At 39.7% G+C, this 72089-nt stretch overlaps 1 protein-coding gene across 2 annotated transcripts; it reads left to right on the top strand.

Moving 5' to 3' along the window:
* Positions 1-835: 835 nt before the first annotated feature.
* Positions 836-44567, top strand: rai14 (retinoic acid induced 14). Of its 2 annotated transcripts, none has more exons than XM_051938357.1 (21): positions 836-1155; positions 2357-2438; positions 20999-21129; positions 25435-25523; positions 25769-25833; positions 27853-27910; positions 28149-28219; positions 31524-31630; positions 31716-31900; positions 33350-33375; positions 33678-33764; positions 34208-34345; positions 34560-34694; positions 35216-35317; positions 36030-36752; positions 37745-38223; positions 38597-38765; positions 38877-39044; positions 39427-39585; positions 40696-40761; positions 41686-44567. In XM_051938357.1, the coding sequence occupies exons 2-21, from the start codon at positions 2403-2405 to the stop codon at positions 41770-41772; spliced, it is 3081 nt and encodes a 1026-aa protein (XP_051794317.1). In that variant the 5' UTR covers positions 836-1155; positions 2357-2402; the 3' UTR covers positions 41773-44567. The 2 variants fall into 2 exon arrangements, with proteins under 2 accessions (XP_051794317.1, XP_022072007.2); XM_022216315.2 differs by having other exon boundaries at positions 839-1155; positions 34256-34345.
* Positions 44568-72089: the final 27522 nt, after the last annotated feature.

Consider the following 72089-nt stretch of genomic DNA (forward strand, 5'->3'; position numbering starts at 1 on the left):
ATGAATCCCGTAGAACCCACTGTGGAGTATTATCAGGAAGAAGGTGAAACTAGTTTACTCACCATGATATTATTCTGCTTGATTGGCCAGCTAATTCACCTGACCTGAACCCAAAGAATCCAGTGTGGAGAGTTGCCAAGAAGACGTTGAAACTAAATGGTTTGCTGACCATGGTATGACTGTGGTTGATTGGCCAGCAAACTCACCTGACAGGGACCCCAAAGAACCCAATGTAGAGTACTGTCAAGAAGAACATGAAACTAAATGCCAATACTAAATGGTTTGCTGACCATGATATGCTTGATTGTCTAGTAAACTCACCTGAATTGAACCCTATAGAACCCAGTGTGGAGTATTGTGAAGAAGAAGTTGAAACTAAGTGCCAAAAATTAAATGGTTTGCCGACCATGGTATTCCTGTGCTTGACTGGGTAGCCAATTCACCTGAACTGAACCCCAAAGAACCCAGCATGGACCATTGTCAAGAAGAAGTTGAAACTAAATGGTTTGCTGACCATGATACTACTTGGTTTGACATTCCAGCCAACTGGCCTCATTCATGTTAAAGGAGCTCCAACCAGGCACTGAGTGCATTTCCAGAAGTTGGACATTCCTGTATTGTAAATTATTTGATCATAGGAAATATTCTAATAATTTTAAACATATTTAAATACACATATAGATAGATAATACATTTTTTTGTTCAGGATATTCTAATTTTTTGAGCAGCACCTGTGTTACTACGGCTGTGTGAGTAAGGTTTTGTGGGAACTGCCCCTTTAAACCACAAAATGAATGGGGGGCACAATAGCGAGCAGCAGAGGGCTTCGCTCGCCGCGGTCACGAGAGCACAGGCGGAGTGACGTCACTCGCCTAAAACCGGGCAGCAGCCGTTGAGCGGAGTCTCGAGCCAGAGACGAGGAGTCCGTGAACGGCTCAACTTTTAATGTATGCGGGCCGAGGCGAGCCGTGCCGCGCTGTTTTCCTCTTCTTTATCCCTCCTCCTGGACGGCTCGGCTCCGTTGTTGTCCTACTTGTTCAGTAGCTAATCTGCTTTTTTTTATCCTTTTAATTTTTTGGCGAAACAGGCTAACAACAACAAAAAAGCGCTTGTCTCTCTTATGTCTCACCGTCCTGAGAAACACACGAACCGGGGGTAAGTCCGTCCGGTAGTTTCACACCATGTAAGTTGGTTTTTTAGTCGAAATGATGCTCGGAGCCTTTCAACTAATTGTTTTGTGAGTGAATTAAAACCAGCTCGGCTCATGTGTTGTACCAGCGGCACAACTACAAATCTGATATTCAAGTGTTTGTTGTACAGTGATGCTAGTCGCCTGTATTTGATAGTTTCTGTGTAAAACGAGTTGCAGCTTCAGCCGTGTTTGCTCACGTATTCACGGCATTCATGCAAAAACTCTCACCAGGCTGTATGCAAATATGCAAACACTTGAATCTACAAGATCTGAGCTGCTCATAGGCTCAGTTGGTACAAGTTGGTACAATGGGAGGAAGTTGTAAAGTTTGCTAAATGCGCTTCTGACAGCTAGAAATCTATTACCATTGCATGATTTAGTTTTTTGTACACATTTCTGTCATTGCCTGGGTGCTGATACTACAGTCTAATCAAATTTGCTTTATGAATGTGGTAAGCAAGCTGATATCAATGTGAATTGCTGTTCATTGTGCACCTACAGTAGAAAGTAAACGCAATGACATATGAATAACTAACTTATGCTTCGTGTCTACAAAAATCTGCATGAATGTATGCTTTTTAAACGTTATTCCTCCAGATCGGGCTGCCAGTAATCATTGCACAGAGTCTCAAATTGCTCACACTGTGCTCTCGGTTGAAATACAAGTAGACACAGAGGACCCTGGCAAAAATAATAATGAAGTGAGTAGCCTAATTTTGACTGGAACGCTCTGGATGATATTTTGGGGTTAAATCACCAACAAGGAAACTGGAGTTTGCAGTCGAGGGTGCAAAAATACAGTCACCAGACATCCCCAAGGGTTCTGTGGTGATTTATAACGTTCTCGCAGGAAACAATACAAAGCCAGATACTATTCTGTGGAACAGGGTTAAATCAGAATTGCATGGGGCAAGTCTATTCCCTAAACTACTCATTAGTTGAGAAGTCATTGCTAAATGTTAAAGTGATTCAGGTTTGGCTCAGTTCAAGTGTAGGATCTAGACTGTTATTACTGTAAATCAATGCTGATATATACATATTATATTTACAATGTGTATTGACTGTAATTTGTTGTGAACAAGTCAAATAGTTCAGCCTTCAGAGACACTTAATCACACTTGAAATGGGAGCTAAGTTCAAACATCTGCATTTTTTCCCCCACAGCCTTGACTGAGCGATTGAGTGAGTGACTGCATGGATCAGACTGAACATGAAGAGCCTCAAAGCCAAGTTTAGGAAAACCGATGTAAGTACTACAACACATGTTCACGGCTATGTAAATTGTGTGTGCATGCAACCGACTGTGTGTGAACATGTGTAGGTCTGCACGGCTGAGTCACTGTCTGTGTATGTATGGCTCGAGCAGTTGGGAATGATTTATGGCAGAAATTCTCTGCTCCGAGGTCAACAGCACCCTCTGGCTTGTTGATATTTGGAGATTTGTTCAAGAAAAAATAAATGGCTTGGAAAAATAAAATAAACAGGGCTTGATGATGATGTGTGTCAGAGCTTCCTCGATGCTCTCACTACCAGAAAAAAGCAAAGCATGCTCAATTTCACATGACAACTTGTCAGCTTTCATTGTGCGTGTCAGGAGAGTTTTAGGACCTAAAGGTGAGGTCATGAAGTGGAGAAGCTATTACTTATGTGACAGACATTTATAGAGACGGACGGCAGAGAAACTTTATCTACCGAGTCTGTGGAAAGCAACTGTACGAGGTAATGTGAATTCTTTTGATCAGTTCTACAAAGACTAGATAAATCCTCAGATGCTCTGACTCTTCTCTGCTCCAGATGAAGTTTTGATCCTGCTAACTATGAATCAGGGCTGAATTTCTTCATGTTGGTTCAGTCATTAATGTGGTCACAGTCTGCGATGCGCTACACTCACAGGAAGTGAGGCGTCTCCACTGCGTCTGACTCATCTGTTGTCACGGTGACCCTAATGACACAGAGCAAAATGCCAGACAGGAAAAGTCTGAAGGGTTGCTGGATGAATGAGGCAAGTTTTAGGCGAAGGAGGGCGTGTCAGAAAGTAGAGAAGCAGTCGGCGAGTGCAGTGAAGAATGCCCACTAAATGAGACGCTCGGTCTATGTACACAGTTTCCATGAGATTAAGAGTGTGCGGTGGGACAGGATGGTGAGCTCTGGTTAAATGGCATGCTTTGCTGAGAGAGAGAGACGGAGAGACTGTCCCGCAGAGGAAGAATTAGGCAGAACACACCCCTGCTTTCATTCAATTATACCCAAAACATACTGCAAGGCATAACCTAAGCATAGATTACTGTGTAGGGAGCTAAATGTCTGCTGGTGGGAAGCAAATCAAACCCTTCGAGACCCACCTGTAGAACACTGAGGAAAGGATTGCAATTATTCAGGAAGTTAAAATTGGGTTCGATTTCATTTTTGACAGCCTGCCATGTGTTTTACATGCCCCTACTGCCTAATATTAGTAAATTATTGCAAATTTAGTCAGCTATGTTGGGGAGCACAATGGTGTCCATTGTTCTAGAAAATGTCGAGTCCGGCATTGGGCTCAAAGGTCAAATAGTTCCTTTTTCTGCCTCACCTGTTATTTGGTAATTTCCAGTCAAAACCTGTAATGGAAGCAGCAGCAGCAGTTGTAAAATGTTTGACATGCTTTTGGAGCGAAATGCTCGTCCTCACTGAAATAGCCAGTCGTAGGCGGCATGAGAGAAGAAAGGGAAGAGCAGTGGATGTGAACGTTGCTTAGAAACACAACTGATGCCGTTTGCCGTCATGCATGCCTTTGCAGACCTCCCACCCACATACATTCATTGTCGCTCTTTGATTTCTTGGTTAATTGCTCATTGTATCCTCTTGTTTTATGTAATACATCCCCATTTTCACATTTGTACATTGATATGATGCATTTTGGAATGGGAACAGACTTCACTGTTGTGCTGCATTAGTCACAGACAAACTATTGAAAACGCTTTTCTGTCTTGCACTGTCTTTGCTACAGAGTGTTACATAATTTGACATCTGATCTGGCTGCAAAAGCATGTCTATTTCTTTGTATTTCATGTTCTGTTGAAAGCCCTGCTCATCATCCAAGTCAATACAACACAGTGTATGTATGTCATGTCGTTTGCATTGATTTTACTATAACCAAATAATAGTTTGTTTCTGTCCTGCTGCACACTGACAAAAGTACAGTAAACTGGATGTTGCCAGCTATATTCTGAGATCCAGGATGTGATCTTTCTTTCTATACAAGATATAAAAACAAGACAGTTCAAGAGAAATGCACAATCATTTTTTATGCAGTGGAACCTGGGTTAGTCTACACTTAGTGATTAAAATTAATGGTCATTATTAAGATATGCAGTAAAAAAATGTTTCACAGACCAACATGTTTATCCTAGCCAATAGTCATTCCACTGCTTTTTATAGAAACTCTGAACCACCGTAATAGAATGAAAATATCTATTTGACTCTATTTTAGGCTCTATGTGTCAGTGACAGATTACCCAGGAATGTTTCCCCCTAAAACCAGCCCCCTCATTTTTTTTAACACAAAATAACAGAAACTCGGTGCCTTTTGTAAATGGCTTTTTCATGAAGTAAAGACATTTCCAGATAATGTGCAATGGAATCTGTGCTTCAGTGTCAAATCTATACTAAATGTTTCACTTTAAGGATCCTCCTCCAGCAGAGTGAAATGAATGCATCAGTCAAAGTACCTCACAGGAGGCCAAAGAGAAAAGAACGGGATGTGTTGTCATTTTAATGTGATATAAGACATGAAAGAGCTTGACGATAATGCCAGATAATACAGTCTTTGTTACTTCTTGAAAATTTATGCAAGATTCATGATTTATGCAACTTTCACAGGCTGGAAAAACCACAACATAAGTCAGACGTATCTATATATCAACAATAGATTCATGTCAAAATACTAATTCTATTTAAGTGTCCCAGTAAGCCAGTAATACTGGAGCCCTCATAAAACTAGACAGCAGTCAGAAATGTAATTTGTCACACCTGGGCTTTTCCTGCTCTGACATGCCGAAATGTGTCTAAATTTTTCCATCAGTGTTTTTCTAAAATGTCAATTATATCATTCAGAAATGTTTACACATCATACAAACCCATAATTATAGTGCTTTAGAAAGCCATAGAACTTAATTATGAATGCTGTTCCACAACATAAATTTTCAAAGTAAGAGGAATATTTCATACTGAACAACATGAACTGCAAAACACATAACCTTTAGAACATTTAATGCAGTGGTACAGCCATGAGTTATATTGTGGGGTTTTAATCTTAAACTCAGTACAGAGTATCACTGAAAGCTAATAGGCGGGAGATAAAGACAGAGATAACGGCCTTTTTATCTTAATAGCATTAACTATTAAAAGACTCTGTGTGGCAGTCTTAAGGTCTCATTCTGCTAAATTCAGATGCCTGGAGTCTTTGTCTGATCTAGTTTCTGTTCTTTGTGTTATTTCTTCCATTTATACATTTTTATTGACTAACAAACCACTTTATTAGGTACACCTGTGGCATGTAATACAATCTAAAACAAGAGTTTAACATAAATGCTGCATTTACTGAACTTTAACATTGTTAAAAATTTCTATATTAAGTTCATTATTGTAACAAATATTCCTAATATTTTGCTCCCCTTATGTTGAAGTGTTGAGTATTTGTATGATATTTTATAGGCTATTGATTTGTTGCTTTTTTGACCTTGTGCTTGTACTTTTTTATGCTTTTGTGTGTCTTGTTTAATGCGTGGCTAGACACTGGTTTCCTCCTGGATAAAAGGCTAAGAGTCCATATGGTGTGCAGAAATGTTTTATCTTCATATGCACTTATGGTTCGAGAATATGTAAGGTTGAGAGATTAATTTTTTATTTTGGCCAACACTATTCTTTAATTTGTGAGATCCATTAGGCGTCTATGCCAGATTTTGTCAGCTAAAGAACTAAAAGCTGTCATTAAATGATGACCACATTGGATAAATATTACCAGTTTGGTCCCCTAAAACAATGGAAAAACACTAAGTAAAAAAAATCTCAATTACACGTGACGTTGCTACTTGCTACTTTGAATTAAGTCAACATTTGCCATTCTCCACCACAGGTTCACTAAATTTGATGCCTTCACCTATGAAGTAAAACATAAACAGACCTTTTCTTTCCACAATATGTTTGGCAAATGTTTGAGTTTGATTGTTGTAAAATATATTTGAATGTAGAAGTACCACCCAAACAAGCTTAAAACTGTAGAGCCAGGCACACTCAGCAGAATGCGCCACCAGGTTAAGTAGATCGGCTTCCTCCAGTGCTGCACTGTTAATGCACTGTAGGGCTAAGTAGTGTGAAAACACCGCCCACGCTTAGTGTGCTCATGCATTTTCAAGTTTAATATTAAACAGCGTTAATGCTGCACAAAAGATTATCCGCAAAGACAACCGAATGTGTGATTTTCTCGCAGATTACACAGCAGCGATAATAACAAGCCATGGGATCATCATGTCTGTGTTGTGGTTTGACTTTTGCCACGTTCATTTTGTCTACCAAAGTTCTGCTCATACCAGTGCCAAATAGCAAGTAGTACCAGTGTTGCTTTATCAGAATCCATGAGCAGGTGTGTAGTTATACAAGGTCAAAGTGAATTAGAGGAATTCTTCAAGGCGTGTGTGTGTGTGTGTGTGTGTTCTTGTACTTGCTACATGGTGAGTACCATTTTCTGCATTTAACTATCAAAGTGAGGACATTTTTACAAAGTGAGGACATTTTGGCTGGTCCTCACTTTGAAACAGCCATGTTTGAGGGTGAAGACTTGTTTTTAGAGAACAGGTATGAATTGAGGTTTGGTTAGGGTAAGGGTAAGGATTAGGGTTAGGCAATCAGTTGTGATGGTTAAGGTTAGGGTAAGGCTCTAGGAAATGCATTACGCCTATGGATGTCCTCACTAAGATAGAAGTACAAACGTGTGTGTGTGTGTGTGTGTGTGTGTGTGTGTGTGTGTGCGTGCGTGCGTGCGTGTGTGTGTGCTGTGTTTGCATATGTGTCTACTAGACTTTCTGTCTGTGTTTGCATGTTTCTGACTGCTGAAGTATGGAATACAGTATTGACATCTTGGAATTCGTTTGGATCATTTCAGCTAAGCCTATTTCGCCAAACAAACAGTATAATGAGGCAGTTTGTGTTTGTGTGTGTGTGTGTGTGTGTGTGTGTGTGTGTGTGTGTGTGTGTGTGTGTACATGTGTGTGTTTGAGACAAGCAGACGGTGTAATCTGGTCTCTGGAAACAGGTTTGGCGAACAGCCACAGCAAGATTTACAGGCATTCTGCTTCAACCATGTCCGAACAGTCAGAATGGGTTTGGCTATGACCTGCATCCACTAAATCCACTTCAGTCAAATGTCACTTCACATTGACATTGAAAGAACAGAGATGGGTTCATGACTTTTGTAAAATAGGGGGATGCAAGAATGTAAATGAGGCTCTGTCGTGTCTACCACTTCTGTCAATGTAATTATACTAATACACTTGTAATTAATTTCAGACTGAGCACAATTGTAGAAGATTATTCTATATCGTTAAGGGTGCAAATTGTTTAATAGTATTGCAGTGCCACATGTAAATTTTGTGTCAATACCAAAACAATGCCAGTTAGAAACATTAAGCCAGTGGCTAAGTGTCTTTTTTTTGACAGGGGCTCAATGTGGCCTTGTGGCTGACTAATTGCAAAATCACGGTAGTTTTCTTCTTGACAGACATTAGCCCTAAATGTCAGAAATTAAGTAAATATGTTACTGTCTGTTTCGCTAGCAAGCTAAGGTTGCTAGAAATCGTTAGCATGTATTAATTGAAGTGAAGTGGAAATAAGAACCATGGTAAATGTGGCACATGCTCAAGAATAATCTTGTTTCCAAATCAGACAATCCATCTTGAACAGCTAAATTTCAGAAATATGAACATCTTTTTCTATAAACCAGTGTTTTTGTTCACCAAAAATAAGCGTAAGGTCCTAAATGTGAAATATTGTGTATGAACAAAAATTATGTTGACTAAAAATACAGTGTAAAATTAACAGAGTTTCAGGTTTCATCACTTGACTGTTTAGTGTTTGGTATATTTTGGTCGGTTACAAAATTGACTGAGATTTGATAATCAGTGGAAAGAGTACTCTATAATACTTTATATACGATATAAACATTTTGCAAAGTATGCAATGTAACATGCACATAACATAAAAACGACCTTACCCTTGAGAGGAAAGTCATGTGTAATTAGTTTGAGTAATCGTAATTGAATCTTACAGTGTGTGTCGACCCTTTGAGACCACATTAACGACCCTGTGCCTGCTGTTTGAGCAGAGCTTCCCTAAATGAGGTAAATTGCTGCGTCTATTATCTCTGAGACCCCTCACCACCGTTCCCCAGGCACATTATTTACTAGCCGTGCTGTTGTGAACACGCATGCACATACTCATACTCTCAATTAGTGTGTGTTGTTGTCTATGGATGCTATTGCTGACACAGTGGTCCTAGTTTTGAGCGCTCACCCATCCCATCATACTGCCACGCTGCTTAAACCTGCTCCCCCAGCTGCTAGACTAAGCGGGATTACTCAAGGCTTAGACACACACACACACACACACACACACACACACACACACACACACACACACACACACACACACACACACACACACACACACACACACACACACACACACACACACACACACACACACACACACACACACACACGTGCATAGACCAGCATCACAGCAGACAGACACACACCCTTCCTTTTATCATCCAACCTCTGTGTCTGATTGATGTGTGGATTATGCTGTCTCCACTCACTCCACACAGCTGTTTCACGGATTCAATTCATCCGAGCTACATGGCACTGGAGACTAAACTGCGCATTTACCGTTTGCTGTATTTTTAGCACCTCCGAAATCTATAGAGTCTGAATTTAGTTATGTAAATATTAGAGGAATGCAGTCCTCCTTATCGGGAGTTATGAAATGTGTGTGCAGTCTCAACTGGAGCAGCACTGAAAAAGAAATCACATGCTGATCATCTGAAAACATTTCTGAAAAAATGCCTTGCATGCTGTGTGGCTAAAAACAGTAAACCATAATATTTCCCAACATTCTTGGTGCAGTTACATCAGGGAAAATGTAGCTATTACAGGAAAATGTTACACCCTACTTCACCCTTAAAAGATATAACATAATACAGTCGTGAAAATCATTTTAATGCAGCAGTAATTCAGTTAAAGATGGTTTCTTTTTAACTGAACCACAGCCTGAAGTATCCCCACTTGGCTGTGTTTGATTTGGCCCAGTCCGACTTGGCTTGGCATGTAATGGTTTGTTCTGGCTGGGTGTAGTGAAAAGGGTATTAGTACTGGGAGTGACAGTAAAACCATAGGGACATCCTGGCATTAATCTGGGGGGAGGCGGTGGAGGAAGGGTGTGTTGTCTGTCTGTGTGTTGCCAATTGTCAGCAGGAGATAGGAGAGCGACCCAAAGGATAATTATGACCTTACAGTACACACACACTTACAGTATTCAGATCCAGCTGAGGGAGTGTTCAATAATAGTCAATCCTGATGCAAAAATACACGTGTAAAGGTGATATAGGCTCATAACACTTAAAATTTAATCAGGATAGTCAGAGGATTAAGGAACTCATCATCAGTCACACCTCAAACTGTCACTTGGACATCGCCTGACTCACGGAAATAAAGCTGAAAGGATTTGTCGATTATTTGATTCATTAACGGCAAACCTTTTGTGCAGCCATCTAAATGTTATTCCTACCTAGATTGTGTTGTGATGAGTGTTTTTCTTGCTTACAGCAGCGCATCATGCAGCCCACCTATGCTGCTGCTTTAGATGTTTAAGGTTATGTAGCTGTTGGTTGTACCTGCCGCTTCACTTGCTATGCTTAACCTTCACTCTGGATTTTGTCCACGTAACACTCCGCCGGAATGCTAAAAAGCACAGACTTGGAACTAGTTTAAATTAATCCAAGGAAAGTCAGAAGAAAATGGCTTAGGGCCTGTTTAAACATGGATCCAATTAAAGCAGGAACAGCCCATGGGATCTCTTTATTCCTTATCGTCTGTGTACATGAACGCCACAGACACACAGCCAGGAAACCTGCTCGTCAGCAAATACATGAAACACCGAGTATGCTAAGTTGCGTCGGGTATGATCCTGGTGTCTGCATGTGTTTGCATGCTCATTTGTGAGTGGGTGTGTGTTTGTGCATGGACTAGTTTGTTGCCTGATGTGGGTGTGAAGACATCAGCGGTGATGCAAGGTGCTCGTCTGCTGCTTTATGTGACTGTTTATGTAATCATGTATATGGGAATTAGTTTGCGGAGGCTTATTTATCAGGATGAGTTTTTTAGAAAACTGTGCCGTAGCTCCAGTATAGCATGACTCACTAGACTGGCATGTCAGATGATGTTGTTCTGTGCTTCATGAGGTAATGGCGTAAGACACAACCAATCATTGATATTAATGGAGGCACCAGTAAAACAGACAGAAGCAGATAAGATGAGTGGGGGGACCTCAGCTGAAAGGTTGATGCGTAGGCGTTGCATGGAATAATGAGAGAAGACACACAATGATGACACAATAATAAGGAATAAGAACTGGATAAAGTTAGAGTTGATGAAAAGAAAATGACAAAAGAGGAGTGGATGGAGATGATGGGGAAGAAAGTGTGCAGGAGAGAAATCCAGTTTGAATGAGAAGAGCAGTCGAGCTCCCAGCCCCCAGTTTAGTGCAGTTGTTTAGTTTGGCTTTCTCTGAACAACTGGAACAATATTCAAGCTAGAAGATGGATGGAGGGAGGGTTAGACACAGTTCACCTGAAAAAAAGGAGACTTTATAAGAGACTTAAAGCATTGCAGTGCTTTATTTTTTACTGCTTACATGCAGCAACTGTTGCCTATGAGATGTGTTTTTAGTTCTGTCTTTAAGTGACAGACAGGTTCACTGTTTCTTGTTTAGGGCCTGTCGTGCAAAATGTTGTGCTTGGAGCTCGACAGAATGATCTATGAGGCTGTGTAATTTTATATTTTTTTTTGTTATTTGACTCTTTGTATGCTAACCGTGTGCATATATGTGCATGTGTGTTTGGACTGCCTGCCCAATGTTGACTGAAGCGAGTGATACTGTGTATTTTTTTCTCCTACTCCACTCATTTTATGAGCAGGCCTCAAGCATAATGAGCCTGGTTGCTTTCCAAGTATAGCAGTGTTTATTTATGGGGCAGGAAAGGCTATTTGTGTCAGGAGGAAGTGTTGCACGAGTGCTATTTTCTATTCGGGGTCTTTTTGCACCCATAACGGCCCTACGTTGGTCATCTGCATCAATCCTTCAGCTTTAAACTGGAATACAAGTACATTTCAGTGGGAACCTAAGTATTTAAAGAGTTCCAGCTAAAAGGTAATCTACTGGCTGGATGTTGTGTTCACAGGATGTCTGTTTGAACTCATGGCTACGGTGAATTCCACTTAACAGAGTCACGGTGGCCTCATCGTATTCCTGTAACCATACAAGTTATTTATGAGAAAAGCAGAAGTACAGCTTTAAAGTATGAGGTAATTAGAGAGGTCAGCTAATTCAAGTTGAAAGTTTTTCAAGAGCCCGCTTTGAAGAAAGGGAAACAATGAATGGTATGAGGGCAATTTTTTGTTTTTTGCTCCTCTGTGTGCTCTGTTTTCAGGAGAAATGCTGTGAGATAGAAACTTAATAACAAGATCTAATGGAGTATTAAATGTGTTAGTCAAATAAGTGTACCAACACTGCAGTTTTTGAAACACTGCGAGTGTTGAGCATGAATATAGTGTTTGTTTCGCAAACTTTGGAGGTTTCTCCATTGCTTTGTTTTTATTGGAATGTAAAATGTGCTATAAATACTGAGTGACTTTTAGTTTTAATAGCACAAATGAAGGAAGGCCAAAAATAACTTCAATGAGGTCTGCAAGGCAATATGGAAAATGCTGCTTTCTTTTTAGGCCAACATAGCCATGTCATACATTTGAACACATATTTCTTATCAATCCATCCAAAACACAAATATTCTGCTTGGCAGTCTCGGTTCTTGGCAAAGTTGGTGCCAAAAAAGCTTCCTTGGCAGACATTAGGTGTTAATAGGACTGCCATTTATCTTGGTTCTCATTGGTGCCTATAAAGGGGAACTCCACCGTCTTTACACAAAGTCTGTTTACAGGTCTTAGGGAGTACTACTACACATGTGAAATAAAGTTGCATCAAGCGTTTGTGGCTCCATTAGGAGCCGCGCAGGCTGTAGTAAATTGTTTTAAGTGAAGACTCGAGCCAGGATTGGTTGAGGTTAAAGTGTGTGAGTTTGAAAGTTAAAAAAAATCTGTGGGTGTTAATTCAGAAAGAAGAAATCTTGCGAGAAATCTGTAGTCTGTTCATCATATCTGCTTGATTCTAGTAGCCTGAGGCTACATTAACCACCATCAATATCACACACCTGTGTATTAGACCCACTGTTGGCTGTTGAATTGCATTGTGGGGAATGAAGGTACTAGGTTCTGACAAAGGACGAAGAACATGTGGAATTCTGGTTCTGCTGCATTTAGTTTTAAAAACATATTCTCTTTAAACTGCCAGTTTCAACTAATACTGTTACAGGAGTTCAATGTTAAATCTCGTCTTTCATTTACACCCCTGACTGATCATACATGTGGCATGGTGACAGAACAACCAGCATTTGCTAGAGTGGTGCAGGTAATATTGCAGTGAATTTTTAAACAAGTTTGCCAAACTAAGAAACTGTTCACATGATGTAAATTAGCGTCATTATCTAAACGTGCAGGCCACATTGGGAAGTATTGTGAAATAAATGGCAGCATCTTTCATTGTAAGAGCAACCATCTGGTCTTTGTTTAACTGATCTGTATGCTAACTCTTTATTCTTGGTTTCAGAGTTTGAGAGTCTAGTAAACTATTGTGGCGTGTGTGTGTGTGTGTGTGTGTGTGTGTGTGTGTGTACGTGCATGCCTGTACGTGTGTTTGTACTGCAGAGGGCAATAAGCGGTTTCAGCTGTGGCCTGAGAGAAAGGATGTATTGTTTGAGGACATTTGAGCATCTGCTTTGTTGCAGATAAGGGGTTTGAAGTTAACAGCCCCTGCTGATCAAAGGGCACAGATATTGTATATGTGTCAATCTCTGTCCTTTCTTCGCCGTTTCTTTTCCTTTCTGTACAGTGTTCACCCTGTACTTCCTGTCTGTACTGCCCTTCTGTGTCTCTCCACCACTGTCGAACAAAGAATATTCTTTCAGTTTTGTGTCGTTGTTATTCCCCTCTGGAGTTAAATCTTGTTGACTCCGTGTTTTTCCTCCCATCTAACCTACTTTTCTTTTGCATTTATTTGGCTTGATCTCTCATCTCTGCATGTAATCCCAGAGACAACATAATTCTTATTTGCACAAAAGACAAATCTGTGTGAGTGTATGAACTGGAATGGAGAACAGTGCTGTGTGTGCAGAAGAGAAGACTTCAAAAGAGTCTCTCTATTTTCATCTTATTAATGTTGTCTTTATATCTAGCATTGGTCTTTTTTTCTTTCATTTTTCAGCTTTTTAATAAGCCAGTCTCTGTAGATTATCTTTACAAATAATGCATCCTTATTCAGCCTGTCTGTTGTCATCTATTTCTCTTATCTCTTTATGAGATACTTTTTTGGTTTTCTTGCTCAGGCAGCAGCAGCTTAGTAGTCTGTCTGCCTCTCCAACACTTTAGTCCAAAAAATTTCATGGTGTTCTGGGTAGTAATCGTGAAGAAATCATTTTTTTCATTCTTTTGCTGCTGTCAGGTCAAATAGCCCTTGTATGACTCTTTAAGACTTGACAAACCATCTGGAAAAGAAATTCCTGAATTTTCATGAAATTAGCCATGGACATGGATTAGACTTCCCAGGAAAAGATTTTCTTAACATGCATTTTAATTTAATTCTCTAGTTCCACTTGAATTTACAAAGTGCACATATCTGATTAACAGTGGAGTCCTGGGAACATTCTGAGGGATGAAGCAAGTTTCACATAGTCAGGCTTTCTGTTGTGTAAGATAAGAGGTATCGCAAAGGTGGTTGTCAAGTTTCTTTGGTAATCCAGGTTTTCTTCACCCAACTTTGTGCATGTTTCTATAAAAGCAGGCATTAAACACCTCATGTTACTCTTCCACACAAAATGGACCAATGTTATGTCAAGGTTATGATGAATATTAAATAGTTATTCAGGTAAAAAGCGAAGATAAAGAGAGAAATGCTGGTAGAAAATTGTTTATTGTGTAAGTTAATGAATTTATGTTGCTACTTGATGACTCTTAAAGCAGAAGGATACAGGCTAAGGGTTTAAGCCTGCAACTCGCTGCTCATTTCAGTAAGCTTTCTCCTCATATATCTGTGAGTTTCAATTTTTAAAAATCCACTTTACTGGAAAACAACTACGGTAACTAACCACACCAAAAATGTAAAGTTTTGTGAGGATTTCTATTGTGGAATAGGCCAGCTCTGTTAATTTCTTTTCTGATTGATTATCCATTTTAAGGACATCGCTCACCTCCTTGTGTGCAAATGCTTCATCAAAACAATTTCATCTGTCATTACTTTGAGGGACTACCAAAGCTGCATCATTCGCTTAGTTCCGCCAGAGGCAATTGTGACTGACGTAAACTAATACAAACATGCTTTTTCCCCTGCAGCAGAATGATAATGAGGTGCAAAATGGAAGAGCAATGGAAAATGGACTGGGTAGCAAATTAGGACTTTGTGAAATTGAAGACTCTAGCTTTAGGCTCAACAAACCTCGCTAACCCATTAATTTTACATTGTAGTACACCCCTCTTTGCCTGTGAGAAAAACCTTAATGTGGAACTACCAGTTGCATTACAACAGTCTCCCCAGTAAATGTTTTTAGTGATTTAGACCATAGTGAAGGTAAACAAGACTACGTAGGAAATCAAAGAAGAACAAACACCTTTTTATCTGTAGGTCAACAAAAATGTTATTTTGCCTATTTGAAGGGAAATAAAGGTTTTCTAAAGTAAAAGTTTATCTGTGAAGGTTGATCTGCTCTACAAACATACAGAATATGATGTAGGAATTACTGTTTCCTGATCTTTGTTTTTCCTTCAGAGAACTGAAGAGGTTCAGAGGAAGGAAGGAGGTTCATGATGAATGAGTCTCTAAAATATATAAAGTTTCACACAGGATATAAGAAGTAAAAAGTCTGATTTTTATGACTGAAATATCTCTTTAAACCTCTTCGAGTGTCTTTTTCAACTCATTAATTCCTCTTCCTTCCCGCTGTGCTTCTTTCACACATTGGCTCCTTACTCTCTTGTCCTTGTCCTTGCTGCCAGCCCCAGGTCTGGACAAACAGGAAACACTTAGTATTATCAGCACACCCTTTGTGTGTCTTAATGAGTATCATGCTAAAGACAGCGAGAGAACACACACCCTGATCCCATTGTAAACACACTTAGTCCAGCCCAAGAAACAGAAAGAGAAGGAGAACCTGAAGGGAAGGCTGGCAGACAGAGCCAGAGGAAACAGAACTGAAAGCAGGAGAGGAAGGAAAATCCTTTTCACTTCCTGGTGGTACATGCAGAGCGACAGTAGTCTTACTGGTTTATAATCTCAGGATTAGTGACCCATGTTGTATTGCTTGTGCAAACCCTTTTGGACTACGCCCACTGTATTCAGTACTGGCAGATATAGTCCAAAGTTTTTTAGGGTCTGTGTGTTGTGCACTGACTAAACTGATTTTGAGAATCTGCTGTTTGTTCAGGATTTAACATTCTCTTTGCTCTGTTGTTTCCTCCTGATTGTACATCAGGAGGAGTAGGTCTGCAACTAAACCACTGTTTTTCACTAGCAATTGCTCTACCAATTTGTTCTGTTATTTGATTAATCATTTGGCTGCCTATAACAATTTTCTAACCCTAAAATGACACTTTCAGATCACTTGTTTTTCTCCTGCTAGTAGTTCAAACCTCAAAATTGTTCAGCAACTCTTACAGCCGAGGAGCTCGAAATGATTTGTTTTTATCAAGGCAGACTAAAGATAATTGTTTCAGCTCTAATGAAGACTTTGAGATTAATTAAGATGACAAGGATGATGTCTGGCTTGGTATTATTGATTTTGTGTTTACACTGGCATATTATGACATTAGAAACAAATTAACGTTCCTCCTGAATGTAACTTTTCTCTGCAAATCAAACCCTGTAAGTAAGTTTGATGTCGTCATGTGTAATTTCCCATTACTAAAAAGAGACCTGCATACTTAATGCAAATTACCTTCCTACTGGTCTGGACTCTTGGACTAAGGAATGGTTCTATAAAATGACAGGTATATTTGTAAAATAATAGTCCATAGAACCAACAAAGGGTAAGCCTTTACCAGATTTGATCATTTGCTTTTTAGTACTCCTATTCATACAACTAAGCATGAAAAACTGTAATTTATATACATAGATATTTACCCTAATGTTGGCCTGCAGTCTTACATTGCTGGCTATCTTTCTGTCAACATCGTCGACATTTTCCGGTATCGTCTCGTGTTTTTATCAGAATAGAAAACTTTTCAACACACTTTGTGCATTCACGTTTTGTCGGCTGCTGAGGTTTGCGTTGATTTCGCTCCATCTCTGCCAGCGCATGATTATTTCATCAGCCTCCCTGCGACGACACTAGTTCAGTACGCGGCCAGAACTGGAGCAGTGCATTCCGCTCCACTTAAACCTGTCCAGTACAATGTAGTCTAATGCTGTTGGTGTCATGCTGCTCTGTCGTGACTGTCCTTCATTTTTTGTTCGACCTATTAAAATCACAGAGGCGATTAGGCATGATCATACTCCAGTGCTACCCTGTGATTTTTTCTAAATTAGTCTGAGAAGAAGGTATTTCTCTTGGTAAGGGTCCATTCCCTTTTCTTGTTAATGAGACCACGATGGCAGCATTCAGTGCAAAAGTCAACTGTTTACTCAACAGCGTTTTCTCTGCTTTTGATTCTTGCTGCTGCAGAGCGTGACCAGTGTGATGCTTCAGTGTACAAAAAGGAAGTCCTGCTCCATTAAACCAGCAAAATTAATCATGAACACTGACGGATTTTCACTTCTCAGACACTGATGTGTGAAAAGTTTGTGGAAGGTACACAAAGTTGCGCAGATATTGGGCTGGTTTCTTTGTCCTACAAACTCCGTGGTTATTAGTCATAAACGGTAACAGTGTATATTTCTGTTAGGGAGAAAGGGAATGTTGACTCTGCATTGTAGACATAGTGGAGGTTCAGATGAGGTTAGCGCTTCTGAAGAGTTGTGTATTTTTAGAGTGAAATTCTTGTCAAGGGGGCAGTTGTTAAAAGAAGGGTAGTGGGCCCTCCTACTCTTTTCTTTGCCCTAAATGTTGTGCAGCTTCTAGAAACACAGCAACTGACAGCCAGTAACAGCATGAACAGATCTCTACTGCAGTGAGTATACAGTGTACCGGTAGTCTGGTGTTACTGGTAGACTGGTAATGTTCCTAATGACAGTGCAAAACTCTGAACCAGGAAAATATACAACAAGCCTTGTTGCGGTTTTCCTTCACTGTAAAACTGCACTCCAACTTTACTCAGATGTCTAAGTACTCCTCCTCACTCTGTCCTCTCAGGTTTGTATGGTTTGACCACTTTTCATGGCAGCTTTTTTTTTCTGTCTCCTCTGGATTTTGTGTAAATCGTTTGCTTGTTTTAGTTTCATTTTAAGACATACTTAAAAAAAACAAAGCCTTTTCAGATTTTCATCCAGGAATTGTATGAATAAATACCATTCTGCATCATTTGTGAAGCATTCTGCCAATTGGGCATCTGTCAGTATTATTGTATAGTAGGAATTATCTTTGGCTGCTTGAAGGAAACCTGGACCAGAGAATTTATGCTATGAACATATGCTAGTCTGGAGAAAATTTAAGAAATGCAAAATGTGCTGTATTACAGGAAAAGAAAACATGAGCCAATTTAGATTTTCAACATGGCATTAGGGTGGATTGGCAGGAGTAAATGAGCAGTGTGATCAGAGGAGCCTCGAGGAATCCGGAGCTCATTCCAGCATGCACTGGATGAAAAACAACTTCACAAGTGACTAACCGATCATAGACTTTCACGTATACAGGCAATGCAGTGTACTGTGAGGGTTTGATAGTGAAAACGAAGTGAAGATTAAGACCGATCAGATATAAGAGTTTATTTTTCGAGATCTGACAAGTTTCAGAATACGGCTTATATTCAGCTACAGTAGCCTGAATTAAGTAATAAATGTCTCTTGGCCATCCTTAAGATCTGATTTTCTCTGTTATTCAGTCTGTCATTTATAGGGGTGGGTTTGTTTTTGCTTCTGTTTCCGGATCACAAAGGCACTCAATTACAGCAGTAGGTTCTGCCCTTCCTGATATCCACATCACAAGATAAGGAGAGTGCTGGTCACTGTTAAACAAGCACTGCCTCTATCTCGAATAAATGTGTTGAGTAATATAAACAAAAAACCCCTGAAGCTCCTTGTGCAATACAAGCACAGAGTTCACATGTAGGAGCATGTTTGTTTCAATTTTCTTTACTTATGCTTCATCTTTGGCTTTTCTCTGCTCATACAGTCTTTCAAGTGCAACTATTTTTAGTATTGGATTGACCCAGTGATTTGCACTTCAGTACCGTGATTGAACAACACATGACTGTCTGTCTGAAAATCACAAGACTTTCCATACCAGCGTGCTGGGAGACAAATCCAGCCCGCCTCTTTGAAAGCAAGAAATCCTAACCACGGCACCATATGGGATGTGTCCTTTATAAGTCCAGCTATCTCAGACTGTGTCATGTTTCACTGCACACACCAATCATAGTGACAGACGCTTGCACTTCCTTTGACTTCTTGCGGTTGCTATGTAGATCGTTTCCTTGTCCTTTCATCCCCTGAAGGTTAGAGTTTTATTTCAGAAAAGTAGTTAATGTTTCGGTAATGATATAAAATGTAAAACTCTTATCTTCTGATGAAAATAAAAGTAAAATTGTCCATGTAACGAACCTTAATGACGCATGACTACACGTGTGCTGTGGTCAGATATGCCTGCATGCATGATTCTGTTTCTTTAAGAATATAAGTATAGTGGCTGAGAGCCTTCTGAGCATTCTTGTAAAGACACAGAAGTTATGTTTACATTAAGTGTTGCAACAGAATGCACTATGTGTAGTGGTGAATATACATTCTTTCTCTATGAAATACTTGCAAAGCCAAATTTTTGAGTAGTTAAAAGTGTGCTTCATGTACAGCCAGTATTTTGGAATCACCTCCTTGGTTTTGTTCTTTGCTTTACCTGTGCTGAAATGTGTTATAAATGAAGGTTTTCTCTGAGCCTGTTTGTTTTTATTAAATCCAAACTGACGGTGGATATTTTTGGCTACATGCATTGAGGTATGTCAATCACAGCCCATAGCAGACTTGGCAGAGCACCTGGTAGACTCATATCTTTTTCACATGTTTCTGTCGGTGTTCAATTGAATGTTTTTATATCCAATCTGTTATTTCCAATCTGTCAGAGGACTTTCTTGTCTTACACCACCTCCTAAGTAGTGTCTTACTGTGTCTTGCTGTGGTGCTTTGAAGCCTTCACAAGAAGTCATAGATATTGTGTGTGGGCACTGGTTTACAGCTGGATAAGAACCAATTTTCCACAGATCCTTCTTTGAAAAAAGAAAGACAAGCAAGGATTTTACTGTTCACAGTCATCTTAGACTTTGTTTAATTTTTAAACCACCAACAATTTGGCATTTTTCACTTCCTCAGTGATCCGTGCTAATGACCCGGCGGCTGGGGCTGCAGAGCTCGGTGGTCATCCTAGCTGTTTCAGTGACAGAAGATTTTTATAGCCCTGCATTTTTCCACCAGCTGTGGAAAATGTATTGCAGTGGTTGCATCTGGGTGTTTGCCACGGAGGCTATTTACACCCTGTATCGCTATGCTGGCTTAATGCTCTCCTGTAATAGGGTATAGTTTGCCTCCGTAAGTATTTATGGAGTCAGAGAGTTCACCTCCTTGTCACGTGTAGGTCAGTAGGCTATCAGGTCAAATCTAATACTGTACTGCATCCTGATATGTCCAGGTGGTAGCAGAGAGAGCAGACTAATGAACTTGTCTTTGCTAACACGGTGAGGGCAACATTAACAACCCAGTGTGCTGTGAAAGCTCTCTGTTCTGCATCTTGTAGCATCAGACTGCTGTGGAGCAAGATAGTCTGTGTATGAGATCATGCTCAGAGCTTTCCAATAGCTGACTTTCCTCTATCTGAACAGCCCATCAGTAAAACGAAGGTGGGACCATTTGGTTTGTGTCTGCGTGTGCATATTCACATTGGATGCTGCTGATGTTTGTGTGTGCTCATGTATGATAATAAATGTTTTGTGTGGGCCATAGCAGAGCCAAAAAAACATTCTCTCCCACTGAGAAGCCATTTTGACTGCAAACTAAGAACTGCTAATGTGTCTGGTAACATCTCACAAGAGCACACAATTAGAGTAAATGTGAATCTAATGACCCATGCTTTCATAGAATTTACATAAATTGATCAATTGATTAGAGCAAGAATAGAAAATTTAATATCCTAAAGTCTGTAAAACATCTCTGATGATATTTAATTTTCAATACATGAAGATTTACTTTGTATTGTTTTCTTCTCCCTGTTCATCTTCTGATAAGTCTCTCTTATTGCTTTTTTTCCCCCTTTAGACCAACGAATGGAACAAAAACGACGAGCGCCTGCTTGCTGCGGTCGAACATGGCGAGGTGGAGAAAGTGGCATCGCTTCTTGCCAAGAAAGGTGCCAATGCTGTGAAGCTGGACAGCGAGGGCAAATCAGCGTAAGCATTTCTTTTAGTATTTATCTACACAACAATAAACAACAACAGTTTTGGTGCTGATTCAATGTACAGGATTTGTAGCATGCGTTTGTGCTGTAGATTAATTTAGATCCATGTGCATGAAGACCCAGTTTAACCCTCGTGTCGTCCTGCGGGTCAAAATTGACCTGTTTTAAAGTTTGAAAATGTGGGGAAAAAATACATGCTTTCACAGTGAAACTTCTGATGTCCACATTTTCAACATTTTTGGGAACTCTTTGGACATTTTTTGGTGGAAAAAAAGAAATGTTAAACATGTTCTTTATGTGAATGTTCTTAAAGAAAATATTGGAAGTTTTACTGATATATATGTAATCACTTTAGATATTTTTAGGATTTTCCTGGAAAATTTTTACTCATTTTTTGAAAAATATTTACAAGAATTTCAAGGGAAACTTTTAAGGAATTATTGGAATTTTCTTCCTGAAGGTTTTGCAAATTTTCTGAAATTTGGCTAATTTTTTGGCTGAATTTTTGGATTTTTTTTCAGACAAGGAAACAATATTTTTGGTGCCCGTAAATGAGGACAACAGGAGGGTTAAACAAACCTACAGTCTTGGTCATTTTTCTGTTTCAGGGATTGCACATACCTCCACAGTACACACGTGGACAAAATTGTTGGTACCCCTCAGTTAAAGAAGGAAAAACCCACAATTCTCACTGAAATCACTTGAAACTCACAAAAGTAACAATAAATAAAAATTTATTGAAAATTAAATAATCAAAATCAGCCATCACTTTTGAATTGTTGATTAACATAATTATTTAAAAAAACAAACTAATGAAATAGGGCTGGACAAAAATGATGGTACCCATAACTTAATATTTTGTTGCACAACCTTTTGAGGCAATCACTGCAATTAAACGATTTCTGTATTTGTCAATGAGCGTTCTGCAGCTGTCAACAGGTATTTTGGCCCACTCCTCATGAGCAAACAGCTCCAGTTGTCTCAGGTTTGATGGGTGTCTTCTCCAAATGGCATGTTTCAGCTCCTTCCACATATGTTCAATGGGATTCAGATCTGGGCTCATAGAAGGCCACTTTAGAATAGTCCAACGCTTTTCTCTCAGCCATTCTTGGGTGTTTTTGGCTGTGTGTTTTGGATCGTTGTCCTGTTGGAAGACCCATGACCTGCGACTGAGACCAAGCTTTCTGACACTAGGCAGCACATTTCTCTCCAGAATGCCTTGATAGTCTTCAGATTTCATCGTACCTTGCACACTTTCAAGACACCCTGTGCCAGATGCAGCAAAGCAGCCCCAAAACATTACTGAGCCTCCTCCATGTTTCACCGTAGGGACAGTGTTCTTTTCTTCGTATGCTTGGTTTTTGAGTCTATGAACATAGAGTTGATGTGCCTTACCAAAAAGCTCCAGTTTGGTCTCATCTGTCCAAAGGACATTCTCCCAGAAGCTTTGTGGCTTGTCAACATGCATTTTTGCAAATTCCAGTCTGGCTTTTTTATGAGTTTTTTTCAGCAGTGGTGTCCTCCTTGGTCGTCTCCCATGAAGTCCACTTTGGCTCAAACAACGACGAATGGTGCGATCTGACACTGATGTACCTTGGCCTTGGAGTTCACCTTTAATTTCTTTGGAGGTTGCTCTGGGCTCTTTGGATACAATTCCAACGATCCGTCTCTTCAATTTGTCATCAATTTTCCTCTTGCGGCCACGTCCAGGGAGGTTGGCTACTGTCCCGTGGGTCTTGAACTTCTGAATAATATGAGCCACTGTTGTCACAGGAACTTCAAGCTGTTTAGAGATGGTCTTATAGCCTTTACCTTTAAGATGTTTGTCTATAATTTTTTTTCGGATGTCCTGGGACAATTCTCTCCTTCGCTTTCTGTTGTCCATGTTCAGTGTGGTACACACCTTTTCACCAAACAGCAGGGTGACTACTTGTCTCCCTTTAAATAGGCAGACTGACTGATTATGAGTTTGGAAACACCTGTGATGTCAATTAAATGACACACCTGAGTTAATCATGTCACTCTGGTCAAATAGTTTTCAATCTTTTATAGAGGTACCATCATTTTTGTCCAGGCCTGTTTCATTAGTTTGTTTTTTTAAATAATTATGTTAATCAACAATTCAAAAGTAATGGCTGTTTTTGATTATTTAATTTTCAATAAATTTTTATTTATTGTTACTTTTGTGAGTTTCAAGTGATTTCAGTGAGAATTGTGGGTTTTTCCTTCTTTAACTGAGGGGTACCAACAATTTTGTCCACGTGTGTATATGCTTAAATCCTCAAGTCTCGGGCTTATGAAACAACTTTCACGCTCCGCTGCACAATGTTAAAAATGAATGGACAATCTAAAAATATATCTGTTTTTGTTGGTTCTTAAAAGGTTGTCATTTTGAAACCACTCAGCCCATGACTTCAGTGTTTTGAGAACCAGTTCATTTCTGCAGAAGCAGTGGAGCTGGTTACTTCACCCGTTGAGATTGCTGATAACACAGAGGCTCAGTGTTAATATTTGACCTCTTTCTTTTTCTGAAACCCAACACCGGCTGACCTCAATGTGTTTAGCAGCTCACACAGAGCCAGGAACATCAAAACACGGGACTAAATGCAGTGAGAAACAATTATGCAGATCCTCATACGCTGAAACAAACACGTAGGCTTTTCATTCCGCCGGTAGTTGACATCCTTGACCTTTTCTGTGTGTGCTACTAGAACACAGAAACACACATACAGATGCATGCTCACAGCCTTTGTAAATCATGATGAATGTGGTGGTTTGGAATCGCAATGCTCCAATCTTTTCAGGACACACAAAGGAGGAGTCTACAGTATCTCTATGGTGATAAAACCTGATTGAAAGGCATGTGGGCATAGCGTGTGTGCCTGTGTGTGTGAATGCGTTTATCCTACGCACACACTAAGGGAAGGCTGGGCATGTGTAGGGGGTTATTTTTTTCCCCCACTCTGCCCGATGAGATGGAAAGGGGTTGTATTGATTGCCTGCTGCATACATATGCACAAACAGGCAAGCACGATTCAGACAAAGAGGGTTTTTTCCTGCACATGGGGTGATATTAGCGTAGCACATTCCTGCATACACGGCAGCAGTTATATTCAAAATAACTCTGTTCAATGGACAGATTTAAATTCTAAAAACTGTTGGTAGGCTACAAAATTGTCAGTACACTGTTAGTCACTGCCTGCTTTTTTGTTATAGCCTTGAAAGTCCTATAAAATGTTGTCATTACTATCTTAAAGGAAATAAATGTTTTTGTACACTTATTCTCTTTCTTGTCTTTAACAACATGAAGCTACACCCAGCAGCTCATTAGCTTAACATTAGCGTAGTAGAGAAGACCACCTAAACCAAGACACGACCAAACCAGAGCGTATCAAGACAAGACCAAGACCAGAGCCAGATTTCTGAGTGCAGATAAAAATCTGACGTGGTCCCAGTCATTCCAGAATCTACATACTTGTATGTGTTATCTTTTGGACGCTGTTTTGCAGATGAGCTGATTGTGGGTTAGGTTGCAACATTTTATTAAGAATATTTGGCTGACTCCTTTTCCCAGACAGCAGCTTCTTCTCCTCCTGCCTCCCACATTCATTTGGAGTCCATGTGAAGGAGGGGAAGGAAGGCAGACAGCAATAAACAGTAACTAAAATCAAAAATTACAAATACACCAAGGTATTCACTGCTTTTTGAGCTAGAACTGCTACATCCAGTCAGACATTTAGTAACATCCCTGCTGTGGTCTTGGTTCGTCCTGATCTAAAATCCTGAGTCCTCTTTGTCTGAGACCGAGACAAGACCGGGTAAAACATCTTCAAATAGAGCTCTTAAAACCAAGATGTTCCTGCAAAGCCTCCAATTAACACCAAAAACAAACTTTAAAAACAAGAGGCTCCGAGAAGCCGGCGAGCCAGCCAAGAAGTAATCCCCTGCAAAACCACAGAGAGTTGTTTTTTTGTGCTTCGGTTTTTGTAAGGATTATAGAAAGAAGATATACGAGTATTACATTATTGGACGAGAGCTTCATATTATCAGGCAGATAGGAGAGTGGTTCAATCATTTCATCTAATCTTAGGAGAAAAAAGCAAACAACTGTACTACCCAAAATGTGGAACCATGTTTTAAAATGAAATTTAATGCACACAGTGACGGCTTAATGGATGAGATTACTACATATGCACCATTATTAGTGTAGTAGTTGTGAAATGTCTTTGTTGGTGTAATAGTGTAACTACTGATGGTGTTGTTTCTAATTAATTCTTTGCTTTTGTTTTGTGTGTAGTCTCCATGTTGCAGCTGCTCGTGGTCAGACGGACTGCTTATCTGTCATCTTGTCTCATGGAACCGATGTGTCGATCACTGATGGTTCTGGTATGTATGCAGAGGTTAAGAGGAAGCTTTTTAGACTCTTCTGTATTTCTACATAAACAGTTTATTGTCTTTATAAAATAAATGGAAAAGTATGAAGTTGTGTTGTCTTGTTTGGGATTTAGAAAGAAAATGTAGCATCAGGTCCCATTTATCTGTTTTTCTTGCTACTCTGTCTTCCTTGTTTCATCCAGTTTTGGCCCAATGAAGAACTTAACTGAGGCATTTATTTATTTATTTACGTTCAGGTTCGAGTCCTTTACACCTGGCTGCCAAAAACAATCACATTGAATGCTGCAGAAAACTCATTCAGGTAAGGTTCTTAAAGTGTCTCTAAAATTCTGTTGGTTTCAAGTATACTAACACTTCCAGTCAAGAAGCCAAATCCTTATGACAAACTGACGGTTACACGCAGTGTAGTCCCACAGAAACACAAGAGGCCATTTCTCTTGACCCTCCTGTTGTCTTCATTTACAGGCACCAAAAAATATTGTTTCCTTGTCTGAAAAACATCCAAAAATCCAGCAAAAAAATTCCCCAAATTTCTGAAAATTTACAAAAAAAACCTTCAGGAAGAAAATTCCAATAATTTCATTAAAAATTTCCCTTAAAAGTTTTATTTAAAAAAAAAATCCCCCAAATTTGGCAAGAAAATTCTGGTAAATATTTTCATGGAAATAAGTAGAAATCGTCCAAAAAAATCCTAAAAATATCTAAAGTGATTACATATATATCAGTAAAACTTCTAATATTTACTTTAAGAACATTCACATAAAAATCAACCAAAATCCAGCGAAATTTGCTGGATTTTGGTTGATTTTTATGTGAATGTTCTTAAGAAACATTTTTTTAACATTTCTTTTTTCCAGCAAAAAATTTCCCAAAAATGTTGAAAATGCCGACATCAGAAGTTTCACTTTAAAAATCTATTTTTTCCCACATTTTCAAAACTTAAAATGGATCAGTTCGACCCGCAGGACAACATGAGGGTTAATGTATTGGCTGTAAACCATTTTAGGTCTAATGAAGTGTTTTTCAGATGTGTTATACAACAAAAAAGACAGAAATATGAAACTAAAAGTGTTTTAATGGCAGTGTAAATCTGTAGCACCCAGCAGGACTTTTTCTTGGATGCAATGTTTAGTGTAAAAAAAAAAAAAAAAAAGACTGTGAAATCTACAGTTTCTTTCTTGCTGTTCTGTTAAGATGAGACACTTTTCCTTGCTTCGTTTCTTCAGCCTGCTGATTGCATATTTGTCGGTACATCAGCAGACACACACATACACTCTTCCTGATCTGCTGAACTAATTTACTCCTGACAGTCTGCAGCATCTCAGCAACACAAACCTGCCTGGTCCAAACGTTCTTGCGAGTCTGCTTGTCCACAGCAAATTCCAAATAGGTTATTTGCCAGATTTTTTTTTTGTTGTTACCCGTTATCGTATTTTACCCCCACTATCAGTAAGCAATACTAATATTCATAACATTAACAGAAGGTCATCGTATTTCGCAAGCTATTTGGAGAATGGAAACATGTAGATGCAGTAGTGTACTGTTTGTTGCAGATGTGTGTATTTCTGGTAAATTTACATTGTACTAATATCACATAAAATATCCCCATAAAGCATCAGTGGTAAACAGATCTTGGCATCTTTGTGTACATTCCATGTTTCTGAAGATAAAAAGAGTTCAAGAAGCAGGCAAGCAAGTTTTCTACTAATATCAAAGATACACTACCAGTCAAAAGGTTGGACACACCTTCTCATTTATTTTTTATGACTATTTACATTGTAGAGTCTCATTGACGGCATCAAAACTATGAATGAACATATATGGAATTATGTAGGAAACAAAAAAGTGTGAAATACGTTTGTTTTATATTTTAGAGTCTTCAAAATAGCCACCCTTTGCTTTGATTACTGTTTGGCATTCTCTAAATGAGCTTCATGAGGTAGTCACCTGAAATGGTTTTCCAACAGTCTTGAAGGAGTTCCCAGAGATGCTGAGCACTTGTTGCTAAAATATAAAACATATTTAGTTATTTCACAATCGTTTGTTTGCTACATAATTCCATATATCTTACTTCATAGTTTTGATGTCTTGAGTATGTATCTACAATGTAGAAAGTAGCAAAAATAAAGAAAAACACTGAATGAGAAGGTGTGTAGTGTACTTTAAACCAGAATTAAATGCAGGCACAAGATGTTTTGAGTTATTTTGACACATTGTGAATCTCTGGGATGAGTGTAGGAATTTGGCAAATGTTTCATATGTCCCAGATCACTGATGTAACTGTTAAATTAATAAAGCACTTTCCTCTCACATCATGTAGAATAAATGCCCTATCGATGTGGTAGACGGCTCAGGAAAGACGGCGCTGCATCACGCTGGTGAGTTCAGTTTCCTTGTAGCTAATTACAAAATATAGAAGTCTTCTATTGAAGGTCAGTCTGCTTTCAGATGGACGTGGAAAAACATCCTCTGAGATTAAGTTTAAACTATAATTTTATTTGGATGAAATCATCTGTCACATTTGATTGAGTAAATTTAGCCCAGTTAGCTTCAATCAAACTTCACCGCAATGCTTCTTCTTTGCACCGTCTGACTCTTGTTTTATTTTGTCTGCAGCTGCCAGCGGGAACATCCAGATTGTCCAACTGCTGTGTGAACTCAAAAGTCCCATCAACCTGAAAGATGCAGTATGTACTTTCACTCTTACTTAAAGTCTATCCTGCCCCGGCTTATTTTTCCTGGCATGATAGAGGGGGGCTGTGAATATAGACTGAAGACCACAAAAACGCTCCGTTCAGTCTCATATGTATCGCTTTCTGCTGGGATATTTCCACAGAGGAATTACTTCAATTAAGATTGAGGAATCAGCATACACTTGGGATGTTCTTCAAGATGTACGTCTGTTTTTCTGCTTTCAGATATCTTGTTTCCTTGATTTTAGTTTGGTCTTCATCCCTGTATGTGCTCAAGATAAAAAACTTTATTTTCCTTTAAAATCTAAATTAACTGCAGCTATTCCTCACAGCTGTTAGCTCACAGTATGAAGGACCCTCATTAACAGGCATTTCCACTTGTTTGTCTGCTGTTTCAAGATTGATTAAGGTTGTTCATGGTGTGTGTGTGTGAGGTAGAAGGTCAGTGTACTGTGGGAACTCGGTTCTCCAGCCGCAGACATGTGGTCTCCATTGCAGTGACGCACCATGCCTGTGGTTTCTACCCAGCTGGGGTGTGTGAGCATGACATTTTGTGCGTGTCTCTGTCTGTTTGTATAAAAAAAAAAAGAGAGAGAGAGAAAAGAAATCGAGATGTTGCTCATTATTTACATTTTTATTATCACGCCACAGCTGGTGTGTTGGAGTTAAACCCACACAGTCGCTCTCAATGATTTCCCAGCCTACATGTAAAGATAGGATGGTAATTCCAACTAAAATTCATTTAAGTCTCGTGTAAGCCTGTGACAAGTCGTATGTTGTGGCTTTTGAAACTGGTACCACTTTGTACCACTAGCTGTCAGGACTTAATGTCTAAAATCCTCGTACAGTCACAGCAGGCTCCTCCAGACATGATAGTTTTTTTTCTCCTGTGACTCAAAATTCTGTTTCATCAATCCGAAAACTGTAAGCAGCACTAGGAAATTATGTACACCACTCCAAATGTGTCCTCTACATTTGCACGTTCTATGCTTTGCATGTGAGAAATGACTGGAAGAAAGTGTTTTTGCCTCGTTTCCTTGTTGAAAGCACGACAAAGTCCGACATCTCAACGAGCTGCCTTTTTCCTTTTTTAGCCATAATCATCTGCAAATGTGTATGTGAGACGTGAGCAGCTCTGTCTCCTGTTAGTGGACATGAAGGCTGCGAACCTTCACGTTGTCTGGAACATATTGCCGTGTCTGCTGAGCAGAACATGCCAGCTTGTTAGCCTCCAGCATCTGTACCTGATCTGTATTTGACTTGAATAAACACACAGCAAGATGCAGAAAGAATAGAGAGGAAGATCTGCCAGATATAATGTATGTCAGACGAAGAATTTTTAGAGAAAATGAAGTACAGGTAAACTTTGATTCTGCTCAGAGATGGTGGTAATATGAACTATGAAAACCTACATTTGCTGTTGGACAGAAATGCTGCATATTTCTGAACAACTTGAAAAAGCTGAGCCTTGACGCAGTTCAGATGTATCCAAGGAATTCTTTTGCATCCATGTGTTTGGTTTGAATGGGCTGAAAACTGGAAGAATTATTATTTGTTTGTCCTTACATTATATTATTAATACTTTTACCTAATTGACCTAAATACTCCCTCCAAAAGGGGCATTTGGAATTACCACGATCCCACATTCTTTAGCCTACAAGAACACAATTCACTCATACAGGCAACCACTACAGTGTGCTGAATACAGTATTGCAATAAAACAAGATTGAAAAGCTCCAAAAACTTAATGTACTGATTCAGTTTCTTGCTATGTGAGCCTTTTACTGGTCAGTCTGTAGCTTAAAAGCTTCATTTATTAGGTGCTCTCCAATTCTGTCTTTGTAAAGTGTTGCTTGGAGTATTTGTTGGCTTCATTGGTTTATTTATGTTAAACGCAGTTTGTTCTGCTTTGGAGAATAGATGCACTTTGTGAGCCATAGGCCTAATATTCTGTATTCATCCGAGCCTTTATGGAAGAAATGAAAGTCTGAGTCAGTTCAAGGCTGGTGCAGTGGGCACCTATACAGTATAAAAGGAAGTTTGCTGTGCGAGTGAATTGATTAGTTTCACCAGCACCACAATGTTAAGTGGTACTGGAGTAGGGTTTCTAGTCCCAGTGTGGGAGTGAGGACCTAGTAAAAGGTTGCAAAAGGTAATAAAACATTTCTGCTTCCCAAAAAAATGTAGATCCCATAAAAGCTAACACACTTATTTGGGTTCTTCAATCAATTCTCCTGTCATTTTTCATTTATAACAAGTGATATGAAATAAAAAACATCCTTTTTAAAGTCACCTGTCGTGTTTGCGCTCATTAAATATTGATAAACACACACAGACCTGCATGTATGCACAATATCTACATCTATATCAACCCATTTTTTGGCATTTTTGTTCTATTAAAAGCATATTAAGCTCTAAAATGGGCCATGTTTTTGTGTATTTGCCTTGATCAATAGGATTCTGAGACTGCCCCACTTCAGCTCTGCCCAGGTGTTTTACTTCTGCCCAAATTTGGCTAGTCTGTCTTTAAACAACTGACAGGTTGACAGCAGGTTGTAAACAAGTCAAGAAACACATGCAAGCAAACAAGTAGTATTACACCTATACATCCACACACACAGGCACACACTGAATCTATTACCCGGAGGAGAACGACATCATTTTTGCCTTTCAGATTCCAGAGAAATAGCCTGAGCAGAGCAGACACAGGGCTGTTAAAGTCTTTAGCAGAGCTCAGAGGAAGCCAGAACATAGTTTTGTTCTCTGTGGTGTGTGGAAGCAGCAGCCTTGTAATATAAAACACGCAACTATGCTGACATACTTTACTGTTCCTTAGTGTTCTTGTGCTTTTTTCCAGCCGTAGCTTCTTGTTTCACTGTTAACAATACAAATGGTCTGTGGAAATATCTGTTAATCCCGAGTTCCTTGAAATCTGTCGTTCTGCACGGTGCTGATTTGCTCTGTTTAGAAACAGTGATCTCATAGCTTACATCTAAGTCACAGTTATTATACTTCCTAAATTAATCTTGGCTCCCTCAACACTGTCCTTAACTAAGAACGCCATCCAGTGTTGCCTTTTCTGTTTATCTGCTGAGAAATGCATTCACAGAAGGAGACATTCAGTCCTTTCTTACATGGATCTGAGACTTTTCCCACCACACAGATAGTTACCAAAGTCCATGTCAAGGCCCACATCCCGATGTCATACAAGATGAGTTATATAGGTGTCCTTATGAATGTGTGTTATGTTGGCTTCTTGGCCCTCTGTTGAAGTTTTTAATGTCTGTCTCCTCTACAGGATGGCCTCACTGCTTTGCTCTTGTCAGCCAAACACGGTCATGCTGAAGTATGCAGCTCTTTGCTGGACTGTGGTGCTGAAATCAACACCTCTGACAACAGCGGCAGGTAAAAGCACAGTCAGTGCAGTCACTCTGACATTGGATAAATGTATGTACTTTGTGCTCATATGCTGGGTCTGTCTGTATTCTAGGACGGCCTTGATGCTCGCCTCTGAGTCCAACGCGGTGCCTGTTGTTGAATTGTTGGTTCAGCGAGGAGCTGACCTGTCAGCTGTAGACTCAGAAGGCCATGATGTTGTACATTATGCCAAGCTGTCAGGAAACCCAGACGGCAAAGTGGCCCTGATGGCTGCTCTCAACAGACATCCAGTCGTAGGTGAGAGTTATGCAAAAACAACAAAGAAAAGTGAGACAGTTCTTTTTGAATGTCAGCCTGCCTCCTTTAGACATTTGTACTTGTTTCGACTCTTAGCCCTCCTGTTGTCTTCATTTTTTGACATCAAAAAATATTGTTTCCTTGTCTGAAAAAATCCAAAAATTCACAGCAAAAAATATCTCCAAATTTTTGAAAATTTGCAAAACCTTCAGGAAGAAAATTCCAATAATTCCTTCAAAGTTTCCCTTAAAAGTTTTATTTTTAAAAAATCCCCCAAATGAGGCAAGAAAAATCTTGTAAATATTTAAAAAAAAAAATGAGTAAAAATCTTCCAAAAAATGTTAAAAATATCTAAAGTGATTACATGTACGTATCAGTAAAACTTCTAATATTTTCTTTAAGAACTTTCACAAAAAAATCAACCAAAATCCAGTGAAATTTGCTGGATTTTGGTTGATTTTTTTTTGTGAATGTTCTTAAGAAACATTTTTTTAAACATTTCTTTCTTTCCACCAAAAAATGTTCAAAGATTTCCCAAAAATGTTGAAAACATAATTTTTCCCCACGTTTTCAAACTTTAAAACGGGTCAATTTGACCCGCAGGATGACACGAGGGTTAAGGACAATGCATTGACACACACATTATTTCCCTGAACAGTTCCTCTAAGCTGAACCATCAACACTCACTGTGTTGAACCTCAGTCCTGCTGATAATCAGAATCTAAAAGGTGTACTGTGAGGTCTGGCTTTACTTACTAAAAGCGGTACTATTTGTCTCGTTCATTGTTCATTCCTGTGGTCTACATTTATTCCCCGTTATCGTCTTCAGCATGGTTTTGTTATAGACGAAAAATTGCTTGTAATTTTGGGCATAATGATGAATTTAATCACATTCTTCCAACAGTGCTCTCTCTGTGAGGATGTTGTGAAGTTTTGTGTTTTATGAAATTGTAAATGTGTTTCCTCACATCTCCATTAGATGTAGTCGTAAACTCCAATTGTGTTAATAATTGTCCCATTTCCATCTAAATTTACATTATGCTTCAATGCTCTGTCATCCTTTAATACAAATATTTGAAATAGTCCTGGTTATTTAATGCAGAGATTTGTTTCAGCTCCTGGAAACTAAAGACATTTGTAATCCATTCTTTGAACTGCTGGTCTACAGAAGCTGGGAATGATAATTTTCAGGTCTTTTTACAACAACAATAGGCGATACTACTACATACAGAAACCTACCATCTCTGTGGGACAGAGATTTTTTGCTGTTCAACACTGCCATCTGCTGTAGCTCTCCTGTTACTACACTGATGTTTGGCACCACTCTGTCAGTGTTAACTCACATAAACAAAATAATACAACAATTTTAAAATAACACTGAAGTGATTCCTACTACTGTTTTTTAATATCTTGCCCATTTTCTGTGTTGTTTTTTGTCTTCTTTTATAGATATCAAGTCTCCTAAAAGTCCTCAGGTAAGACTTTAGTCTCCATTTTTAATATTTTCATGCAAAAAGGCATCAAAACATAGTATAGGAGTGAAAATCTCTAAACATTACAGTAATACAAGGTACGTTTAGACTTAATGTAGTTCAGCATCAGCTTCTCTAACGTGTTAGCATTGAATCTCACAGCCTTAAAGAAAAAGTCTTTTAGTTGTTGTTTTTGAAAAAGCCAAACTTAATTCTGACTGTAGCAGTCGTTGATTGACTCTCCTTTTACTAACCAGCACTGAATCCCACCTTTCTTCCCTCTCTGCCTCTTGCTGGCTCCTCAGCATGATCAAGTAGCTAAGCTAAGTGATGAACGGATCACAACTCCCAAAAAACGAAAAGCACCTCCACCTCCTATTAGCCCACCGCAGGTAAATGCATGTTTCTCTGTTTCTGTCGGCTTGTATCAGTGTGCCACTCTTTATATTAATATCATTGCATGTCTTCGGTATATTCAGAAAATGAGTAGTATGAATGAAGTCAGTGTATTTAAATGTTAGCTGTTCAGTTCTCTGACAGCGTTTTATAGTTTGTCAGTGTTTCATTTATCAACCAAGTTCATTTAAATTACGTACTAATCTGTCTTTTGTTAGAATATATAACAGTATATAAGTTAAAGTTATACAAATATTCTAAACATTGCAAACATTAAGGACATTAATAACTTAATCAGATGACTTTGTTTTTGTAATAAAACACAAACCTTTTGAATCCTTATTAGCCTGAGTTCTGCACCAACAGCTCATAAACAAACTGCCAGTAAATTATTTTTAAAGCTCCAGAAACAGACCCGTTTTTTTTATGTTCAAAACAGGCATGTGGAAAAATTAACCCAAAAAGTATTGACTTAATCCTTCTTCAGAGCTCTGGACCCTCCTCTCCTTCAGTCATTACATCAACTGGCACTCCTGCATCCAACAAAAGTGACACTCCCAAAAGATTCAACTACAAGGTAACGCCAACACATCGGACACTATAACTAATATAATAAAAACTGGAAGCTGAACTCGCCATTACCTCACATTTTCCATGTAGGTTTGCAGCTAAATGCCATGTACCAGTAAGCTGCATTCTTGCTTTCAGCCTTCATATGTTTTTCCCTTCTAAAGCCTGTTTTTCTTTTTTCCCGCTACCCCTTACTCCTTTCTCCTCCCCTCATTCCAAAGGAGGATGAGGTCAGAGGAACGGCACTGAGAGAGGAGGTTGAGAAGCTGCATGAGGAGAGAAACATGCTGCTGGAGACAATCGAAGACCTGAAGCAGACGGTGGAGACGGTGGCTGGGCCTGAGCTGGACACAAAGGTGACTAACTACGCCACAGTGACTTATTTATACTGCATATGAGCATATCTTAAACCAGGTGTGTTGACTAAACCAAAAAACACGAGAAAAGTTACTGATATCCGAGTAAAAAAGTAGAAAAACACAGTATAGAGTACCACACGTACATCCAGGATATATTATTGGATAAACAAACTGATCATTGAGTTTTCCCTAACTTCATTTAAAAATTCCAAGATTTTTTAAATTAGATACGCTATAAAATGGCATTTCATATTTTCTTACTTTTGATGAATCTCTTTTCTACGTGTCATAAGTTTAGAGAAAGTCATTCTGGTTCTTTTTTTTAGTTTCATGTTTCCAGCTTTGTGTTCTGACAACAGAAAACAACTCATTCACCTCCAGCATTCTTGAAGGAGGTCTAACCTAAGCTTAAGACGTGTCACGACTTGTGTTGTTTTTCAGGAGGCAGCTAGTGGTCCTTAGCGGCGCCTTTATGTGGGGCGCTGAACGTATGTGTGTTTGTGTTTGTGTTTTGGCAGGTCGAGCAAAGTTTTACGGCGTCTGCAGCTCTGGTTTCTGCTCTGCAAGCCAAGATTGCTGCTCTTACTTCGGAGAACCAGCAACTAGCGAGCAAACTGAAGGTGTGTAACCCTTTCATTCATGCTCAGGAGTTAAACCGTAAACAACTGACTGAACACGCTCTAAGTGACTGTGTATTGAAGCTTTTCCGCTCAACTGGGCTGAATTACCGGCTGTGCTGATACAGAGCAGAGAGGAGACAAATGTGGAAACAAATTTAAAATACGTGTAATAAAATATCTATAGCATTGAGAGTCACTGTTTAATTTTTTCCCACAAACATGGAAAACATGTTGTAATGCTTATTTGGAAAAAGCATTTCATAGCATTATAAGTATGTCATTCTGCACAGAAGACATTTTCCTAGCCGCGGTTTTAATGTTTCCACAGTGAATCAAAATATTACAGAAGCAATAAACTGCCAGAAACTGCTTGGTGTTCAGAATACTAATTCGTTAAAAAATAAAATAGGTGTATGTAAAGATGTACGATGTAAATCCAGTCCTGCACTAAAGGATTAGTCCCTTTTTTATTTTTCAAGAAAACATGTATTTGAAATGTTTTAACTGAACATTTGTATCATCAGAATCTATAAAAACACTTTTCAATATCCAAATATTTCAGTTTATTGCTTTGTGATGAACCCCTTCATGTCATGCCAGACTCTGGCCACAAAACTTTGCCTCATTCAAGTGGTCGGTGGTTTGTTAATAAGATTTCCATTTTTCCATCCTCACTCTCCTCCTCTCCTTACTCTTCACTCTCAACTCACAGAAACATCCGTCCCTCCAAGGAAATGAGGACCTGAAGGACAGCAGTCGTCCAAACAGCATGGCCTCCAACTCCTCCTTCCACTCCACCCAGGACGAGTTTGACTCGGTGCCACATGTCACCTTCACCACCACCGAGGACGGGGAAGGAGTCGCTTCTGTCCGGCTGGAAGAAGACGAGGGTGAAGGAGGCCGAGGAGGAGGCCAAGAGGAGATCCGACTGTTGAGACAGGCACTAGAGAGCGTTCAGATAAAACTTCTCGAAACCAGGAAGGAAAACCGCTCGCTTCAGGCTCAGCTGAAACCTGAGCGAGGCCGAGAAAGAGAGGATGAGGACGGCGTCAGAGAGAAAGGACGAGAGGAAGAGTTGATGGAGAGTCTGGCAGAGCTGCAGGCGAAGCTGACGGACACTCAGGAGAGATACCACCAAGCTATGGAGGAAGTGGAGGATCTGAGAGTGCAGACGGCAAGAGAAGGAGAGCTGATGGACAAACAGGAGGTCCACGGATGCATCTCATCTACACTTGAACATGAAGTAAAACAGCTCAAAGCTCAGCTCGCCCAGTCAGGCTCCGAGCAAGACAAAGCAGCTCAACAAATCAGACAGCTGGAGGAGGTGTTGAGGAAGACGGAGGAGGACAGACGGACAGTGAAGGAGAAAGAACAGAGGACGGCACAGATGGAGGAGCTGTACAAGGAGGCACAGGAGGAAGTCAAAATGCTGCAGGTAAATATGAGACTCCTCTGTTCTTTGAATACCTGTGTGGCTGAAAGGGTGACTGAATTGATTTTACACATCAAAGTGTAAGATTTGTGGAGTACCAGCATTTTTCCTGGCTCAGAATCACCGCACATAATAGTAAGTGTGCTGAATCTGTTACCGTAGTTGACGGACGTTAACACACAAAAATGTCTGTTGTGTTTGAGAAAATAACACTGGAATTAATTAACTGATTGAACTTTTCTCTACTTAATTCTTGTAATTTTTCCAGTAAATAAAATCTCTTTGCGGGTGGGCTAAAACCACTGTTGGAGCTTCCAAAAAATCCCTTTACCCTGGAAAAACACTGATTACCATCTCATAAACAGAACAAGGAGGTGAAAAGATTAGCCTGACTCACCAGATGCTCACCACTGGCCGTGAAACTGACGCCACATTCTCCTCCCTACAACGATCTCTGAGCCAAATCACACCCTCAACATATCTTTTAATGTATTTTGTAGCATCTTCCATTGCAGGAAATTTGCTCTTTTAATGACGACGCTCGCCTTGGCCACATGTAAATGTTGCATCAAAGCAAATTCCTCCTGACGCTGTTTTGCAGGGACACTGTAGTAGTATCCCGACGAGCTTATTTTCCCCTGTCACATATTGATAAAAGGGGCAGCCAGCGCTTTCACAACGCTGTGATGATAGGTCAACACTATGATACGGTACTACAATGTGAGACTATGCAAAGAGTTTTCCTCAATTACCTGAAATCATGTCACTTGAATCAGTGTCAACTAGAGGCTGATAATAGAAAAGAAAACATCTGGTGGATCTATAAAACCTCTATAGTCACCTGATGGACCTGAATCTTCCACTGAACTACTGCTAAATCAGAATGAACAGAAATGAAATTGCTCCCTTAGTCAATTCACCTCTTTTTATGACATGTTTCCTACCTTTGTCAAGCCTTTCAATCATCCTGTAATTGGTTCCTTCCTGTTGTTTAGGAGGCTCTGAGGGGAACGGTGCCTGTTGAAGCAGCAGCTAAAGACTTTGAAGAGATGAAGGCTGAGCTAAACGAGGTAATCGCCGGGCTGCAGCGTCGCTTGCTGGAACTTTCACACTCCTACAGCGAAACCAAGAGTCAGCTGAGTGCTGCTCAGAAACAGCTGGTGGAGGCCCGAACAGAGAGCAGCGCTGCTTCATCTCCCTCCACAGAACAACAGGTCCAGGTGTTGAACAGTAAAGTGGAGGAGCTGCAGGCGCTGCTAGCTGAGACCGAGAAGAAGTATTCAGCCACTCTAGAGGAGATTTCACTACTGAGGCAGGAGGCAGAAGCTCAGGCACGGAGCTCCGTGGCTCTCGCCGACCACACACAGGTTATGTCATCTCTGGGAAACGCCATCAAGGAGCTGGAAAGTGAAGCAGAAGCTCTAAGAGCAGAACTGCACCAAAAGACAGTGCAGCTGGAGGCTGTTCAGAACAGGTGAGAGAAACTGTGGCAACCTGAAAATAAGATTTCCTCCAGAGATGATCAAGGCCAGGTGATAAAATGACAGCGATGTTTACTGGCAATAGAAAGTCGTTCATTGTTCAGTCGCTTTAAGTTGAGTAACAGTGACAGCTGTAAAACAGTAAAACAAGTGGACACAAATTGTGCCTCTGGGCAAACACATTTCTCTGAATTTGGAGTTGAAAATGAACGCATGCTTTAGCCACACTGATTTCACCCGTCTGTTGAATCTGTGGACAACAGTTAAACTATCTGGCCATCTTAAACACATTTTCCTGTCTGTGGAATAAAGTGTACTCGAATACTAGTTCCTACCGTGTGGCTCCTGTGTCTCTTTCACAAACAGGCTGACGGCCGAGAACGACGTCACCTCGGGTGACTCGGTCTCCCGTCTGGATCATGAGACGTTGAGGGAGCAGCTGGAGGGTGAAGTGAACCATCTGACGCAGCTCCTCCAGGAGGCCCTCAGGAAGCAGGACGAGATGGCTCTGGAGGCTGCTGACGCCTGGCAGAAGGTGGGAGAAACAAGATGTCAACAGAGGAGGATAAAAACATTCTGAAATGCTGTTCCTTCAGACCAGTTTTTCCTTAACGTTTTACTTATGTACCTGTTGTCCATGCTTTAGGCGCGGGATAATCGTGCTGAGCGGGAGGCCCTGCAGGAGCTGGTGATGTCGAGGGAGAAGGAGAACCAGACGCTGACCTCCAAACTCACAGAGTCTCAGGATGCCGTGTCTCAGCTCAAACAGCTGGTGGAGAATCACGTTGCTTCTGAGAGAGAAAAGAACAAAAGGGTCAGTAATCACCGGACAGAAGAACGAACACTAATATAGCAGCAACAATAACGTCTGTTTGACATTATCGAAGGAGGTGTGATCAAAAGTTTCTGCACCTATAAAACAAACAAAAAAAACATATGTGATTTAAATTTGACCTCCATCCTCTTTTTTTCCACTTTGTGCAGCGATACACCATCCGACCATCCGTATCTGTATTTTTATTGACCAACTGTTGATAAATTAAATGAAACAAAAACATACAAAAAAAATAAAGGATTTGTTGGTTGTGTGTAATACATTTTTCTGCACAAGTTCAGTAATCAGAGCTTTGTTCCTTCTATCCTCAAATCAAACTTACACTGACCAGATGTTTCTTTTTCTTTGTTTTCCCCTCCAGATAGATGACCTGTCTCGGGAGGTAGGGAAGCTAAAGGAAGCCCTGAACAGCCTATCACAGCTCTCCTACAGCTCATGTTCTCCCTCCAAGAGGCAGCAGCAGAACCAGCAGCTGGAGACCATGCAGCAACAGATCAAACAGCTGCAGTACCAGCTCGCTGTAAGATTTGTTCAGCCTGTTTTACAATATTTCTACATTAATGTCTGTTTTGATACCAAAGTGAGTGTCATTTTCAGAGCCCCTGAAAGGTCACATGGAGGATTTTTTTCCTTCTTATCCATAAGAACTGTTGTGTGGGAAGCAGGAGGGATGATGTGATTTTTTTTTTACCCTCCTGTTGTCTTCATCAAAAAATATTGTTTCCTTGTCTGAAAAAAATACAAAAATTCAGCAAAAAAATTCCCCAAATTTCTGAAAATTTGCAAAACCTCCAGGAAGAAAATTCCTTAAAAGTTTCCCTTAAAAGTTTTATTTTAAAAAAAAAAAAGCCCTGAAATTTGGCAAGAAAATTCTTGTAAATATTTTTCAGAAAATTGATAAAAATCTTCCAAAAAATCCTTAAAACATCTAAAGTGATTACATATATATCAGTAAAACTTTTAATATTTTCTTGAAGAACATTCACATAAAAATCAACCAAAATCCAGCGAAATTCGCTGGATTTTGGTTGATTTTTATGTGAATGTTCTTCAAGAAACATATTTAACATTTCTTTTTTTCCACCAAAAAATGTTCAAAAATTTCCCAGAAATGTTGAAAATGTGGACATCAGAAGTTTCACTGTAAAAACATATTTTTTTTACACATTTCAAACTTTAAAACGGGCCAATTTTGACCCGTAGGCCGTCAGGAGGGTAAATATTTAGTGCTCATTATTCATTTCAAAAGCAACCAGCGGCATCCAGCTGCTCTGTCTGGCCGTGACGGCTGAAGCTGTGGCTGGATGTGATTATTGGTCAGACTTTGGCTGCTGCTGCTAAAGATGAATGTCCAGCTGCTACTATTTGAACCTGTGATGTTTCTACAGCAGATATAAAATCAGCACAACACAGGAGTTCAGGATTACAGCAGGTGGAGCACAGCGTTCAGACTCATCTGCTGAGGCAGCACTGAGCCTCATCTGGCATCCTTCCTCTAGGGGGCAGAAGAAACGCAAAGCTCATTCAGAAGCACTGCAAAAGTAGTCCAGAAAAAAAGTCCCACCATAACCTTTTTGGGGCACCGAACAATAGTAACAGGACTTTTATTTACGTCATGTTGTCTTTGTAGGAGTCAAAGAAGCAGCACCATGAAATAGTGTCCGTCTACAGGATGCACCTCCTCTACGCTGTCCAGGTAAATATCCTGTCCTTGCTTTTCATTTGGCCTCCAGCTTGTTAACTTTTAAAGAGACGCCTCATTTATGAACGGACGGTTTTGTCTGTTTGGGTCATTCCATCTGAAATGATCAAACAGTTTCTGCTTGACAATCATTGATTAGCATAAAATATCGATATTTACAAAGATATTTGAATTTAAATTACATTTGTTTAATTATTTTTTTATATTTCCAATAATTACAGATTATTGCATCTACTTGTCCAATATTGGAAATTCTAAATCAATAGCATGAAGATAAATAACAGAATTTCTGGCTTTTATCTTTAATACTTCCTGAGATGTTGTCGTTCAGTCTCAGAGTTCAACGGGCAAAAAAACAAAAAGTGCTCAAAGTGGAATGAAGATGGTTGTAAATGCTGGCAGGGTCTAAGAATCAGACTAATTCCTGGGTAGGTTTTCTGTGGGTCAGATGAGGAAGAACCAATGAAATAACCTCCTTAAACAGTGTTCATTTTGACAGTTTGGTCAATATTTGTGCAATACTTCTGTCCCTGAAATAGGAAATGCTCTTTTAAGACGCATTTTACCTGAATTTTTTGCACAGTTATTTTTTTAATGTTGAATAGAATCTTTTTAATTTTTCCCCTTATGGTTATTGTCTTTGATGCAATTAAAAAAAATATCCCAAAACTTACTCCATGTAAAATTTCACAGATAAAATTTTAAATATCCTTAGTTTTTGATAATAAAGTTTTATCACTTCACAGTCATAGAGGAAATGTTGGACACCACTAGAAGCCAGAGAAATTTATTTTTAATTTTTTGGGCAGTTGAACCGACTAACTTAAGCTCATGTTGCCATTTGGAGTCTGTTTCCTCCAAACTGACGAGTGTATTTTATTTTTATGTTCTTATTGATCCTGTGCCGTTTGTCCTCAGGGTCAGATGGACGAGGACGTGCAGAAAGCCTTGAAGCAGATCCTGATGATGTGTAAGGTGCCAAGCCAAGCCAAGGAGGCCTGCTGAGAGATGAAGAACGGTTCTAGAAAGAACGCTGAAGACAGAACAAGCCGACACGCGGTGCCTCTGGATGAACGTTGACAATTTGTTTCTAAGGAGTTGGTTTACAGTCAAGTGTTCGTTGCCTTCGCTGGTGCCATTTTTTCCCCTAGAACTGTCTTCAGGCCCGATGGTACACAAACCCCTAAACAGATGAGGTTTATGTTTACATCAGCTGTCCCACCTCACTCACTTTCTGTTCATCCCAATCTTTGGCTATTAGAGGAAAAGACTCATAAATCCGTCCCTCAAATCCCACCTTCCCCTCTTTAAGCTCATGGTTAATCAACCTGCAGCTAAGCATCAGGTCAAGCGTTTTGAAGGCGACACAAAAGTGAACTCGTATTTTGGAACAGCACAGATTTTAAAAAGGCAAATATTTTCCAAATGACTGGATATCTGCTGTCATTGTTCAGTCTGGGCCTGGGCAGCTGTAGGGGAAATTCTGCTTCTGAACTCACGTCTAGTAACCCGTTTACACCTGATGTTAGCGTGTGATCTGTAGCTGGGTAACTTCTGGACTACAAATATGGTGTCAGTGACATAACACTACAGAACACTTTATGATGGGGTAACTGGTTAGAGCAGCTTATGTTCACAATAACAGGTCAATGCGCAGAAAAACTGTCTGCTCTTCATAAACAGCTTTTCTAATCATGTCTAGATCTGTGCACTGATAGTGGGAGGATCTCTGAGGAGGACAAGAGTTCCTTAAAGACGTTTCATCGTTCTGTTGGCCTTAGTATGATGATATAATCCTAAAACAGACAGATTTAAGCCCTGAAGCCTTGTACTTGTTCACCTTATAAGACCTGCAGTAAGCCTGCGCACCACTTTGAATGATGTTACGATATTTTTGTGTAAGAATAAAACTCAAAATGTCTCAGATGCCATAAGAACACATTATTTTTGAAGAAAAGTAAGCATTTTCTATCCTAACCAAAATGAAAACAATATAAAAAGTGACTGTAGCATCAGTCTCCTGTGTACAGCAGCATTCAGCATCTCATCTTGTCCTTTCTCACTGCATCACATTCATCTTATCATCATCAGTCCTGCACAGCTAATTCATCTTCATCTTAATTATTTAAGTTCTATTATATTCACTGGTGATTTATATGTCAAAATTACGCAGGTTTAAGAGTGTAGAAAGTGTTTAAGAGCATAGGAAGTGTTTAAAAGAGCGTGGGAAAGGTTTATAAAGCCTTAAAATATATAGATATAATAAAATAAGTATGGTTGCTACTTGGTGGATTTTCGTTGGGCGGATCTGGAACGTAACCCCCGCTACAGACGAGGGACCACTGGAGTTTGTTTTTGTGAGAAATCTGCAGCTCTTGACCCGTCAGTCATTGTGATTAGACTTCATAGGTGGATTCAGAACCGTTGGATTCACTAAACAAGTTGATCCAGATGCAGATCACATTTTTAAATCGGGTGTAAACGAGGTTTAAAGGTCATAAAAGTTACGATGGAAGATGTTTTTGGGGAAACCTCAGCCCAGTGACCGTGGTTTTCTTGTGCGCACTCGCCAAATTTCTAATCTCAGTACTTCACCATTGAAAATGTGCCGTAACCTTAAATCACATGCAGTTGCACAGCTGTAATAATTCAAAGTGTGTGAACTGTGACTTGTGTGCACTAGTCAGTCCAAAAAACAGTGAACAACAGGCGCTGCTGTCAGTACTATCTATTTTATGATACAACAGTATTGGTATTATTTTAACTCTTCTCTAAGTGTTTCATGGTTTTCCACATGTATCTGATACAATCTAAATTATTTGTGCCCTTTGAATAACGCATGTAAACGCCCAGAAATCCCTTTTTGGTCGCACTTGTTTGAAGAAAAAGATAAACTCTCTATTGATATTTTCCTATGAGACAAAAAAAAATGTGTACAAATCTCTACTTTACTGACTTGTTTTATTACCATGTCATGTTTTCTACGTTACTGTACTTACATGAAGAGGTGTGATAGCTGTGTTCTTCATGGCCTTGTCTGTGTTTTGTGTGAATGAGAAGCTTTTTCCTCGAGTATAACGACACACTATTTGTTCTAGCGACACCTGACTTAGTTTATTTTCCTGTTACTATTCATATTTTACATATATGGGGTTGACTTTAACTGTTTACTGTAGTAATAACAAAGGAAAACATTTCAACTGTAACAAAATCCCAAGTCAGATTTGTACTTCTTACATTTTGTTACTTGAAAAGCGTGTAAAATGTATCGGCTGAAATCAAATCATTGAATCAGACAGTATTTTATCTGGCTTCCATGTACAAATGATTAATTTATTTACATTTACCTCTCTGTGCTTCTTCATAGGTACAGAAATCCACTGTACGGTGTTTGAGAATACAATTCAGATGCATTTCTTTTTGTCTTCTAGAGGCTTCTCAACTGTTTTCACTCAACACTCCTTTGCCTTATCCCCGGCCTTAGAGATCACCTTTCTGCTCCACGGTGTTGAAGCTCGTTGGAAATTCACACAAACTTAACGTTGTCGAACTGGAGTGAACCCTCGTTTCTCTCAGTGGAGTGGAGCCTCTGCATGTCTGTGTTTTAGGATGTAGGAGGTCATGAATTCTCTTTCTCTTTAGGCCTTGACTGAAACGTTTTGTACCAAGAAAGGGAAACAAAGAAATAGCTTTTTTTCTGCAAGTCATTTCTTTACTAACAGTTTTGTAGAGACAGATAAAGAAATGCCTGTTTGCCAACTGCATTTTGCCCACATTAATAAATTTTCAAGATACTGTAACGCCTGTCTGTGTTTTGTATTTTGGACCTTTTAGAAATGACAAAGTGTAAAAATAAGCCCATTTTACCTCATTTGACACACGAACAATAAAACCTGTAAGTATCAACTGACTTTTATTTATCACACGTATGTAAATGCAGCTTGAAATTAAAATAGTACTTTTTTTTAGGTAAACTTTTCATATACTCAGTAAGCCATAATCATCTAAATAAAAACAAAAAAAAGAAAGAAAAAACCCCCACTATAACACGCTCCTGATCAGAAGACCGGTATTAACAATTAGTATTTCTATAGATTTTAAAATTAGAAGTGTTATTTTATAGCATTGTACAGCACGTTTTTCAGACCCATCCATCCTCTGTTCATTCACGAGTCATTAAAACATTTACTTGAGCTGTGTTTGTCCAGGTGGAGAACCAGAGGAAGTCTGAACTGTTTATTAATAACCACTAGGTGGCAGCCTTTGTCAACACTGATCTCTTACTCCTGACTCGCACATTTTCCATAAAGGAGACAAATTACAGCAAAATGATGAATAAATGACTCAATAAACTGAATGTTTGATTATAATGAAAACCAATGAAGCCAAAATGACCACATGTGGAATATTTCAGACTCTTAGATGAGTTGATATCTTTAAGAAGAGTCACATTTTATCACTTCAAATGTGTAGAATTCATGAGCAGTGAAGCTCTTCTGGCTGCTCCTGGAGCCTCAGATCACTCGGCATATGCATTTTCCTGATGGCCTTCCAAAATCAGAGGAAGAAATACACACTTCAGACTCTGAACCACTTGGCGAATGAAACCTATCAGAAGCATTGTTTGTTTTCCTGTTGGGTTAGTTGGGTTAGGCTCACCGTCCTCCATGTCAACACTCTGTCCTCCCTCTTCGTCCACTCAGCTCCGGCCCTCAGAAGTCCTGCCAGCCCGACTCCCAGTAATTTATCTGCCGTTCTGTTTCCTCTAACCGGTGGCACAACCGCTTCGTTTCCTGCCCTGGCCCTGTGTTCTGCCCGCTGGGCAAACACACACACATGCATGCAAGAAAACACACACCGACGCAACGCACACACACCTCTGCCTTTACACGACAACTTCCTGTCAATCTTGCTTTCCCACATGTTCTGCCCTCGGGCCTCGGGGGTTAGTGCAGAAAGATCCAGCACTGTGATCCTAATCCAGTCAGGGCCCATATTAGTCCAGCATCCTGGGCTGCAGTAAAACCTCAGTCTGGAGTCTGAGTGGCAGGACGGACCCAGAACTCAAACGAACCGTGCGAAGGTGTTTGATGGTCAAACACGGGACATTCCTGTGTTTGTGTTTGGTCATTTGATGAATATTAAGCTGAGGTTTCATTGCTTTCCTTCAGTGTGTAGTTTCTTTAGAAAGCTCAAATGTCACATTCATATAGACGGGTTACAAATTAAAGGAAAAACTAACAAAGTGTCTCAGGAAGGTGTTTGTCCACCACAAGCTGCCAGGACAGCTTGGCACTGAATGTGTTGAACTCTACTGGACGGATCGTTCTCCTGAGTTTGGTGTTCTGACGATGGTAATATCTCACTTAGGTGTTTATTAGGCTGCAAAGATCATTTTTACTGATCAAACTATTCAATGACTCCTCCTGCCCTGTGGATGAGGCAGAGACCATCAGGATAGTAATGTTTATTACAGAGGTCAAAATGGAATTGAGAGACTTTTGAAGTCCATGGGATATATATTTATATATTTTGCAAAAAATCTAATGTTTTTTTATGTTCATTATGATCATGTCTTTACAAATTACATGATTAACTATTATGGAAACAATCACTTATTTAGAAAAAATGACTGGATATCACTAAAATGTCAACTAAATAACTGTCCCAATTTAATAATAACCACCTTCTAGTTGGCTAAACAACAATAAAATGAACTTATTCAAAAATTCTTTTGATTGAGTTGAGATAATCATTACAGATATTTCTTTTTTTTGGTCTAGGGTTCATTTGTTTTCCGTTCATTTGTCACCTATCTACAGATACGTGTTCTGAAAAACGGCTCAAACTGTTTGCCAATTAATGTATCAAGAGAAACACAAAACTTAAATTTTAATCTGCTAAATTTTAAACACTTGAATGACTGTTTACTTAAATTTTCAACCAAAAATCCCAAAGACGTCCTGATTGCTCGTACACAAACGGGAAAATTTTCTGTTTTGTTTGGAGTCATATGACAGTAAAACTGAACATTTTCAGGGTTTGGCCTGTTTTAGACACAAAACAAATAATTTCACAAGAAAACGATCTTCAGATTAATTTACCATGAAAATAATCAGAAGTTACTGACCTACTTGGAAGCAATTTAAACTTTCCAAACTGAGACCATAGATCTACTTTGACATGTGGTCCATGTTATTCATATTTTCTCTGTTTCCAAACTTGCATTGGACTAGAATTTTTGAGAGTGTCTGTAATAACAAGGCGAGATAGTGCAGTTCAACAGGTTGATGGATTCCAATTTTATGATGCCAAAAGATAGAAAATATCTGAAAGGACCGAGGACTGAACTCCGATCACTGAATGACCAGAAAAGCTGCCAGTGTCTGAATACAAACACAAAAAAAAGCAAGTAAGTTCTCCGTTCTGAATTTTGCAGCTATCCAAAGATAATTCTGCAGAGAGAGACAGAAAAGAAAAGAGTTCAGGAGAAATGAGGAGAGTTGAGATGACGCAAAGAAGTCATAACAGAAGGTCAAAGCCCAGGAGAGGAAGACTGTGGCTGAAGGAGCCCATTTCAGGGAGGAAATGAGAAGAGGTTGGGGCCAAGAGAAAAAACACAGAGAAGCAGGAGTAGCAGATCAGCAGAGAGGGACAAGTGTATATGCTGAATCACCAGGAGGATGACTAATCCACCGCTGACGACGACGTCGCTCTGCTGATCAGTTTTCTTAAGGACCGTAGCTCACAGCAGCGACAGAAGACTTCACCTTCCCGCCGTTGGAACACGTTATAAATACTCTATCCGTGTCGAAGCTGTTTGTTTAGAGTGTGTATTTCCACTAATCAGGGTTTGTGTGCTCAGTAAACACTGTTGGACGGCTTCTCGCTGAAGTGCGTCATCGATGTGCTCTCCTGCCATATCTGCTCGAGTGCTGCTCCTCGACTCTGCCAGTAATGTGTATACGTTTCTGCTGTTGTTTTAATTAAGTATTTCCGAATTGTTTTGGCCGGTTAAAGACACATCTGGACTGGGATTCTTCTAGACGTTTTCACAGATTTGAGATGGAGCCGGCTCTTCTGCCTGCAGTCAAACTTCAACACATGAACGCTTGCTGTGACTCATCAAACTGTGGTTAGAGCTGAACCATCAGTAAACTGTAGTAAAACACAGAATCAGTTTGGTTTGTCATCCATCATGCTGTACCTGTACATATCCATATGTAAATTCTAGTGGTGGGACGCAGTTAAAAAAAAAATACATCAAAATAATTAAAGGCTTTGTAATTAATTAATCGCATTTTTGCCAAAATTTTTCAGTTCAAATAACTCTTGGTTGACGACTGAATCCATGAATAGACATACATGAACGTAAACAACAAAAACGCTTGTATTTCATTTATATTTATCTGCATTTGTCAGTTATCTACTACATTCTCAGTCTACTGCAAACTCAAAGTGCCCAAACAGCCCAAGAAGCCACAGGTGTAACTTATCTGCCCTCCCCAATTCGCACAGGAGCTGCAGCACCCCCATATACCCAAAGACCTCAAGGAAGCTGATGTGCTGCAGTTCCCAAAGGTCCTCCACCAACCCAAGGCTCTCCCACGACCAAAGGTGCCCAAGTACCGGCTCCAGTGACCTCAGGTGGTACACTATCCATTCTGGAAACCCGGCTACCAGCCCAAGGTGCTACGCCAGCTGCCTGTGATTCATATCTTTGTGGGTGTAAGTGTTAAGGGACCAAAAAAGAAGTCATTTTATTCATTATATATTTGTTAAATTAATAGCCTGATTAATCAGTTATCGGATTTTTTTCTGCCAAATATCGGAATCAAGCTCAAAAAATCCATGTCATTCGGGCCCTAATTTTCACCTAAATGATCGAATGAGCTAGCCTAGCCGCGCGAGACCCAGGTCTGAAGACACAAAGGTCTAGGAACTCTGGACAGGGAGGGAGGCGGGTTAAAAGGTTGTCTTTCAAATCACTCTGCCGCAATTGGGTAGGTATACAACCAATTAGCGCAACGAATAGGCTGACGGAGTTCCGAGAGCGCCGGAAATCAGAGGATGCGGGAGTTCGGTGAAGCCTTATTTATACAGTCAATGGGTGAAGCTCAAGTATATTACAGACATGTTAACAGAAAGATGATTCAGAGTCGGTGCTAATGGAGCTCAACGACTGTTGTCGTTTTTGTTGTCGACCCTGGCAGAGAATTAAATTCGTTGCCGTGGGTTGTCTAGCACGGCTAGGCTAGTTGTTTCCGGTTGTTTCTGTCAGAATCGTCACACCTCTGGCATCACTTAGTTACGCCCGCCTTCTGACTCTACACTTCATGGTGATTCGTCGGCCAGTTTTAGGAGCATCCAACCTCGAGGCTTACCGAGGGTAACTAGACCCACCCTGGCAGAGAATTAAATTCGTTGCCGTGGGTTGTCTACCGTGGCTAGGCTACGAATGAGCAACAAAATCGCTATTAATTTATATCATACTTTAAATTGACTTTCAAATGCAACACATCCACGCACAGCCCTATACAGCTTAGCTACACACCAGGATAAACTAGATAGATTGTAGAAGTTATGCTGACCACAAAAAGACCACAAGAAAATATGAAACAAATCTGAACAGTTAATAAGGTGTACTGATATTTGAAGAGAGGCTCTTTTTTAATGTGTAGTATGCCACAGGAACTGTATGTAATTATTTTCACTTAAAAACTACATGCACTTGTCAACTTAAGTTATGTATTTGGGTCAATATATAATTGCAGGACTTTTTGTATCATAGTTGACATTTTTGCTGTTTTCAGGCCTAAAATCAACATGGCCGCTTATAACCAAACACCACATGGCATTTTTACACAAAGATTCTTCTAAATATTATATATACAATTGAGTAAAATTGAAATTGAAAGTGATTTATAAAGATATTGTAGTAAACGTGTTGACATGCCACCAATCCACACTTGACTCACACACTACTTTATATTAAATAACTCAGAAAGCCTTGGAGTCTTCCAGTCTTTTCTTCAGGAGGAAATGACATCATGTGGAGCAGGTCATGTGATCTGGAATTCACACACTTCCTTTAGAGGTGTTTTTGGAATGGGGAACTTAGTTGAAAGTGATTTCTTGGACGCAGATACAATTTGTTTTTTTCCATATAAAATGTGATATATTGCCAAAAAAGAAACATCTGTCATGATTATCTCAACTTAAAAAAACAACAACAATCAAAACAATTTTTGAATAAGTTCATTTTATTATTGTTTAGCTAATTAGAAGGAGGTTGTTTTGATGGTTATTAGTTGACATTTTAGTGATATCCAGTCATTTTTTATTAATAAATGATTGTTTCCATAATAAATAATTATGGAATTTGTAAAGACAGGATCATAATGAACATAAAAAACTGTTGTTGTTTTTTTTTTTTAAATTAATAAAAATGTATGCAAGATATGTCCCATGGACTTCAAAAGACCCTCAATTATACATTGACCCATTTACAACAAAGTGAATAATTACATCCCATTCTTACAAGAAACATATGGGTCCAGGTTTTAATGGCTCATTAGTGTTTGTTGCTGAACCAGAACAAATCGCTGCAAGCAGGTTACAAAACTGTAAACAGCATCATATTTATATTTATGTTATAGAATAGAAAACTAATTGCCCTGTAAAGACGTAATGTTGCATATTTTGGTCATAATTTAGCTCAATATGCAACATAGAAGAAAAAAAAACTTTTCATTACCACTGAGGGGATTTAACTTTCTGATAAACTGGCAGTGGATCAACTAGTGGAACTAAAGGTGCAAAAACTAAATCAGTCATCTACCAGCAGTGCAGACGTTAGTTTCCACTCCACGGTAAAACAGATGTAGCTCAGTCCTCCTCTGCACTCTCACCGCCTCCATAAACAATCCTCAGGACTCTACATCCACAACAGATTGTTGATTATCTGTGGAGTTCAGTTACAGAGAATTCTATTGTGACATGTAGTTGTGTTTAGCACCTCTCAGCCATGCTAGGGACAATTGGTATTTGGCATCCAGGCTCCTATCGACGGTTAAAGGGCTCGGCATGTCTCGGCCATGATAACCGCTCACATGTTTCCAAGTTGTGTTGTCATCAGGGGACTCGGCGGAAGAAAATCAGAGAGATTCTCATTGATCCGCTGTTCTCTGTTTGGCAGAACACTGAGACCACAGCGGTGTTTATGTATTTTAATGGGAGGTCTGATGGTAATGAAATAAAGCAAGTTTGACACATTTACAAATTAAAATCTCTTTCGTGTTCCCGGTTCTGTCTTCACATTCCTCCTCTCACCTCCGCATTTCTTTCACCTCCTCTCTTTCCTTCAGTCTCTATGGTTTGTCAGCATCCTTCACATGCTCACGTTCAGTCTAATACGACCGCATTTTATTGTCGAGTAATTAACCGACGTGTGCGACATGTTGTTGCTGTGTTCAGCCACTAAGCCATCAAATGTTCTCAGTTTGTCTAATGCAGGCTGGCCTTGAAATAAGACCCTGCAGTAGACGAATGGAGGGGCGTAAGAGACGCATGCAGCTTAATTGCTGCAAGATGTAACCTCGCCTGCAGCCTACTGTGGCCCACAAACACACTCACACACATTCATGCATGTGAAAGCACGCACATTAAAAAAAAAAAACGCGCAAACACACAAACATGTGCGCAGGCAGTGTTCACAGCAAAGAAAACACAAACTGCTCTAAGTGTGCAACTAAATCACAACATGGCAGGGTTTTTAAGATGTTTTTTTTCCTGTTTGTTTGTTTCTGAAAAACAAGGTTTTAATTCGACTACAAGGCTCTCCTTTGATGGAGAACATTCAAAAGCACTTCTCTCTGAAGAAAACCAAATGGAATCAAACCCAATCGAAGAGATTCACAATCGACGGGCTTCCTTTGGGGCACCTTAGGACGTCCTTTGAACCAAAGTTTAATGGATAAAAGATGACATTAACGCAAAGATGCTTTTGAGTAATCTCCATTTGGCTCTTGGGGGCATAACTGAGTAGAAATGATGAGAGGGATGAAGGCCTGACTTGATCTCTAGTATGAGAAGCATTCTAAAAACCAATAGGGAGCTCCTCTGAGTGACACCATTACAATATAAGATTTCCTTAGAAAAAGCATTCAAAATTTCTGAATCCATATATAGACACGTGAACATTCAATACCTGACAGTCAGAAACGATAAGGACTCCAGAGAGGTCCAGAAAGAATCAATTGGGAAAGCTGGCAAAGCAGCTCACCAGAACATTTCCTGTGGGGAAACATTCAGTTTAAGACTCAAATCTAACATCAATAAAAGATCGCTAAAAAACTTCTCTAAATTCTGCCCGATTTGATTCCAGGCAGGATGACATCACAGATTACAGCCTCGGCCTCTCCGGTTTCTCATTTTGGGGAGAAAAGCTACAGAAAAGAGATCTGACGGCACGTCGTGATGCTAGCAGATGTGATTTCTTAAATTGAGTGGTATTCCCCCTTACAAGTGGGCACGCTGATGATATTCCCCTGACATCATAGCACTGACTGAGGCTGAGACCGGGTCACTGAGATACAGTTACACCGTGGAAGGAGGCAACGCAGGAGACCACTGGGAGGTTCAGCAGCAATGAAATACTGCAAGCGTAGAATCAAGAACGCTCACAAAGTCAGGATATGTTAGTCTAATCTCATATAGTGTGGTTGGTAAAGTATGTCTGCGCTGGTTTAAGATAGAAGCTACATGAATGCATCTCCAGCTTCACTGAAAACACAACAGAGGGCAGTTTTTGTAGGTAAAAGAGTGAAATATTGATAATATTCAACACATGATCAGTGTGCTGCATCAAACATGTTGTTCTCCTCTGTAATAGATGTGGGATAGTTGGATGAGATCCCTGATCTGAGAGTGTTTTGGCTACAAATCCAAACCCTAGAGATGTTTATTTCTGCATCTGATTTAGCACACAATGATTGCAGCAATACAGTCTGGAGGTGGGGTAATAGCAGCGGGCAGAGCTAGGCCTTTGATCAGGCCATTTTCTTGTTTATGTTTTACATTAAAGCATCCTACAAATATGTTAATAGTGATGTCGACTTAGCCGTGTCCCAGGGCGGCTACACTTTAAACCCAGCTCAATCATGTAGGACAATGTAGCTGTGATCATTTGTATACTGTGAGAAATAAGCGCAAGTAAACATTTGGCAGGGAGCCACAAAAAAAGAAAAGAATCTGGAGAGGAAGGAATGTTTTGTGCAGCATGGTGACGTTCTATCATGTGATTGAGGTCAGAAAAACATCTTTATTTGACTATTTATTTTACAAGCAGGAGAATCACTTGGTGCGGCTCTCACTGTCTTTCCCATGGGCCCCTTCTTATTCCAAACAGACTTTGTGAATTTTCATGTATCACTTAAGTGTATACCTGTGCGCTGAAATAGTGGAGACCCTGTGATTTAATTATCCTGCCCTGTGCCGCCGTTCCCACTCCAGGCCAGGCTTCCCAGTTCCAGTCCCTCTCGTTGGACTCCGGCCTTCCCACATCAGGTTCTGATGAGCCTAACTGGAAACACGTGCTCCACGCTGGCTCCCCCGACAGATGGGACAATATCATATTATTAATGACAGAAAGAGAGAGACGGAGGGAGGGAGAGAGAGATGTGGGGAAGGAAAATCCTCCCTCCTCAAAGGCTTGCTGGTCTTAAATAGCTCAACACTGAGCTGCCGTCGCTTCTGAGGAAGTTATTATAGGAGAGCAGCACGTCTGTGTTTGCATATGGAATATCCTCTCAATCTAACTCAATACACAGCAGGCTTAGCTCCATGTCAGTCCTATTAAAGCCGCTGAACTTTGCACTCTGATGCACATGCTGGGAAGATGAAGAGATATTTAGTGCTCAACAGTATGTGTGTGTTTTTGGTCCAGGGCTGGTTTGTTTTTTAGTTACGCAACAGACAAAAAAATAGTCGTATTTGAGATGGTCGAGGACTTTGTGTGGCGATTTTGGTGTTGACGCCGAACCATCACTTGCAGCACAGTGGCTCAAAAAGCAAACTTTGGATCCATTTTTGTCTTTCATTTTTTGAATTTGATCCATTCCATTTCCAGATGGGAAGTCCAGAACAGCCCTATGATTATTTTATTTTATCCTCTTCATGTGTGGAGACCTGACAGGAAGTCTCAGACGAGCATGAGACTTTCCCTGGCTGAGCCGTCTAACAGGAAGCTAATGCACACAGTCTATGTAAAATCCAGTCAACTTTATTAATAGAGCACATTTTTAAAAAATAACCAAGGTTAACCAAAGTGCTTTATAGATCAAAAACAGTAACCAAGATTTAATCTGTAAGGAATTATACAGAGCAAGATGAACAATCCTATATATCAAGCCACAGAGTACATGTGTGTCTTCAGTAGGGGCTGAAGGTATCAAGAAACCGAACAGTTCTAACCTGGACAGGTGAGCGGTTCTACAGACTGGGTGCAGCTACAGAAAAGTGCAACTGTAGCATCCAACTTTACCAGCAAAAATAATTATAAACAGGAAACGCTGGTATTTGAGTCCTATTAAATAATTTTAACCTCCTTATTTTATACTGAAATATTCATATGATTTACAATATTAGAAGTATATAACTCGTGATTAAAGCTCAAACATTATTGAGAAATCTAACTTAGCTAAGTGAATTAAGTTTAGATGATACGCCATATCGGTTGCTGAGCTGAGAGTCAACATTTTGTCCATCCAGTTCACCAAAATGAAGCCACACCAACGACTTCTTTGACATGGTGTCAATTAGTTTGGATCTGACTGAGTAAAAGTTCAGTTACTGGTAATTAAGTTAAACCAAACAGTCTACGTTGGGTTGGGCCGGTTCAAAGTTAAAAAAAAAGGTAGTCTGGTTCTCCCATCACCAAATATAGTGGCTTCATTCTGGAAGGCTATTGGATGTTCTATCCTTAGGAAAGTAGCATCAGTGACCATCTGACCAATGAGATGCTGAGTTGGCCATTTGGCTGGATGAGAGCATATCGACCAACTGATAAACCCAAAGACTACAGTCATGGCAATAATTCTGGTTTTCGATAAACAACCTTCTTTGACATTTTATAAACAAGATAAAGCAGAGTAATTATGTGACTGAAGTACGGTACTTCAGATAAAGCCAAGTGCTTCCAAAAACAATGCCGTGAGCAGATATTATCTTCATTTATCACTTAACATCCGACAAAAGGCAGTAAATGCCAAAAAACCTAACCGATGAGCCACCTCTCTCTCAGTGTTACGTGCTGGATAAGAATCTCATCACCTACTGTGCCTACAATGTGTGCACAGTCGTCAACATCACATCGCTGCCCTGATTCGGGACCACGACGGAAACATCCTCGTGCCATAGGCTGAGTCACAAAGGCCAGATTCACCTGCACCGAATTACTCTTGAAGCCCACGGCTACGTATCCCACCAGTGCAGGAAACACAGAGCATGTACACATCATGGTGGCATGGAGGCAAATAACCGGTGAATGGAGGCAACCTGTTCCCTCTCAAGATGCCGAGGTGAAGAGCTATCGTGGCTGAAAAGGAGCAAATCTGTGCGGTGAAGTTTCAACGTCTTGTGGGAAACATCTGCAGAAACGTGGAGGCTGTTAGCATATTGGTGGATTAGGGATAAGGTTTTGTGTATGTTGGTGCAATAAACGGACAAATACTTTATGTTGAATTGAACTGCGCAGATAAAAAAAAAAAAAAACACATGCTGAGCGACAATTACACACGTGGACAAAATTGTTGGTACCCCTCAGTTAAAGAAGGAAAAACCCACAATTCTCACTGAAATCACTTGAAACTCACAAAAGTAACAATAAATAAAAATTTATTGAAAATTAAATAATCAAAATCAGCCATCACTTTTGAATTGTTGATTAACATAATTATTTAAAAAAACAAACTAATGAAATAGGGCTGGACAAAAATGATGGTACCCATAACTTAATATTTTTTTGCACAACCTTTTGAGGCAATCACTGCAATTAAACGATTTCTGTATTTGTCAATGAGCGTTCTGCAGCTGTCAACAGGTATTTTGGCCCACTCCTCATGAGCAAACAGCTCCAGTTGTCTCAGGTTTGATGGGTGTCTTCTCCAAATGGCATGTTTCAGCTCCTTCCACATATGTTCAATGGGATTCAGATCTGGGCTCATAGAAGGCCACTTTAGAATAGTCCAACGCTTTTCTCTCAGCCATTCTTGGGTGTTTTTGGCTGTGTGTTTTGGATCGTTGTCCTGTTGGAAGACCCATGACCTGCGACTGAGACCAAGCTTTCTGACACTAGGCAGCACATTTCTCTCCAGAATGCCTTGATAGTCTTCAGATTTCATCGTACCTTGCACACTTTCAAGACACCCTGTGCCAGATGCAGCAAAGCAGCCCCAAAACATTACTGAGCCTCCTCCATGTTTCACCGTAGGGACAGTGTTCTTTTCTTCGTATGCTTGGTTTTTGAGTCTATGAACATAGAGTTGATGTGCCTTACCAAAAAGCTCCAGTTTGGTCTCATCTGTCCAAAGGACATTCTCCCAGAAGCTTTGTGGCTTGTCAACATGCATTTTTGCAAATTCCAGTCTCGCTTTTTTATGAGTTTTTTTCAGCAGTGGTGTCCTCCTTGGTCGTCTCCCATGAAGTCCACTTTGGCTCAAACGACGACGAATGGTGCGATCTGACACTGATGTACCTTGGCCTTGGAGTTCACCTTTAATTTCTTTGGAGGTTGCTCTGGGCTCTTTGGATACAATTCCAACGATCCGTCTCTTCAATTTGTCATCAATTTTCCTCTTGCGGCCACGTCCAGGGAGGTTGGCTACTGTCCCGTGGGTCTTGAACTTCTGAATAATATGAGCCACTGTTGTCACAGGAACTTCAAGCTGTTTGGAGATGGTCTTATAGCCTTTACCTTTAAGATGTTTGTCTATCATTTTTTTTCGGATGTCCTGGGACAATTCTCTCCTTCGCTTTCTGTTGTCCATGTTCAGTGTGGTACACACCTTTTCACCAAACAGCAGGGTGACTACTTGTCTCCCTTTAAATAGGCAGACTGACTGATTATGAGTTTGGAAACACCTGTGATGTCAATTAAATGACACACCTGAGTTAATCATGTCACTCTGGTCAAATAGTTTTCAATCTTTTATAGAGGTACCATCATTTTTGTCCAGGCCTGTTTCATTAGTTTGTTTTTTTAAATAATTATGTTAATCAACAATTCAAAAGTAATGGCTGTTTTTGATTATTTAATTTTCAATAAATTTTTATTTATTGTTACTTTTGTGAGTTTCAAGTGATTTCAGTGAGAATTGTGGGTTTTTCCTTCTTTAACTGAGGGGTACCAACAATTTTGTCCACGTGTGTAGGTGGTCCACTGCCTTAATGGCTTCTTTCACCCCCAGTCACCGCTGATTCACTTGGTATCAAAGAACCGGAAGCTACATGAACACTGAGTCAAACCACCAGAAACCACCCTGTCTCTCTTTCATTTGCCTCCTCACACACTCGGTTACAGTACCGCGGCATATACACAGGAAGGGGTCTCCGAGTTTGCAGCCAAGTGACAAAGAATTTACAGACGTGTTGGAAGCACTTGTAGATCTAAGTGTGCATGTGTGTGTGACAGAGTGTGTGCGAGAGAAAAGAAAGAAAGAAAAAAAAAGGTCTGACACTTGTCTATGAGTGCCTTATTAAAAAGGTGAGAAGTGAGTGCAGTGTCTGGAGGAGGGGGTTAATTGTGCTCTTAAAAGAGGACTTCAAAGGGAGGCTGGTGTCAGGGCTGAGGGGCATGGGAGCGAGAAAGGATGAAGAGGAAGAGGAGGAGGAGGGAAAATAAAAGATACTGTAACTGATGTTAGGGGTTTAGTGGAATAGATGAGAAAGGTAGTTTAGAGGTTATACAAATCATTTAGAGATGCCCTAAAGAGAAATTAAATCTACAATCCACTCAAGATTGTGTATTACTGCTCTTTGATATATTTTAAAATATCTTTCTAGAGGTCTTTTATCAAGGAATGCAGACAAGAACTAGAAGAAAAATTTGCAATGACATGAGGCAAAATGTAGTTTCACTGAGAAAAAAAGAAGGTATAAAAATGTGGAAAACAGTTATGGCACCTTTTTATATCTTCATGCTTCCACAGCAATAATCACATCACTTGTATGATACAAGGAAATCCAGTCCAATCGAGTCAAAGATACTGTTTGCTTTGGGAGAATATGAAATATGCTGTACTTTCTGTTTCCCCAACAACTATTCGATAGATTGACATTTGATACACCAGGAGATGAATGTTAAACTTCCTTTTAATTACATAATTATGTATTCTTAGTAAAAAAATAAAAAAAAATCAGCAGGAGAAAGTGAACCCTCCAAAAAATGTTTCCTTGTCTAAAAAAAATCCATAAATACAGCAAAAAAATTCTCAAATTTCTGAAAAGTTGCAAAACCTTCAGGAAGAAAATTCCAATGATTCCTTAAAAGTTTTGGTTAAAAGTTGTATTTTAAAAAAAATCCCCCAAATTTGGCAAGAAAATTCTTGCAAATATTTTCGAAAATGAGTAAAAACCTTCAAAAAAAATCCTAAAAATATCTCAAGTGATTACATATCAGTAAAACTTCTAATATTTTATTTAAGAACATTCACAAAAAAAATTAACCAAAATCCAGCGAAACTCTTAATGAAGTGTCTCCTGCTGGTACTTCCTGCTATCGTTTTATTGCCCATGACAAGATTTCACACAAATGTTTAACACGATAAAACGATTAAGTGGAGGAATTTTCCAAAATTTATCCAAAATGTCAAATTTAGAGCTGCAGCTATTGAATATTTCAGTGATGGAGTTGTCTATCGATTATTCTGGTGATTAATTGAATAATCGTCTGTCTCCATTTTGCATTCCGTTAGAGCAATAAAAGCGGACGTGAGTGTTCTGTGCAGCAGAAATAACCGTCCAGGCAGAACACAGGCAGACATTTGCGCTGCATCACATCTATATAGTATAATATATAGTGGATTAAACAAAGCCTTGAGGCAGAGAATGTTGAACCCAAGTGGTTCTTCACGAGATGGATTGTCTCAATATTCTGCATCGGAGACATTGTTTGTCCAGATGATGCGGCATTAAAACTTTGGTGGTCCTTCAGCACTGCAGCAGGGTTGACTGGACGGTACAATCAGTGGAAGACTTGTTGCTGAATAAATGACAATCAGCCATCAGACTGCTGTTAAAGAACTACCAGATCCACTGACCAATCTTTCAGCACCAGAACTCACTTGAACAGCTGCAGACAAGTCATGCGTGTGCACCAGACAAATGAAATAAACTATCTTCTGCTCACATCAATATTGAAGAGCGAGTAATATGAACTTTTCTTCTATTTGTTGTTGGTTGTTAACATTAACCAACTTTTCCTGTAGCTCTTTGACAGTAACTAATCCTCTCATGAGCTGTAAGTCCTCGTGCTCTCTGACCCCCTGATTGGTTGTGTTAGATGTTAGCTTAATGGAGCGTAGATGATTGGACATTATCATTGCTCTAATTAGACCTTCTGACTGGCAGCTGTAAAGCAGATGGTGGATTGGAGCTCTCAGACTAAACAGTCCACAGACAGAGGAGACAAATTCACATTCTCTGATATCGTTGCCATCGGCTGAAATCCTTGCATCTTTGAATGTCTAAACTTTCCAGTTACTGAGAAAAACAGCTGTGTTTTGCCTGACGGCTGTATACTGTATACAGCATTTCTGTCTATCCAACACATTTTGAACCGAACTTCATCTCGATCTCGGTCAGCCAAGAATATAACAGTAATTAGAGATACAGTCTTTTGCTATTATTAACAGTTTGCCCTTCCCAAGTACTTATTTATTCAGATGTTCTTGGTAAAACTTCCTCCTTCTTCAGTGATATTCTTATGTGATTATTTACTTTGCAGGTTAAAGGATCACATACAAAATGTAGCATTAGCTCCAAAAACGCTACACAATTACCAGCAGCACAGAAACCGTTTGCACCACCGTGACAACTTATGATTGCAATTATCTGATCTGACTACAATCATTTTGTAGAATTGTAACAATGTTTTCCATTCATCTGTATAGAAACAGTTGGATGAAATGAACAGGACAGTAATTTCAGTCATTGTGTATTTTTTTTTTTTTTACAGTTCAAGCCTCAGAAAACATGTTGTTTGACGACAAAGCAGGGTATGCTGCCTTCTTCTGCTATGTTGTAATGGCGCCAGCTGCTTCTCTTACGGTGCTTAATTCTTATATTGGACTAATTTCATTTTAACGAGCTTAAATCGACAATAACCTCATGGATTTAGTTGCTAAAATAACCACCACAGCACCGTTATGGGCGCATTTTGGTTTTAAGCAAAATGAAAATGGACTTATCTACAAAATGTCATGATTGCGACAGTCCAGTCATGAATCTGACAGACTTGGCAGATGTGATTTGTTGGATTTGCAACAAAAAGGTGGTGTCAAAGGTACTAAGGAACTAATAATCCACAAAAAAATAGAGGATAAAAATACCAGTAAAAAGCCAATCAAACTGTGAATCACAAATTATTTGTATGATCGATGTTCATCAATAAAAATATCCTAATTGTGACAGTCCAGAGGATCGTTACAGACTGTAAGCCACACTTCTTAATGAGCATTTTTACGTTTTATACTTAAACATTTGTCCACTAGAGGGAGAAACGAAAACAACCTGCAAAAACACAACCAACCTGAAAACAACAGATTGTACATAACAGATGGACATAGCGATATCATTTCATGGTTTGTGGACACTAGTTTGGCATGTGGCAGGTGATGGATCTGACTGGAGGAAACTAAACACAGTGATACAATAGAGATCTGTCAGTCACAAGCACACCCAGCTTTATTGTCCAACATCATGCTATATTCAGAGGCTTCAAATCAGCATTTGAAACCATTTACTTACAAGGAAAATGTTTACTGAGGCAGCAAATCAAGTAGGAAGTTGAGTCATTTTCTCAAAAACTTCTATACAATTTGACTTCTTTTGCAATCAGAGGAGTCGCCCCCTGCTGGCAGTTAGAAAGAATGCAGGTTTTAAAGGCACCTCCACGCTGGCTTTATCTTTCAGACCAGAACACTATGCATGTTTTTCATATACAGTGTTGGCTTAATACTTTGTAAAGTTGACATGTTAACATAAGATAATGCTTATGGAACAGCATTATCATCAGTTGGAGTTACGATTTTTGTCACCCAACAAATGTAAGAGTAACAACTATCACCTTTTACCTTCATGTCTACCAACCTCCACTTTGTTTACCAGCCAGTCATTAATTTTGTTTGTCTACTGTTTGGAAATGCAGTTTATATTTTAGATCTTTTTCACTGAAAAAAAGCTGTATAATGCATCTGTAAATGATGCTGATGAGAGCAGATAGAGTGAAACAAAACAGTAAAGCTGTGGGAGAGAAAACCAAAACAATTAGTTGTGTTGAAACTTTAGAATAATGATATTTCTCTGGTTCTTCCCCATTCGTAAATCCTTCCATAACAAATTTATATTCTAAAAGTATCATTTAAATGTTGTTTAAAATATGTTATACAAATAACACAACTTTCTACACTGCGGTATTGTTTGCATAGAAGTAAACAAAGGTAAATGCATTTTCCCCCGCTGGCATTCATTAAAAAAAACAGATGAATGGAAGAAGAAATTCTCTAAGTGCCTATTTGTGAAATCTTTCCACCTAAATTCCACTTCATCTTGATCCAGTAAAGGCAAAACCTTTGTTAAATTCATCATTGTTCACTAGGAGATACAGTGATATTCATCAAATCTAACAAATCTCATAAACTTTGGTTAGAAAATAGGAGCCTTTGTGTCCTTTTGTGGACCTGCTCAGCAGATTTTAATGGAATTGAAACCTAATAATGAACAAATCCTTTAAATCCCAACTGTTGAAACCACAAAAGCAATATGTATAAATATGCACAGTTACAAATTTATGGTTGAAAAAAAAACGTCTAATTTATGTCCACGAATAAATGTGAACCAGCTTGGGCTGTGCATAAACTGGAAACCCTGTGAGCAAGAAAATACAGGCTAAAATAACTCCAGGTGTTTAAACTGTCATGCTCTACAGAAAACGGCCCAAGCTGACAGGTGGAAGATCACATCGGGGAAGAAAATGATGTTAAAACGCAGAAAAGAGCTGACCTCATAAGAACTGTCCAAAAGTCTGGCATAAAATTTCCACAACAGGTTTTTAATCAGGTTTTTTTCCCCCAGTGATTCATAGACCATCCATGTTATTTCACCTGACACTGATTACTCTCCTCTTGGACAGATGGTTTTGCAGAAGTTGTGTTGAGAGATATTATCCAACCGCAGCACCAAAAAATGAAAACGAAAATATAATTTGTAGCTGAATCAACTTGGCCTGCAGCACTTGTGTCTTTTTCTGTCTTTGAGGACGTATTTCAGCGCTGTTTAAGCCATTTGTCTGGTGTAATGAGATGCTAGCAGGTACGCCATCAAATATCTGGAGACTTTCTTGGAGCATAAAACACATTATCAAGATAATTACTTGTTCAGATGAGTTCAAAATGTTCTCTATCTGCCATTTTCCTGACACCTGCATGTGGAGCGTTTCACCTCTTAATGGACGTTTTTTTCTAATCCTCCAGCTTTGAAAGTGAAGCGCTCCCCGTACTTACATGACATTATGATGCTGGCCTGTGAGGTGCTCCCTCCCAGCAGCCGTCTGACAATAATTACAATGATTCATTTAGTTTTACTATACAACAGACATCTCTCTTTGTGGTGTCTTGGCCTGGGGAGACTTTAACGTCACTAAGTGACTGGTCTTTAATTACAAGCACAAACAAACGACACCATGTACATGTGTTCTGGTTTACTGTAATGAGGGAGACACCAGCATGAAAACGATGTCATCGCACAAATGATTACTGCAACACACATATCAAATTCTAATTCTTATCCTCTCTACCTCCTTTTCTCCACTTTCTTGTAAAAACCAATCATCATTACTGTAAGTTTTGGAAACCCAATCTGCAGATACAGTATTGCTTTGATCCAGTGATATCGATGAGGCAATGAATATACGTGTACTTACAGTAATGAATTAGTTCTACAGTATCTTGCTCCTAGATTCACTTCAGAGCCTCACAGCAGTTCAGCCATGTGTTTCTGATCAGTTAAATTAATCACCGTTTATCTGGCTAAGGTTAATTTCTCACTGCGAGAAAAAACACACACCTAAAATCAGCTTTTCGTCCACATTGCGCTCTCTGTCTCTGTCACCTGCTGGAGCTCTGCTTGTCAAATGTTCCTTTGGAGAGAGGGCTTGAATTACAAACCAAACTTGGTCTGTGAGCTGCAGTCAGGTACCAGGCCAAGAGAGCCTGAGAGCGCCGTGCAAACACGCACAAGCTCTAAGTGGTGTTTTTGTTGCGCTGTATGTGCCTGTGTAAATCCTATTTCTGCTGTATGTCTATATGTATGTGTACGCCTGCCAGTGTGTGTTGGTGTGCGACCAGAAACACCAGGCGGTGTGAGTAATGTTTTAGCCTTTGGATGTCTCTCATATGAGGCGACGTCAGGGCCTGTTAGTAAATGATTAATCAGCAATGTTATTTGGGCTTATGCTGTCTGATAGCATTTTTCCTGGAAGCTCTGGAATTTGTCTTCACAGCTGGACTTTTACAAGATCTCGCCGCTCTGCAAGGGAGTGACAAACGGAGAAATGCAAAAGCGCTGCAGTGTTGCAACAGTTGAAAAACCTCTCGGACGGCAGGAACAGACCGATTAATAAACAATCAAAAACCGAAGACATCAGTTTAATCTCAGCTCTTAAACTCAAGACGGGAGGCTGAAAATCATTATTTATAATAAACTAATGATAAAGATCAGTGGAAGAAAGATAACTGACTAACAGTGAGAAGCTTGAAACACATGTAAGCAGTGAAAAATATGTGTCGAGTTTGACCCACTACGGAAAACTGCTATTTGCCACTCAGATAATGGATTAAGAACATTACTTGAAAAAGATCTTCAAGCATAAAGAATTTGTTTTAAAAATTATCTTCTGAGGGCTCTGACTGACAATGTTTACAACGGGTCAAATAAACTGTACTAACAATGACAAAGGACCGGAGTTCCTCTTAACCAAATCAAACTAAGGAATAATAATAAACTAAGCAATCTCAACTTACTTTTATTTGACCCTCTACTGCTGATGGTGGCACCAGATGTTGGCAGGACGGGAGGCTGGTAACAGCAGATCATCTGTGAATCTCAGTTGTCTCTAAATGAAGTCTGTCAAACAAGGACAAACAAGATTTTCAGCTCTTCATTATTGAGGCTAAGAAATTAAATCAACCTCTTCTTCTGCTCATCATTCTTGGGAAATCCAAATATCGAGATCCAGCTGTTTTGGCAAATTCTGGTATCAAGGGAAGATGCATCTGCACAGCTAGCTTGTAAACTTTAGGCTGTTAGTAGGTGTAGTGACTCATGACCAAGCAGAGAAACCCTGACGCTGATGTGCTTGACTTTTTATTGATTTATTATGTGACGATCAGCATACGTCTGTCTGTCTGTGAGCAGCATTACTCAAAGACGGACTAACAGATGTGGATGAAATTTTCAGGGAAGGTCAGAAATGACACAAGGACCACCTGATTAGATTTTGACAGTGATGCAGCCTATAGTTTGGATCCACGGCTTTATTAAAGATTTCTGTATCACTGCGAGATAGCAGCACAGTGTCACTGTAACCATGACAACAAGTGAACGCCACATCAGCTGCCTGTGGACGGTCACATGATTGATATCATACTTTAAATCCACCGCTGCGGACCACAAATGTTCATAAAATTGTCATTGTGAAAATTAATCAGTTTGAAGACATTTTAAAGTAATTTTGGAACCATTTTGGGATTTTTTAACCCTTCTCAGCCATCCTAGTCGATTAATTCATGTTGAACAGCTAAAGAGGATTTTTCGAGCAAGTTCTGGACAAATTTGAAATTTCTAGTCAATTTGCACATATTTCGGGTCATTATTGACAAATTTTGACCACATTTCGAGAACATAGTTACTTTATGAGATCAAATTTGAGTCATTTTGGATACATTTTTATTGTTTTTAGTCATTTTTGGAACCCTTCTAAGCTATTCTGGATGTTTAACTCATTTTGGACAGATTGTGAACAGCTAAAGAGGACCTTTTGACAAATTTTGAATAGTTTTGGACAAATGTAGAGATTTGCTTCTGCATGATTGTGAGAGCTTCACGGCGTCACTGTAACTATGACAACAAGTGAACACTACATCTGCTGCCTGCTGACGATCACATGATTGCGATCCTACTACAAATCGGCTGGGACTTATCCGTTGGAAATGATACAAGGAACAATTGATTACATTTTGGGGGTGTTTCTGAGTCCCATCAATTCATGCTGCCTGCTACATATTTAGGTCACGTGATTCGGCATCTGTACATAACGTAAGCATAAAGAACAAATGCTTGTGTTCAGCGCATGGTCATTCTATATTAAAGATTTCATCCATCAGAAGTAATACAAAGACTGAGCAGCCCTGGCAAAGTACTGCGCTCTCTGAGTGCTTTTCTCATTTAATATGGGCTTAAATGTAAATTATGACTCTGGTACATCACTGAGCCCTGATTTCTGGTTCGCCCAAAACATCCTGAACACACAAAAAAATGAAAAGCAGTTAAACAGTCTAACCCCATAGTTCTTTACTTCATTTCAAACAAATCTTAACTGCCTTTTATATTGACTGTAAAACCTGTTTTATAATACATGTATTTTCTGCGTCTGCCAGAAAAGCACAAATCCTGGCTTGAGGTTATCTTCTAATGTATCACAGTGATGATATATTTGTTGTGTTTGACCTCTCTCTCTCCCTTTTCTCCTCATCTTTCTTAGATAACAACTTCACCACTTGTCTTTATCTCCAAGACAAATTGTTGTCATGACATCATTCGACGTTTCATATGTCACAGCCCACCCACTCGTCTCAAAGCTCCCCTCTGAACACACACAGGCCTCAGAGCCGACATCCCTAAAAGCTTCAGCTCAGTGCTCACAATCCTTTACAGTGGTTCCTGAAGTATGGGAATATCAACAGAAAATTTAGAAGCTTTCAAAATGAGAGTGCGGATTGAGATACCTTCATAAGTTTGAATTTGAGCAGGGATGGGTGCAATATCTAAAAATGCCACTCAAGCAAAAGTGCTGTTTTATTTATAAAAAGACTAAAGTAAAAGTAAAATCAGTTGCCAACATAAGTAAAACTCAATGAGCAAAAGACGAAAGAAGAAAATAATACCAGCATGCAGATGGTTTTCCTCAGGCAGAAGAAAAGTGATGATATATACACCTGTACTTGTAGTCACTTGCAATGTGAAGTCACAATATCATCATCTCCTGATTAGATAATCAACAACACACCGGTACACAGAAGGACAGAATATTTTCATTTGGATTTCTCAATTGTGCTTAGAAATGAGCAATTCCATTAATATTATCCTTACTTTGTTGCTCCCCAGTGTCTCCAGACACATCATCAGACATCATTCCTACTAAAAATGCATCAAATCAGATTCATTCATTTAGAATAATTTATAACAGACACCCCAGGTGGCTCAACAGGCTGAGCGGGTGACCCATAAACAGAGGCTATAGTCCCCAACTCAGTAACCTGGGTTCGATTCCAGCTCACGGCCCTTTGCTGCAGATTTTCCCCACATTCTTCTTCTTACTATACTGTCTGCCTCTTGGCTAACTCTATCCATCCATCCATCCATCCATCCATTCTCTATACACCACTTTATCCTCACTAGGGTCGCGGGGGGTGCTGGAGTCTATCCCAGCTGACTCGGGTGAAGGCAGGGGACACCCTGGACAGGTCACCAGTCTGTCACAGGGCTACATATACAGACAGACAATCACACTCACATTCACACCTACGGGCACTTTAGAGTTATCAGTTAACCTCAGCATATTTTTGGACTGTGGGAGGAAGCCGGAGTACCCGGAGAAAACCCACGCATGCACAGAGAGAACATGCAGACTCCATGCAGAAAGATCCCAGGCCCACCCTGGGATTTGAACCGGGGCTCTTCTTGCTGCAAAGCGAAAGTGCTAACCACAACGGCACTGTGCAGCCCCCTAACTCTATCTATTAAAGCCAAAAAAATGTAAAATAATTTTTAACTCTTCATCACGTGTTGTCAATTAAATGCAGGTGTGTTTACTTCCTGACAATTACCTGAGAAAGACCATCTGTGGTTGAAGTATTATGTCCACGTAAAATTAAAGAAGCCTTTTATTGAGCATAATTTCATCTCTTTTTTATGAAAAAATTCTACATCAAAAGTACTGATGAAAAAGGTTACTCAGCTAAGCTTAAAGTAAATGAAAGTTACTACACACCTTTGGACCTGAGCTCATAACAGTAACTATGTAGATGGTTAGAACTCATGTATAAAGTATTTGTGCACTTTAACATATTTTAAGTCATTCCTGGGGCAAAAAAGCATCACCACTAGAAGAGAATTTGGTGTCCCTGGCACCCTTTATCCACCACCCAACATCAAGAAGACTCCTCTTGATTTCACGCTAGTGACTGGATATGCTGGATGTATGGGACAGACGTATATAACATCAGACGCACTGACAGATTTACCACCACGAGGATCACTGCATCTGCTGGGTTAACGGTGGAACAGATGTGTGCGTTGGGAGCTGGTGTTCTGAATTTTTCAAGAACTTAAGAAATTCAGAAGATTGTAACATTTTAGGAACAAGAAAAAAGATAAATGTGTGTGTGTGTGTTCGTGCATGAAAGCAAGAAAGTATTCTGAAGAAACAGATTTAACCAAAGAGAGCCTGACATGCAGGCTGAGTAGAAGACAGAATGTGGGTCACCCTGTCCTGCTAAATTAACCTCCTGGTCCCTACATGCTGAACTGACAGCAGCTTAGATGAATTTAATAGGCTCCACGCGGGCCAAACAAAACTGTTGTGCTATCATCCATTCAAATCAAAAAATTCTGAAGGAAACTTTGCAGCTGTCTTCAAATGTACCCTTGCATTTTCTAAAATCAGGACAACTAAAAAGAAAACTGCTGGATAAACAGAAGTGGAAGAACATAAAAACATCATATTATTATTATTATAAGGGGAGAAGCTGCATCCCTTCTCAAAATGTGCATTTGATCAACAAGTCTACTTTGAGTCTAATATCGACTGCAACAACTCGGCTACTGAGGCACAGCTCATTTATATCGCCCACTAATCACAGGACTGTCAGCTCTTTATGTCCCCATGTTACAGATTCTTTGAGGACAATGAATCCTGCTTGTTAGCACATTTTAGAGCAGCTCTATTGCTATGGGGGCGGGTGTGAATTAATGCAGAAGAAGCAAAGTGTAAATAGATTCATCCATTAAGATATAAAAGCACAAAAAATGCAGTTCATTTTTCAAGTGATTAGACTCATGATTCTCACATAAACAACAGCAAAGAAACAATGCGCTACTATAGAAACTGAGCACGAACACTGCTGCATTATATAACTTATGAACATAAACTATGGCGTGAGGCAGCAACCTTTATGAGGATATGGAACAGCTGTGTTCAGAGCTCGTTGGACAGAAGAGGTTTAAGAATCAGAACCAAGTATGTCATGTTCTGCGATTTACTTTCTGCTGCAAGATTTCTCAAAGACTTCAAACCCACAATTTACAGCCAGTGCAGCTGACCAGAATGTGAAGAAGGTACAAGAGATTTCCTCCATCATGAGACTGTTAAAAAAAATGTGCACCTCAGGGTAGAACTTTTTCTAGACAGAAACATCTTAAATGATAAAAAATGAAGTGGAGAGATGCTTCATTTGTAACCAGGCTTTAGAATGTCACTCACAAGCATGTTCTGACCTGTCAGCAGGACAAAATCATTTGCTGTGACCACAGACTGTATAATAAAGATGGACGTGGTTCCAAAAATGAAACCCACCTGGAAGTGTCAAAAACTTGCAATATCACACCGTCCGCCATGGGCTGGCTCCAAAAAGCTCCACAGACTCCAATTTGACACAGAAAAAGCTAAAATTGGATAGACTGCTTTTCTATGGCTCAGGATTTATTTTCTTGTTAGTTTTTATGGTCAAAACCAGACATCAGGTGGCCGATCTGAAAATAGGCAGCACAGCTTTTTTTTTTTTTTTTTTTACAAATTACTGACGCAAATTTGCTTTCCGGCAAATTAGATTATTGCATATTTTGTGTGCATGTTAACGTTCTCTGCTCTAGAACAGACAGACTGTTCTGCTTTAACCTGCCTCCATGAATGCCTGATTTACCAATGTCACACTTGGGTTCACCGCAAACCTTCAAAGCACCCGACTTTGAAACGAGTTTGTAGACAGAGAAACAGAGTTTATTCTGAAAGTGTTAAAACACATTGACGACGTTAAGGAACTGTTCTGGCTAAAACATGTGTTAAGCTAGTGAATTCACTCAGCAGTGCTGTTGTCGATCATCTCTGAGAGGTGGAAGACGTCTGCGAAGTCGGTGAAGGATGGAGTTTCAGCGGACCGTTATTCAGGTCCCTCCTGTTGAGTCAGCGGATGTCTTGTCTCGGTGCAGTGGACCAGTCAATGTCAGATCCGAGATTAAATCCATAACCAGACGCGATATAATGAGGTTTCAAACCAGCAACCCACTGGGAGAGGGCACTGTAATCCCCAGCAGTGAAGGCTTGAGTAGTAATCGGATCACGTGTGTTTGTTTTAGGCTCAGTGGGAAAACGACTGAGGGCTCCAATAATGTTATTTCTCAGATTACTTTGTTGCCTTTCGACAAGAAAACAGCATCTATCAACGTTCACTATTCATCTGTCAAACACGTAAAAGACAAGGAGCTTTTAAAATCCATAAATATGGCAAAATGATGTCTGATACGGTTGAAAGAATTATTGTTACTATTTATATCATATCAGTTTTTAAAACAATTATGTAGATAAAGCGGGGGATCATTAATTGAGAACAAAAAGTTTTCAGGGATAGAATATTCCTGCTGTATGTGTCTGCATGTTTCTTTCTACAGGTCAGCAGGTTACAGTTTGAGAGATGGGAAGCTCAGACTCTTCAGGTAATGGTAGCTGTAAAAAATGTGGATAAATAATAATAATTTGTCATCTTTAATCACAAGTATCAGTCAGGTTTACAAGTCTGGGTGCTGCAGTGCAACTTAACACAAACTCAGAATGACTGTTATGTCACATACTCTATTTTTATGATTGTTATTGTTATTTTAAGCAGTCGAGGTGACATCACTGTTTGATCAATGACATCAGCGTCTCCACCTGCTTCATCAGCGACAATCACATCTAAAACAATACAAGAAATCTATCCAGTAACTGCTGTGACTGGAGTCTACAAAGCAGAGTATTTCTGTATTAAATTAATATAAAACTAACTAAACCAAACAATTGCTCGTGTTAGCGCTCATACACAAAAACTAGAGTTTATGGAATTATAGAAACAGCAAGATTAAGATAGATTTTGAAACTTTACAGGTGAAAAAAAACACCTTCTCTCTTCAGGTCTCTCTTGAAAGCCGCAGAAACACTTAAGTGTCCACTTCTTACGTTCTGCTGCAGGAGTATGTGCATTACAACGATCTCATGTCTAAAAACACAGAAGTCGGCGACTCTAAATGTCCTTTCAAAGCCAAAATAGACAGCCTTCTTCTCTGTATCTACGGTATAGTTGCAAAGGCAGCATGTGAAGCAGATCATGTAGGCTTCCCTCTACCCAGCAACTCTTTCTAGCTCTTCTGGGGAGATCCCAAAAAGTGTTCCCAGACCAGATCAGGTAAGCAATACCTCCAGTGAGTTCTGGGTTTACCCCGGTGTCTCCTAAATGTTGGACGTGTGCAGAAAACTTCAAGAAGGCACCCAGGAGGCATCCCGGTCTGATGTCTGGACCACCTCAGCTCGCTCCAGAGAAACATCGGCTCTACGTTGAGCTCCTCACACTGTTGAGAGCTGAACCTAAACACCCAACAGGAGAAACCTTTGCTTTTGCTCCCTAACTGGTGTTAATGGACATAGATAAGGGCTGAAACGTAGATCGTAGATCACAAGTTTTGCCTTCTGGCTCAGCTTCCTCTTCACTCCAGCAGCTTGGAATGTCTGCATTACTTCTGATGCTGCACTTTGTTTTCCTATCATTCATGAACAAGACCCCGAGATATGTAAATTCATCCACTTGGGGCAGTATCTCATCTACAACCCAGAGTGAGCAACCCACTGATTTCCAGCAGAGAAAACAGGAATATAGAGTAACATAAAGCAAATAGCATCAAATGACAAGACACCGTGATGAAACAGGAGGCAGATAAAGACGTCAAAGACTAAAATGAATGTCATTATCTGGCACATTTAGCTGTGTGACATGATGTAGACTTAGCTGGATCTGCTACTGACAGTAGGTTGTTTGCGATTCTTCTGTTTTCTCTAAGTAGGCAGACAGCACGTAGGACTGAATTTTTACAGTACTGACAGATATTTCTTTTCCTTTTATTACCAGATTTATCGATTGTTATCAGGCTGTAAGGATACTTTCAACAGATATGAAAAAAAATGCTTCTGGAACACATTTCATACTTTCAGGCTTTAATAAAAAAAAATCCAATAATGTCAGCTTTCATGCATTCCCCATCCTGCCCTCTGTAAGTGTTTCCCACCAGTCCACGGCTCTCTTGTATGTTTGCAGGAAAAACTGCCTTCCCCCGAGGCCTGCTGTAAGTGTGAAAATGCAAAGTCTCTCGGCAGCAGAATTACAAGTGTTCCTGTTGAGTCAGCTGAGCCGCTGGAAAATTACACAACGGTTGCTGTACGAAATGAAGGAAACCACTTCAGCGGAGTTTGTTGTTTGTAATGGCAGCAGGTGGTTACTGATGACAGGCGTTAACTTTGTAGCCTGATCAGCTGTTTCAGTCACTCAGGTCACAAGGCTAAAGAAGATGTGAAGCTAATGCCACTTTGTCTTCTTTTTGCAACCTGTTACAGTTGCACCCGCTCATTGTCAAATTTTTTTAACTTCCTTTATTTCTCCACACTTGTCTGAATTATTGCTGGATTTTGAGCTTCTCGGGAGACTTTTACCACCAAGTTATTAATTCTTTCATTTAATGGCGCAGCT

Source organism: Acanthochromis polyacanthus, chromosome 18 (genome assembly GCF_021347895.1).
Source record: "Acanthochromis polyacanthus isolate Apoly-LR-REF ecotype Palm Island chromosome 18, KAUST_Apoly_ChrSc, whole genome shotgun sequence".
Classification (NCBI taxonomy): domain Eukaryota; kingdom Metazoa; phylum Chordata; class Actinopteri; family Pomacentridae; genus Acanthochromis; species Acanthochromis polyacanthus.

Excerpts from the sequence above, each read along its gene's own strand:
- rai14 (XM_051938357.1), top strand. The coding sequence starts at position 2,403 with ATGAAGAGCCTCAAAGCCAAGTTTAGGAAAACCGAT. Across the intron at positions 33,376-33,677 it reads AGTCTCCTAAAAGTCCTCAG|CATGATCAAGTAGCTAAGCT; the intron begins GTAAGACTTTAG and ends CTGGCTCCTCAG. Across the intron at positions 40,762-41,685 it reads ACCTCCTCTACGCTGTCCAG|GGTCAGATGGACGAGGACGT; the intron begins GTAAATATCCTG and ends GTTTGTCCTCAG.